We start from the raw sequence: 63,284 nt of genomic DNA, 5'->3' as shown, positions 1-63,284 counted from the left end.
GCCATTTGGCGAGTTTGGCAATCAGCATTATTTAAAAGTGAATAAAAATAAAATTGCGTTGGTGTTTTAAAAAAAGACCACATGCATTTATATGTAAATTAAAGTTAAGGACTTAAGTCATATTGCTTAAGTCTAACGAAAGTTTAATATCTTTAATCTCAGTGAAATCAAATTGATGAGATGACTCATTGTTTTTATAAAAATAAATAAATCGATGCAAAGTAGAGAAATCTGCTAATTTCACTAGTAGTATGAAATGTTTCCTTCCCCTCCTATCGCTATATGTGGGCTGAGTATATCTGTATCCTTAAATATGCATTTTTTAAATAATATTATTTTTATCCAGCTCATTATTCATCATGACACATAAAGGCTATGGAAACCTCTTGATGAGTCACGCAGATTATTTTGAAAATGGCACCCACAAACTCTGTGCTTAGCATTCACATTATCTGAGATTGATTGGTGTCATGCCCTTGCTACGGACATCAATCCTTTAAAGGCACATCATTTTAGAGATTTGTGAGTTCCCCTGAAACCACTTCAATTTGCATAAATGTGAGAGATCCTTTTAGTCTTGACATTCTTATGTCAGGTTCCGTGTTAAATAGCAGAAAGCAGTAAAAGGATTCATAGTTTGAATGGTTGGTCATATACCTGGAAATGGACAGCATTGTATTGCAAGTATTGAGATTGTGCTCATTACTGAGTAAATGGAGATTAGTTTTGTTAAATTAGTATGGTCCAGTATGGAGTAGATAGTATTGTTAAATATCTTTTTGTAATGTTTTGGTTAAGACTTGTTTTCTGTAAAACAGCATTAAAAAAACAAAACAGCAAGTAGATTAAATGTTGCAGTTGTTTGGTTTATTTAAAGGGTTTGTGCTTTTCACTCAGTAGTTCGTAGTTCATACAGTAGTTGTTTATACCCAGATTTTTTTTTTTTTACAGTGGCAGTAGTGCTTAAGCATTTAGTGTTTCCATTCAAAAACAAAATAAAACAGTACTAATCTAATTTCTAACACATACAGTAGGTATTGTGATACCATAAACATGAGCCATAACGAGTGTCCCTAAACTCTAGGGTCTGTGTGATATTTTTAAACACAAGTAAAATAAATCCAGAATACTGTAGGAATCGAGCAAGTGGGAACAAGGTCGACATTTCCCCTCCTCTTTCCCAGCTCAAGACTCTCAGAGGAAAATAATAATCGCCTCACAAGCTTTCACAACTTTCATGTAAAGAACAACAACAACAAAAAAAAAATGAAAGTGTTCCTGGTAGTTTACAAAACTGTATTTAAGGGAAATAAGACTGAACCCGTGTAGTTGCTGCTCAGCTGATTTTAACTCTGACAAAACAGTTTCCCCTTTTTATTTTCTTAAGAATAATTATGTACTAGAGAAGGTTCACAAAGCACACAAGACTGGGTTAACTCAATTTAAAATGCACTTTCAACCTTTTGCGTTTAAACTTTTTTCAGGTTATTGAAAGCTTGATGGTCACTGATATTATAAACTCACTAAACTAAAAATGAGAACCTGTAGCCATGTCCATACAATGTCCGTATCTTAAAATAAATTACATATAGGTTTCAGTGAGCTACTATGAATGTATTTATTATCATATTCCCTGCTCTTCGTTATAATTAAACAACCTAGTGTGCATACACCTCAGATCTACCTTTACAAACCAAACACACATTAAAAATAAATGCAATAATTTCCATAAATCAGCGGTATAGGTTGTTGTTGGTTAAGGATAACGTTTCTGTTGTGAATGCAGTCACAAACACTAAACAAATTAAAATAAATAAATACTTTGATAATCATGCAGCATTCTAGAATTCACTGGAATATGAGAAATATAGAAATATTCTGCAATAATTTGGGCTAGCTTGCCATATAAAGTGGAAGTACAAAAAACTCTGACAGGACAGCTGTGCTGGAAGGCTTTTAAGGTCAGATGTACCTCCATAAACTGAAAAATCAAACGTAAAACAAAAAAAATAGTTTTGAATTACTACGATAAAACTAAATGTGTGAGCAGGTATGTCTGTGTGCCATGTAAGAACACATTTGTTTTGTGAACACATTTGTTTCAGTCCAACAATAAATTTCTTTTTTTAGTTACTGTTTTCATCATTAGTTAAAGATTAATGTTCTGATATTGCACTTGAAAAACCACATATATTTTTGAGACATACATCTTTCTAATAACGTTAGTGAACTGACAAGTCAGTGGGGCGACATAGCTCAGGAGGTAAGAGCGGTTGTCTGGCAGTCAGAGGGTTGCCGGTTCGATCCCCGCCCTGGGCGTGTCGAAGTGTCCCTGAGTAAGACACCTAACTGCTCTGGTGAATGCGAGGCATCAATTGTAAAGCACTTTGGATAAAAGCGCTATATAAATGCAGTCCATTTACCATTTTACCATTTAGGTCACAGAAAACTTGCTTGGCAAAAGAGTGTTTCAGCACATAAATCTGACTGTTAATTTTATCACATAATTCATTATTACCTCTAAAATAAATTATAATTTGTATGCCAGCAACCAACCACAAACCAGCCTGACTTATATTGCTCCTAAGTAAAGATGATAGCCTGAAATGGATTTGACAAGTTTCTTTTAAAACACACACAGTAAGTTATTTCTGCATTAAAAATAAAACAAGGTAACAAGATTTCCAGAAAGAAAACATGGCTATAAAAAAACAAAGTCTAGAGCTGCAGCCTTGAAAATGAAGGTGGTTTATTCTGGGGGGAAAAAAGAGAACAAAATGAATATTAGTAATAATGAATGTGTGTTTAAAATTTGCATTTTGCAGTGATTTGCATTTTTATGAGAGTTAGGGTAGCTGAGAGCGCAGTACCTCTGACGGTGAGCTTGGTGGAGCACTCCGCTCGGCCCAGCGGGTTTTCCGCGAGGACTTTGTACTCCCCCATGTCTTGATGCCCGACCCTGAGGATGAGCATGGAGCACACGCCGCAGGTGTTGGTGATGTAGTAGTTGGTGTTGGTGTTGAGGCTGACGTTGTCCCTGTACCATGTGACGTGGGGCGCGGGGTCGCCCCGCACGGCACAGGTCATGTAGCACTCGTAGCCTTGGGGCGCGACGTGCATCTTCAGACCGGTCAGGAATTTCGGGGGACGCTCAAAGTTGACGGCCTTGGATTCAGGTACGTTCAAGGTGAACTTTTCTGTATCGGGAAGACACGTGATTATTTCCAGTGCATTTCCAGAGTCATCCCCAGTAAGGACATGTGCATGTGATGCCTGATATGTAATACCGCGTAATTTAATTTTGAATGACATAAAAGTACAAACATTTATTTTTATGAGCCGGTGGATTGACACATAATACTGTACATGACAGATATTATTCTCATATACTGTATATTGTGGCTAAAAAATAAGTGAATAAAAATACTGAGAAATGAATTTGACAGAAACTCTGGTTATGTTTGCCTCACTAATATATATGGCACTACATAGAGGGTACATACTGTATGAGCGTACATTAACACTTATCACTGTTGTGAGGTTGTGAGTCATGAAAAGCTGAAAGGTGGATGTGCTGGTGCCTGATTGACCAGCAGGTGTTGCTGGTGCATCATGAGCCACTGGTCGATGCTAGCCATTACATTACAGGCATTTGGCAGACACTCTTATCCAGAGCGACGTACAACAAAGTGTATAACCAAAACCAGGAACAAGTGTGTTGAAAACCCTAGAGGGAAGTACAGTACTAAGTTCAGGGAACGACCACGTAGTTTAACTTGGACCCTGTAGGTTAATCTGAGTAACACAACAGAAAACAGCAACAAAGCAGTCTATGCAATTAAAACAAGCAGTAGTTGAGTGGGCACAAGTGCAATAACTAAGTCAACTAAGATAAACAGCTTACCTAGCGACAACCCTAAGATTACATAGCCACAGTCAGTGTTAGCCAACTCCAGATTGTATCATTTCATAACAGTCTGTGGTGCCCATCGGTGCACTAGAACAGTGCCTTAACAGGATAAGATGCTCAGTAGCATGTGTGAGTGCCCGTTTTTACATTTTTTTATTGTGTGTGTGTGTGTGTGTATTCCTGATGCCTTTCCAGCCATGCTACCAATCATAACAACACACCTTTCTTCTTGGTGATTGACCAGACTGTTGATTCAGAAGGCTTAGACAGGCCCATGTCATTCTTGGCGTAGACTCTGAAGTAGTATTCTCGGCCTGGCATGATGTTGCAGACGGTGAACTTGTTATTGAAGAGGCGGTCGGCCACGGTGTGCCAGGCCCGTTTGACTGAGTCGCGCTTGGACACCAGGTAGTGGAGATGATCGTCACGGGTCTCGTCTGGAGACGGTGCCCAGGACACCGTGACCGTGCCCGGAACGTTCTCGTCAAGCTCCACCGGACCAGGAGGTTTGGGTTCGTCTGAAACCAGGTCAGAAACAAGGCCATCAGAGACAATGTCATCCAGTCGCCTGTGTTTGAACTTTGAATTGGTTAAGTCCAGGTCAGTTGAACATGATTTCCTTTGGCCTACATCATCACAGATTTTAATGAAATTTGGCATGCTTATTTGGTCTTATAAGGAACCCCTTAAACCGAAATTGCACTTATCTCAGATCATTATTAAGGGAGATATGGGCCTGTATTTCAAAATGGATAAAATCTTCACTCAAGTGCACAGCAGAATTCGTAACTGCGCCACTTTGCCTCGTAGCAAGCTGGTCATAACTTGCAGGACTGACCTTCGTTTTCTCTCAATGTTTTGCTCTTTGGTGAAATATATATATTTTTTAATTTAACATCACGTTCTGTTAATAGAGAGGTTTTATTGTTTGTGTATGCATGTGTGGTCCAATAGTAGCTATTTTGATCAGATATTAGCTGTGACTAGTGCCTACAGGGTGTCTTGCAGGTTGTCATTCAGTATTTCTTAGTTTTGTATTAAAAAACTGAATAAACCTGTTGCATTATCATGTCCTTCATGCCGTAGCTTAGCTTAGATTACCTGTGACTCTGATCTCAGTGCTGAAGGTTTCCTGGCCCACCAGGTTCTTGATTATGATGGTGTAGATGCCTGTATCGGAGCGCTCTGCTGAAGGAATCAGGAGCTGTGACGTGCCGTCAGCGGTGCTAATGGTTGCCCTCTTAGACACAGGTGAGTCGTCCTTCAGCCAGGTGACCTCTGGCCAAGGAGAGGCCTGGAGACGGTATAAAAATAATAATTTCTCACAATGACACCGTATTATAATGCAGATATGTTCAATCTGAAACTGCACATCATCCTAAAACAATATATTTATTAAAAATGGGACAAATAATGTTTGGTACTGTACATCGCATTATGCAATTTTATCTTCTGCTTTGATCCAGTAATTTTTTAAAAGGCTTCCTATATTTTAAACATTTTATATACCTCAAAATTGATGCTGACACGTAAAGCGTTTCCTGCTCTCGCCACCATGAAACTGTTCATTTTCGCATCTGTGAATCTTGGCCTCACTAAAAAAGAGAGACAAAATGACAGGACTCAAAACTCCGGACTTTTCGCGAAAGGACAGGACTCAAAACCCAGGAATTTTTTTACCCTTCTAGCTGTAGAATGAATTGTGGGGCAGTGTTAGATATAACCATAAAAGAACCTTTGATCAAGCAAGCATAAGCGGAAACGTTTCAGTTATACTCACCAGGGGGAGGCATGGCAAGGACGTAGTTATTCAGTTCTTGGGGATCCCCTGATCCCCCAACATTGGTGGCGACCACCCTGACAAAGTACATAGCCATTGGCTTCAGACCTTTTATGGTGTAGCTGTTCATTGTGATGGCATTGGTATTACAGCGAGTCCACACTTGTTCGTCTTCTGGACGAATCTCCACGAAGAAGCCTTTGGCTTCACCTCGACCACCCTTCTCGGCTTGGGGCTTAGACCAGGACAGGCACAAGGTGTTGTAGTCAGAATCTATCACCTTCAGGTCAGAAACTTTACCTGGGGGATCTGGACACAGGACACGGACAACTGTGATTAGTGGCTGATACCAATAATTCTTTACAGGTTTTGCTAGCCGTTTCGCGATTATTCATTTGCGTTATTGTCCAAACCGCTATGCTGTGAATGCTGGAAAATCTGTTCCGAAAATGAAAAATGTTTCTGTCACCGTTCCTCAGAAAGACTTACTCATGGGCTCCCTCGCAAACACGAACTCAGAGGGGACGCTCGGTTCTCCGGAGCCTGAGAAGTTTATTGCGCTCACTCGGAATTCATACGCTTGCCCCTCAATGACGTCTGTCACTGTGTACTGTTTGTCTATGGTCAAAGAACAAGCAAATACAAGAAACAGTAATGAGCAGCAATAACAGCAGAGCTTTTTTTTCCCCACAATAGTACCTTATCATTGTTTTAGCCAATTTGTTGAATTATTGAATTATTTGCAGATCATTTATTCCACTGATACTGATACCTGTCATTCTATAAAAATCAAAACAAAATCATGCTTTCCACTGATAGCACATTAATATGTACAGCATGGATTTTTTTCACCAGTTTGCTGTGTTATGTTACAACCTTTTGAATTTGTAATGAAAAATATAAACGTATACAACATCAGAAAGCAGATAATCACTTAGACCCTGTGCACAGGGGGCTTTCAAATCCATTGTACAACGAATTCTACACAGTTGTGGTACAACGGAATTATGTGTATGCCTCAAAATGTTTACAGAATCGTTGTGGTAAAAACACATTCAGGAGGTAGTGTACAACGCATCTCAAGTTGCGTGTGTCCGCCCAAACGTTTTGGTTGTGTTATTACGTCATTGGAATGCACACGTGTAGTGTAGTTTCTTTAGCATAACTGACAAAAAATAAGTTAGCTTGCTTCCCATAATGTTAACGTTAAATTTATTAAACATGGAAGACAGTAATGGTGACGATAAACAGAGTTGGAGTGGCGGGAGTGTAGCACAGTGGGTAAGGAACTGGGCTTGTAACCGAAAGGTCATAGGTTCGATTCCTGGGTAGAACACTGCCGTTGTACCCTTGAGCAAGGTGTTTAACCTGCATTGCTTCAGTATATATCCAGCTGTATAAATGGATACAATGTAAAAGTTGTGTAAGTCGCTCTGGATAAGAGCTTCTGCTAAATGCCTGTAATGTGATGTAACGAGTGGCGAGGAAACCGTTTTTAACCAACATCGAGAACAACCTTTGACACGTCTTCGGTGCTGATTGACAACAAGACAATTTCTGCCACGGCTGGCTGACAGTCTCCTTCAAAACATCAATGTACGAACCTGGGGCCTAGTGAAAACCATGATTGAGTTGATTGTTAAACACTCGTTGGCAGGCTATTGTGTAGCTAGCCAGAACTGTTCCCACTGGTGCGTGTGTACGAACAGGCTACAACCGTTGCATTGCCAACACATTCTAGAATGCTCCAAAAACGTTTTGAAAAAGCTCCGTGTATACAGGGTCTAAAGTCTAAAGTCTGCTTGCAATGCTGAATTGATTCATAATTCATATTTTATGAAAAGCTCAGGCCTTTAATGGGTTCGCCCCCCGGGTTGACTAGGCTCCAGAGGTTGCTGCCCTTCTTGCGTTTCTCCAGGTTGTAGCCCACAATGGCAGTTCCTCCGGTGTTGGTTGGGTTGACCCATTGGAGATTAATGCGGTCCTTGAAAGCACTGACCACTTTGAGTGCGATTGGTGGACCCGGGTATGCTAAAGCAAAACAGTGGGGTCATGTTTTAACAGGGCTGTGTTCATGTAAAAAGAAATAGCTAAGAAACATTGTGCATGAATACTATTTATGGTATGGAACTGTTGGGAAATAAGCCTTGATGATAGATTGTGGCCTAAGACAAGCCCCACCTTTAGTTCCAGCCTGTACGTCTTCAGTCACTATCATGTCGCTCTCGCCCTCTGCTGTGATGGCTCTGATGCGGTAGTAGTACTTCTTGCCGTGTTCCACGTCAGTGTCCCTGAAGCTTGGCGGTTCCCCGGGGACATTGCCGATCTTCTTCCAGGTGTTACGCCCCACCTGCTGACGCTCCAGGTGGTAGTTTGTCACCTTTGAGCCACCGTTGTCCTTGGGGGGCCTCCACTTTATCTCAATGCAGCTGGAAGAGCCTTCAATCACTTCCAGTGGACCTTGGGGTGGGGTAGGCTTGTCTGACAAAAAAAAGTAAATAACGCAGTCTTGTGTTATGCTCATGCGTGCAAATGTTTATGTCGTAACTCAAGTATCCACATATCTCCTATGCCCTGACGTTAGTTTCTTTCATAAATTGGTGTTGAATAGTCACGGCAGCTGCATGTTGACATTAACTTGAGACCTTGTATGTAGCATCTAACTGCATAAGTAAAGTAAAGGTGAGGATCGAGGAGACAAGGACGGATAATATAAGCAACTGGAATGAGCCCAGTACCTCTGCCTATTTGAATTTGAGCCTTCATGTACTTCTGCGTCTGTCTGGCTTCACCTACCGAGGACGTTGAGTTCCGTTGTGGCCTCCGTGGTGCCAAACTCATTCTTGATCTTGACCTTGATTTCTCCAGAGTCCTTACGATTCAACTTGCGAAGAACCAGACGGGTATATCCCTCGTCGTTCTCCACTCTGATATTGGTGTCATTTTTCACCTCCTGCCCTTCTTTGAACCACTGCACTTTGAATGGTTCGCGACCCACAAATGGAACCCTGAAGGATGTAGCCTGACCGGATTTTACAGAGACGGGCAAACAGAAGTTTTTAATATCAGCTTCAGCAATCCTTGGTGGATCTAGGAGATGAAACATAAACCTACAGTTACTTATTAAAGCATGTATGCAAAAGAAGTTTCTCTGTCATAGTGAAAATGGGCAGTTGAGTTAGTGTTTCAAGATTTTGAACCGCCATGACAGGAAGATCATTTTAATTTATTCATACAGTGTGATTATTTATCGAGTATGGCATATGGGAAATTTTATATTTTCTCCCATCAATCTGATAAAAGGACTGTTTATGATTTGTCTGAGAAACACACCGTCACATATATCACTTCATTTATCAGAGATGTATTTGGGTGGAGGTGATGTAATCTTTTGATTTCCAAGCCCGGTGTAGGTACGGGGGGATGACAATGGCAGCGATTCTGACCTTCCACAACGATCATCGATTCCGTTTTGCGTCCCTCCGCTTCAAAGCGATATTTTCCAGAATTTTCCTCGGAGACCTTGAGGATTTTCAGCTTGTGAGTGGCGCCCACTTTAGAAATTTTTATCTCTTTAGAGGAGGACAGCTGACAAGAAACGCAGAAGGAAGAAACATGGTTAAAGGTCTGCAGTAGGACAATGGGTAAGGAACTGGGTTTGATTCTAAGGTAGGACACTGCTGTTGTACCCTTGACCAATGTACTTTTAGCAGTAAAGATTCTAAAGTTGTACAACTCCCTAAATGACAGTAGTGTAGTTATTTAATGTAATGTAAAGGCACTTTTCACACTGAGGCGCACTAGACAGGATACTGGAGGCTCCTGTCCACTAAAAATATGTCCGACTCTGGCAAAAGGAAAGAACAGGTTTCAGATGCGGAATGTGACCTTTCGCTTGTGTTTAACCAAAGCATTGGTAAACCTCTAAACCAGGGCTTCCCAGTCCTATTCTTGGAGATGACATAATGATAAACCTAACAAAGCACAACTGCTTCTCCTAATTAGCCATTCAACAATATCACTGTGAGTTGTGCTTTGTTAGTATTGGAGTGAAATCCTACAGGACGGTAGATCTCTAGCAGTTGAATGAGGTGTGCTTTGTTAGGATCGGAGTGAAAACCTAAAAGGACGCTAGATCTCCAGGAACAGGGCTGGGCAGCCCTGTTTTAAACCTTCCTGTCACAAAGTAGCACATGTATTTTATTTATAAATACCAGCTGTTTACTTGCGTTCAGAAGTCAACAGATCTGCATGTTAGAAGCAGTGAGAAGACAAAGAGTACCTCTAAATTCATGCATCATCCATTTATGGTACCAAAACATAGGGAAGAAAACACCTCTTCGTGTCTCTGATATGTTGAACAGGATAAAACCAACTTTTTCAATGATTTAAGGCAGAATATTTCTCGTTGCTCACATTTTGAAGTCACTGCTTTTTTTTTTCCCCTTTATCGATCTTGAGTTGCCAACGCAAACGTGCACGGGAACCGTTTGGTGATAAGTAGCAGGATGACGCTCCTCAATGGCTGTTCATTACATTTGCACTAGCAGTTGGAAACTGGCAATAAAAGTGTAATGAAATGATCTCACCTCCTTTCCGTCGTGGTACCACACTCCCTTGGAGGCTGCGCTGCTCATTTCGCACGTCAGTTCTGCTGACTCTCCCAAAATGGCCTTTGCGTCGTTCAGAGCGCTGGTGAAGTAAACTCCAGGTTCTGGAGGGCATAGCAGGTGTACAGTTACCACCTCTTTATCGGACATGTGCTTGCAAATCTCCTCAACTTCCTGCAAAAATGTGCTGGTTATCGTAAAATTCGTCCACGGCGTGGTGATTAAAACCCCCTAGGCTTCAGTACACGGTAGGCTTTTGAATACTTATCTATGGAATAAAATCACATTTACAAATGTCATGTGAAAATGAATAATTTCAAACAAATTTAGTTATTGAACTAAAGTAAAACTTAAAAAAAAAAATGCATGCTCAAGAATCAAATATTTTCCATTTGAGTATTGTTTGGAAAATGTCTTCATTTTTCCATCCAGTGTTGGCATCCATTTTGTTCTGGACATTTCTAACCCAAGATGCACAGTCGATTTGTCTCAACTTCATTCCTTCAGTTGATGGCTGCCTTGCTTTCATTATGACAGTGGTTCCAAACACTGTTCCTTGAGATCTACCTTCCTTGTAGGTTTTCATTTAAACCCTCATTTGGCACACATGACCCCACTAATTGGCAGCGCAGTAAGATTTCCAGCTGTTGAATGAGGTGTGCTTTGTTAGGGTTGGAGTGAAAACCTCTAGGACATTAGATCTCCAGGAACAGCGCTTGAGAAACCACTGCATTTTGAAAATCGTATCCTCTTCTCAGATGTTCTAATGACTAACATTGCCACGGATGAATATGCAACATAGCAGTGTTTGATGTAGTGAGGAGTTCGTAGTTTTGGTAAGACTTGGTCACGACATGAGAGGGGCCTATATTTCTTATATTTTCATATCTCTGGTCACTTTTCTTTGCGCCTTCTAAAGCAGCTTCATTTCTTTTTCCTAAATCTTGTCTTGGCCGTTTTTCCAGCATTTTGGGCTCATCGAGGCCTACATCTTCCGACATGTTGACAACAGACTGACAATTCATCATGGATGGCTGTTTGACCGCTGCAGTGTGGTGTCTTCTGCAGTGTGAGATCAATGCCTGGTTTTGCATGCCCACCTTCCTGCAGGCACGCATCTTCTTGCCGTCCTTGTCACTTTGGCAATTCCATCTCATATGATTGTAATAAACGTAATAAGAATGAAGAAAGAAACTCAGTATCAGTATCTGATTTTTTTTTTTTTCAGGGAAACCAAAGGCACACATTACAACACAAATTCTTTTACATAAAGCACACAAAAATCTTATTCCATACAAGGACATCAAGACGATTCATCTGGTGACACATTCTGCACCCAGTTAATTTTATTATTATTATTATTATTATTATTATTATTATTATTACATGTTCGCTTATATAATAGTCTTTATTGTAAGACAACTACAGTATGCTTTTTAATTCACTGACCACACTTAGTTTTTATTGAAGCATCAGCAATTTTTTTTTAGGCAAGTAATTTTGATTAAGATAAGTTTGGGAAAAGCTCCCATAGCCATTTGCTTTCAGCAATTGCTTCGATGCAGGGCAGTCACGTCGAAGCAACGGACAGTGCAGCCGTCAGAATGTCTTACCGATGGCCGCGTCCGACCCTGCGTGAGCCAGGGGCCCGGCTGCCCCCTCGAGCCCAGAATCGGCTGCGGGGCCAGAGGTCTCAACTGCCCCCGCTTGCCCCATTTGCCTGGCTGAATCTGTCGTGCCTTCATAATCGGCTCATAATTAGCCCAAATGATAATTATCATAACCACTGTCAGCTTAATTCATTTTCAGAGTTTTAAGTTGGATCATAAGATATGAGATCGGATAAGAAAACACAACAAAAACATTGACGCAAACAACAGTAATGATAACATTCACAAACAAATAGTGCTCAAAATGACAGTAATCAGACCTGGATGCATAGGCACACATACTCCACAGAGTCTACAATAATGACAGTGCAACACACACATTTAAGCATTAGAAATGAACACACATTTCACATACACAGAGTAAATATGTGCTCGTATTATAAGTACATTGCAAAACATCATTTGTTGAAAATAAGATCAGTGTATTTTTCCAGAAATCTTAAAAACAACGCTGAAAGCCAACAATGACAGCAATAGCACAAATAGCCAGACAGTGTTTCAAACAACTTTGGACATCCATAACAGTAACAATAACAACCAAAATTATTGTAGTACAGACAACGGAGGCAATATCAATGATTAAAAATATGAGAGTGATGATAACAATCATCAAATCAATATGAAGGCCTGTGCAATCCTACCGCTTCACTGATCTCTGTGATGTTTCTAGAAGGCATATTAAAGTCTGAATTCAGAGACAAGGACAAACGTCACTTTAGGTAGGACGGCCTGTCCCCTTTGCTCTGTATGGATGTGCCGGAGGTAGCCGGAACTCTTACCTTCAGGTTTGCCGGCAGCTTCCCCTGCCGCTCCTTTGCGCTTCTTCCCCTTCGCATCTTTTTTTGCATCTTTGCCGGAGCCGTCTTCTCCAGTCCCATCTCCGCCCGCTCCCCCACCTCCTTTTCCTCCATCGCCTCCGGCTCCTCCCCCTGCACCACCAGCTCCTGCTCCAGCACTGCCAGATCCTCCATCTCCACCTCCCGTACCTCCTGCTCCTCCACCGCCAGCTCCTTCACCTCCTGCCCCTGTGCCACCAGCTCCTCCATCTTCACCTCCTGTTCCAGTACCTCCTGCACCTCCTGTGCCGCCCCCTCCTGCTCCTCCACCATGAGCCCCTGTAGCACCTTTTGCAAATCCTACACCGCCTGCACCTCCCACTCCCACACCTCCTGCTCCTGCACCACCTGTGCCTACACCTCCTGGACCTCCCATACCTCCTGTTCCTCCAATACCCCCTGCTCCTCCTCCCATGCCTCCTGCACCTCCCATTCCCATACCTCCTGCACCTCCTCCCATACCTCCAGCTTCAGCACCACCAGCTCCTGTGCCTCCCATTCCTGCAGCACCTCCAGCTCCAACCCCTCCCATTCCCATACCTCCTGCTCCTCCCAATCCTCCTGCTCCTGCCCCTCCCATTCCCATACCTCCTGCTCCTGCACCCCCCATTCCCATACCTCCTGCTCCTGCACCCCCCATTCCTATACCTCCTGCTCCTCCAATACCTCCTGCTCCTGCAGTGCCTCCAGCTCCTGCTCCTCCCATTCCCATACCTCCTGCTCCTCCAATACCCCCTGCTCCTGCAATGCCTCCAGCTCCTGCACCTCCCATTCCCATACCTCCTGCTCCTCCAATACCCCCGGCTCCTGCAGTGCCTCCAGCTCCTGCACCTCCCATTCCCATACCTCCTGCTCCTCCAATACCCCCTGCTCCTGCACCTCCCATTCCCATACCTCCTGCTCCTGCACCCCCCATTCCCATACCTCCTGCTCCTGCACCCCCCATTCCCATACCTCCTGCTCCTGCACCCCCCATTCCTATACCTCCTGCTCCTCCAATACCTCCTGCTCCTGCAGTGCCTCCAGCTCCTGCTCCTCCCATTCCCATACCTCCTGCTCCTCCAATACCCCCTGCTCCTGCAATGCCTCCAGCTCCTGCACCTCCCATTCCCATACCTTTTGCTCCTGCTCCTCCCATTCCCATACCTCCTGCTCCTCCAATACCCCCTGCTCCTTCAGTGCCTCCAGCTCCTGCACCTCCCATTCCCATACCTCCTGCTCCTCCAATACCCCCTGCTCCTGCTCCTCCCACTCCCAAACCTCCTGCTCCTGCTGCTTCTGCTGCTGCCTTAGCCGCCGCATCCCTGGCCTCCTTCTCCGCATTTGCTCTTTTTGCGGCCTCCATCCTCCCCTGCATCTCCTTCTTCAGTTTCTCCTGCTGCTCCCTGGCAAGTTTCTCCAGGTCTTCTGCTCCTGCGCCCCCAGCCTGGGTCGTTTTACGGGCTTTCTTTTTCCCACGTGAATCAGGATCCTTGTCAGCTGAATCAGGAAGACATTAAGCGGGTTTAGAATAGGACTGAATTGTGTGAAGAGCAATTGGACACACACTTGACGATTACTGCAATTCACACAGGTAATTTGCAAGTTGAAGTCTTTCTTAAGTTGGGAGCTTACAGAATGGTAAACAGGAAATTGTAAAATTGGACCACTGTCGTTTAAAAAAAAAAAAATCTATGTTATGCTCTAATCCATGAGTGTACCATTTGCATGGATGTGGAGCAATATTTAAATTGTGGAGAGACTTTGAGAGGAGAAGCTGGTGTCACCTCACCTTCTACTATAAGCCAGGCGTTGCAGGATTTAAGTCCAGCCACAGCTGCGTAGATCCCACTGTCTAGGGGCTTGCAGTCCTTCACCACCAGCTTGTGGATGAGCTTGTCCTCGGACACTGTGATGTCGTACTTGTCTCCAGCTTTCAGGGGAGCGTTCTTGCCCATCCAAACAACGTTCGGCATGGGGAGGGACAGCACGCACTGGAAGATGGCGTCCTCCCTCTCTTCCGCCTTCACTTCCTGGATCTTGGCGAGGAATTCCACCGGGGGAACTGAGAGCAAGAAAGGAGAAAGTGGAAGGCCATGTGTGTTGTAGGAACAGTAAAACAGGAGGATTGCTTCTGTTGGCCTCGCTATGGTAGAAATCATCTACCTAACATTCTCGAAGCTTCTCTAACTCGCATGGCTTTTTCAAGTTTTTTTTAATTTTTACTCATTAAAAGTCTGGCTTTTTTTTTTTTTGAAGTTAATTTTGACACCGATCTTACTCTTGAAGTCAGTGGAGAATACGTTGGCGCCTTCAACATCAACCTGGTACAGCCCAGCGTCCTCTGGCGCAAGATTGTTGATGATGAACATGTACTTCTTGCCAACTTGCTTCAGTTTGTGTTTTGTTTCATCGTGTTCATCCTTGCTGTAAGGAACCATTACACCATCCTAGAGGAGTAGAGTTGTAGTGCTTTAGTAAGTAGTCTGTATCCATTCCTGAACCTGATGCAAGGAAAATAATGTCTTAGCCATTTTCTGTTCTTTTTTCATCTGTTGTTTTTATTAAAATGAGTGCTTTTCTACGCTTTGCAGAGTGGCAGAAAAAGAGCAAAAACCAGGCCTGAACCCCAAATAGCAAACACATGAGGTGAAAAGCTCCCAGTGGGGAGAAGTGTGTGTGTGTGTGTGTTGAATGGTAGTGCCACAGCTTGAAGAGCTGCTATTTACCTTGTGGAAATGAGACAGGTCCTTAATGAACTCAAGCACTTGCATTTCACTGCAAACTCACCTTGTAGAGGAAGATCCTGCTGTTGGGATCTTTGAGTTCCATGTCGAGTTCAAACGATGCCATGTCCGCCGCTTTCACCTCGATGTGCCTCAGGTTGCCGAGCTGTTCGATGAACTGCAGCGGGGAAGAGAAGCGCGCGGTTGTTAGAAAGGAAATGTATTTCATAATGTGACTGGGGTACAATGCAGTACAGTGCCCCCCCCCCCCCCCCCCCCAAAAAAAAAAGTCCTAAAGTAATTGTAGTGTCGTCGTCCCCCCAGTACACCCTTGCCCTAACTCCTGGAATGAAGTGCAACATTCCCGTAATTTTACAGGACGTTCGTTCGTCGGGGACTCATCCCGGGACTTCGCTCGCACGCGTCGCCCGCCGTACCTTCGCCTGTTCCTCCTCCCTCTCCCGTTTCATCTCGTTCAGCTTTTTCAGCATCCCGCGGAAGTCGGTGATGCCGTACTCGACGCAGATGCGCTCGTAGTCCTTCTTGTCCGCGCTCAGCAGGATTTCCCAGACTTTATCGTCTGGTTCCCCGTCGTCTTTCACTTCCACCTTTCCTTCACTGGAAAAACAAATTACAGAAAATATTTCACCTGGTTTTCCATTTTAGACATTTTGGGCATGCTGTTATTCACAGCGGCTTCCACAGTATTTTATTATTATTATCATTATTATTATTATTATTATTATCATCATTATTATTATTTTGCATACAATCCATTTATGGAGCTGGATATTTGACTAACAATTAAGTATCTTGTGCAAACCCTTGAAATTTTGATGGATGGTTAAACCGCGTTTTTCACATAAAACATAATAGTTTCAAGCTTTTCGCCTGCAAACCTGTTAGGCTATCCCGTTTAACCCTGTTTTCAATGACAGCAACAGCAATAACAACAGTAACAACAAAAGCGACAACAACACAGTTACTATGGTGCGCGTCAATGATGTCTCACCGTTTCCTCAACATTTTTCTAAACTCAGTCGGATCCTTTGATGGAGCTACAGGAAAAATATATAATAATTATAAAGTGTTTAGCAGTTTTTTATTTGCATTTAAACGGTGACATGCGTCAAAAAGGAAAATCTGACGGATTACTTTTCTTTGCGTCTGCCAGAGCCTTCTTCTTCTTGTATCCAACTGGAATAGAGGAAGATGTTTCATTAGTCGAGCAAGGCACAAATATCTCACGGCAAATGGATGCAGATTTAACACCAGCGCAATGGTGGCTATGGGAAAACGCATGTAAATATTTAATACAATGAACGAGAGAGAGAAAAAGACGGAATCTAGTGTAAAAGGGTTCTAAAGGCCTCCAACTTCCTTCTCTGAGGTCGTTGACTTTTCTTATGAAAACCGAGTTAAGGTTGTTTTTTTGTCTGCCATTGTTACTTCTTACCTTCTATAATATTGAGGACGGCGGTGCAGACAGCCTTTCCGTATTCGTTTGTGGCAAAGCATTTGTAGGTGTCTGCTTGATCCCCGGCCACTTTGGGCATCTGTTAAATCGTTGGATAATTTCAACATCCCTGAATTTATTCATTTTTGCCCCGTCAAACTGATAGTTCTCGAGAATGTACACGAAAAGCACTGCCAGTGCTAGTCAGTTCTGCCAGAATTTATTTATTTATTTATTCATTGCTTCATTCTTTTCTGTCCAGGCATAGCATTTTTTTTTTTCTCATTTACTTATTTAAATATTATTTTCTGCTCGCGCATTGGCTATTTTCTATTTTTTTGAAAAAAAAGTTGAAAAGAAGCAAAATATTTAGCAATGGCTGAGCATTTTTTTCTTTGCAGGTAGCTCAGATATCTGCATAAATACGTACCTCTAATGTGTGTTCACGAGATTCCGGATCAAATTTATTCTGGTATCTCTCTGGATCATTTATATTCCCGTTGGCTCTGTTCCATGTGACCACTGGTTCGGGATTCCCAATCACGACAGCCTTGAAGATGGCCAATTTGCCTGTTGGCCAAGCAGAAAAATCAGTTCTTGTTTCTCTGTCTGATTGTTTCTAAAAGTAAAAAATCACTTTCTTCTTTCCAGTCTTGTTGACGAAGGTGCTGTTTCCATTTGATTAGATAAATGTAGTAAAGTAAACTGTAATAAAGAAAATGGAGCCAAAATTGAGTGAGCATTGTGCTTACAGGGTAGTCATGGTAACCGATTTTCAGAAAAGGTCAAGCCTCTTTGTATGTATGATTGATTGTTTGATGGTAGTTGTGATATCCTGGTTTGTTTGTGGAATATTTACTTGTGAACATTAATCGATACGGTATTGTATGTTTTTCACGAGGCCAACAAAATGTATCAATTTCTGAAGGTGAGCCCATGTCAAATTCTATAAAGCTCATTGTTCTCTCTCTTTACTAATATTCACCAAAACAATGAGCCTTGCCTAGCTATTAATGCTGAGCAGCTAACTCCATGAACTAACATACAACTAACATTATTAAGCCATTGTTAAGGTGTGAATATTTGCTATAAAACATGCATACACATGACTTAAATTTCTGACATGTGTTTGTCAACAGATGGTACCATTACTGTTCATGATTAAAAACAAACCACGAACAGAACAATTAGACATCATGTGCTATTGGATAATTCTGGAGACAGTTTCATATATTAGTTGATGATTATGCACTGCGTTACTTTATGTTAATGTAAACGTATTATTAATGCTGAGCAAAGACAATTCATGTTCTTTGTTGAAGGCCTAGTTAACATATGTTATTTATACTTACTGTTGTATACTGTTAATTGGCTACTTAAGTTAATAAATAATGTGCTATTACAATCTAGGGTATTAGATATCGGTTTATTTCAAAAATCCAAAGCAAAAATTATGGTATGATGGGTGCATAGGCATATCTGCTAAACATAGCCTGAGTTATGAACGCACCTAATACATTTTAGTGTCACTGCTGTAAATGGCTGCCTACCCCGACACATGACCCTGAGCAATGTGTGCAGGTTTGGTTTCCTCTCCAGTGATCATGTGCTTTACGGCAGCGGTCACATGTCCAGGTCAAGAAGTTGGACGCGCGCTGATGCTGATAGATCACTCATCTGAGTATAAAATTAGCCTTCGTGGCCTTCTTTCCTTGTTTTTTTTGCACCTTGATACTTGGCTTAAAGTATGTCCTACATCCACTTTTGTTTCAGTATGTTTTTCCCCGTCGTGTGATTTGTGTGTGATTAAATTTAGAGTGACAGGGCCTAGAATGCTTAAGGTTCGTAACCTGCTTCAGATTTGATCTCAAAAAACAACAAAAAAAGTTATTTAAAAATACATGACACTGAATTGGTTTGCCAAGCGCATACACACACACACACACACACACGCACACACACGAAGTGCTCAGGACTCATATAGTCATTAAAACATCTATCGCTCACAGAGCAAGGCTGCGAAGTGTTCTTTTGAAAAGGTTGTTGGAAATAGTGAATTATAAAACGTGATTGTGACTTACCCTCCTGAATAGTCAAGGCGATGGGTTTGCGGGTGAAGTCCGGAGTAGTCATTCCCTCTGGGAGTTCGTCCACATACTGTGTGATCATGACACCTGGAACTTTGGATCTTCTTTTTGTGCCTGGTACAGGGTGCAGATTTAAGAAAGCGCTGAAGGTTGTGCCCAGCGAAGTTGCCATCAACAGCTTTTGCTCTTTTTAGGTCATCTTACAAAATCCCTAATCAGTCACTGCATGCATGTAATAACGCATCATATATTTGTGATTTTATTTTGTTTTTTCACTGTTTGGTCCAACAAATGTACCACAGGATACTAATACAAGGTAATATGAAAGATACATTACCTTTTTTCTTTTCATTTGATCTCACCCTCCAGACAGTTATAAATATTCATAAGTTCAACTGGACCAGCATTACTGGTCATTTTTAAAAAAATATGTGTTTATGAGAGAATGGGAGTGGCTTATAATATACATAATAAATGGATACACCAGGACCCACCAGAACCAGGGTTCAGAGGTCACACTTTAAGCGTCATATACATCATCAGCCAATGGAAACTGTTGCATTGTTGAAGCTCTACCCCTTATGCACGTGCACAGGAATACTGCTCCCAGGGGTAAGAATAAAATGCCCCTTCGTAGCTGAAGTTTCCATGCACCTTCCTGCAGGCATGTATGTGTATTGAAAAGAAAAGATGCCTCCCCCAACATACCTTTTTTCTTTTGCGGGGTTCCATCAGTGCCTGGTGTGGGTAAAGTGTGGCAGACAGACAGGAAGGAAGAGAGACATAAGGACATTAATCCAGGTAATCCAGGTAAAAGCACAGCTGAGGCTGAGTGGCTTGTCAGGATCAGGCACACCTGCTACACTGTACACAAAGACTGGGAGATACAAACTCCATTCTGCAAATGAGGGTGGACGTTTGAGGTGAGAACCGCAAGGTACATGACAAATTACATCTGCAGTTTATTATATTAATAATAAAAAATAATAGTGTTTTGCCAGATTTTGCCAAAGTATTTGCGGTATATAAATTTATATGTCTTGGAAGTTATCTTTTCAGATTTGTGTTCCTTGGTTGAAACCTGAGAGTATATTATGGATTATTTTGTTATTATTATTATTATTATTATTTTCAATGCTATTTGTGTCAGTCCAAGTTTACCCTGAGAACCAACATGTATTGTCTCTGACTTTGAGCCAAGCAACTTTGAACCATAAACTAAGCTGGCAAATTTATCGATATAGCTCAAATAGAAACTGTATAATCTTGAAAATAGCGAAAGACCTTGAGTATTTGGAGACATCAGGTTGTCTGCTAGTGCGTCTGTACTGATGTACATGTGCACATGAACTGAAGCCCTGGGGCAGTGTTACGACACTTTTCTGGCATCAGCTGTTTAGGACCTTGAAAAAGACACAGACTTTAAGGCTTGGCACGTGTCCATCTACTGTCTTCTTCCTGCTCCAACTTCAAAGCTGCTCTTTGGAAAGGAGCTTGTAACCGCTCTCTTCATTCTGTTCCTCAGAAGCTACATTTTCTTCCCACGATTGTCTAATCCCCACATGCCAAAAACAAATATGTTGGAGTGTCTGTAGATATATTTTAGTGCTATGCATGTTTCCCCTCTTCCACTTTCTGTGTCAGATTGCCTGTGCTGCTCGTTCTTCGCGTAGAGGAGGTGTCAGGGGCTTCCAGAGGTTCATTGCTGCGTATGTTGCATGGCTGGTTGATAATAAAACCTACATTCACTTCACATTCTCATGTTTTTGTTTTCTTCTAGATTGTGCTTGTAGCGGTTGACTGACTGGTATGTACAACTAAAAATTCCAGGGCTGCTCTTTTCATTTTGGTAAATCTGTGCTTATATGTACACATATGGAAACTCTTTATGTACATTCCATCTTGTTTCTACCCAGATATGCTCATTTATACAGCACATTGCGCTGTAGTGCACAAAGGTATTGTCTAGCTTATTGAAGCTGAGTAGCCTGATATATCTTTTCTAATGTCTACATGTCTGTGTCAGGGCAACTGCTTGGACTTGTTGAAGAAAGGTTACTCTTACAAAATTGTGGACGAGAGCAGATCTTTGGGTCTTGGGTTTTGGGATCTCGTTTCAGCTTCAGGTTGATTTTCAGCTTTCTGTTAATTATGACTCTGCTGATCTAAGGCCATCAGTCCAGGGACATAATTCTTGTGTTTGATTACTTGACTTGTGTACTTCTGTTTGACTGTTTGTTCTTTTTTTTGTTTGTTTTTTGCTTCTTTGGAATATTGCAGTTAGAAAACAAACTACCACACATACTCAAACACTGACACATCTGCGTAACACTATGTAAAACATACTCAAACACAGACACAATGGGGGTGTTATTAATGCTCTATGTAACTGTATTTGTTAGTGTCCTGTTTGGCCTGAACCAGCTCTGCTGAAAAGGAAAATGGAGGGGGAAGGTACAGGTTTTCTTACCCTGCCCTGTGGCGGTCTGATCCCCCATTTTGGCTTGCTTCCACATCCTAGCGTCTTTATCTTCTATGAAGATTCAGAAATTCTGCTCTCCAGTCCTGTGAGCTTAAAAGGGGAAGAGAGAAGAAAGGATTTGTGTGTGGTAAATCAGAACTGAATCTATACAGTTTTTACACGGCTGCTTTTTACAGGTCAACACAGGGGGTCAAACTGTCACACAGCACTGAGTGAAGACAGCAATACACATTTTCACTATGTCCTGTTGCCAAGAAACACATTTGGATGTAGCTTTTTTAAAAATAATCTCTAAATAAATTTAAAATAACATTCTGTCAACTGCGTTTTGATTTAATAAGCTACGCTGTGTCTTCTGTTGGTTTTGGAAACCTGAATTCCACAGCCCAGGCCTATTAAATCATTAAATATAATTTGACAGTTGTAAACTTTTTTCCCCCCCATTTTTACGAGTGAATAAAATGGCAGAGAATATGCAGGGCATTGTGAGAATTGTGGACTGGAAATGTGTCCCAATTAAGTGTTTGAGCTGCATCCAAGGCACACGGCATTCCCATTGGGAATCCCAGGTAGTACCAGCTGGCCTTCAATAATGGGGCAAATGCCACCCAGCTGCAGCACTGTCCATCTTTAGGCTAATCAGCAGGAGGTGGCAGTCCTCTTTAAGCTTCCAGATTAAAGTTGTACATCTGCCCCTGTAATATCATGAAGATATGTTTGAGTAGCCTATACTCTGTGCTGGTTGTGTTTTCTGATCTGTCCTGATTTTTGAAGGGGACGGGACACAAGGACCGTGACAGACTTGGAATCCCAGCTAGCACAAGACGGCGCTGGAATGTTCTGTCAGCGTTATAACGTTGCCACTACGTTGCAGCAACATTGTGAGAACGTTTCGCGTTAACTGGCATCAAGGCAAAGCTGCCTCCTGTTAGTATACGTGCAGACCCCCCACTGGTTGAGAGGTCCTACAGAGAATCTCTACAGTTGACTTTTATTTTGTAGATTTATAACTGTCTCACCCCGTAGGCAATATTTTGTAACAAAAAAAGTAATAGAAATGTAATATTAATTTTAAATATAAAACTAAAATTCTTGTCAGGGTTAACTTATTTTTTCGTTTTTGCAGTGCAGTTGTCATCCAAGCGATGACCAGCTCTCAGACCCCGGCCCTCTCTGCTAGGTTTATGCCCTTTTTTGTACTGATTTCGACAGTTTTCTGCACGAGCAGCTGGGGCTTCATAAACCAAACGGCAATCTTGCTATTTAAGCATTCCGCAGTATCATATATCAATTTACTGATGCCGTGTTGGCGTGGACGAGGTGAACGCATGAATTACGGCGAATGCGAATTCTGCCTTCTGTGGAACTCATCATGAGGCAGCTGTGAATGAGAGCAGTAAGCCCAAATAGCCGGCGACTCTGGACCAGAACTGGCGCAGGTCCGGCCCGGAGTCGCTGTGCTATCTGGGAGGGCTTCGAGTCCGTTTCCCGTGATTTCGCCTTAATGGCTTTTGTCAGCGTGTTCCGTGTCACGTTAGCGACGTGCTAAAAGCACAGCGCGGCGGCGCATTGCTAACGGGCAGCAGCTGCGGTCTGCGCCCAAGCTGGCCTTGATGTCTGCCATTTGACTCGCTGCTGATTGAGGGACAAGCATTTTGGGACCTGACAGCACACTGATGGGCATGGGGGTTGGGGGGGGGGGTACGGTGGGGTGGGGTGGGGTGGGGGGGCGTGCCGTAGGGGGTCTGGGGTCATGAGGTTGCTTGGAAACCCGATCCTTTCTGCCTGTGTTCTTCTCCAGCGCCTCTGTTCAGCGCCATGGATTTTAAGGGCTAAAACGTGTCCCTGTCCTGCTACCTAAAATGTGCAGTTATAATTCTCACAGAACAGTCGCCGAATCAGCTGTATACCGGTAGCAGTGTACCTTCACTCCCCCCACGTCCACGCCCTCTAACCCCGTTTGTCCAGTAAGGATCGGAGCTGCATGAAGGGAAAGCGTTCTGTCGCTGAGAGAAATAGGAGCTGTACCTAATAACATAGCTACACATTAGCAGTATGCGGGAAGAGAGGCCGCTCTGCGGGTTGCTGTCAGTGAATCCCCACCTAGTCTGTGGCCTGACTCGCGCACTCAAAGTGAATTTTAGGACTTGTCGGGGTGATCTTTTTGTACTGGGGGTCACTTCAGGGAAGCACCTCGAGAAGGGAACCTGTTCAATTATATTTTTCCCGGGTCAGTTCTATTCTGTTTTGTGTTTGGTTTGACAAACCTATTGGTTTATGAGGTTACTAAAATATTTCCATCACTGTGACTTAATGTACTGAGCCTGTAGACAAGGCCCCTAAAATACATATTTAAATTACTACTCGCATAGTAGAATGTTCGGTGGACATTTTACTGTGCGTGTGTGTAGGTCCAGCACAATACTCATGTAAATGCATTGCTCGTATTAAGACACAAGCGTTGCCATGGAGATAGGCACGCCCCCTCAGTCCTCCCGTTGATTGACTCGCACAGATGTTCCCCCCCCCCCCCCCCCCCCCCAGACTCTGCAGCCAAGCCTTTTCATTTGATACAGAATCCTGAGACGGTTGCAGAGACAGACAACCCAGGCGAAATTTTGAGACGCTCGACATGCATCATTTATTACTAAATCCGCAATTATAACTGGTGAAATGAAAATAAATATAGAATATAAATATTAAATATAAGAAATGTTTTCATATAATTATGATTTATACTCATAATATTTAATATTCCTCTGTGGACAAGAATAATGTTAACTGAAATGCACATTGCTCACAAAAAAGAAAAACCACTGTCAATGTTTTTCCTTTAATTGTGTTAATGAATGAACATATGAAGGCCTGCTTTTAAAACTAGAAAAAACGCTGTCATTAATTGTTGTTTGTGCTTTTTTCCTCTCTCATAATAGTTTTTTTTAATTCTGATCTGCACTTATTTTCATTAAATGTAAGTAAATCTGTATGTGAGAGAGAGATAATCTAGTGTAAGGTTCTAAAGGACCTCAAACTCTGCTTTCCCTCAGGTTATTGACACTTTTTAATGTAAAGTGAGCTTGTGAGCAGAGGTATGGTAAGAGACATCACATACGATCACATATCAAGTGCTCTATGTATAAATGAGCGGGTGTGTGACAGGACCGATTGCTAAGCTATCACCACGTATGAATTAAGCTGCAAGGCAGTAATTAGAGCACTGTTGATGTAAATGTACTCACTGACCATCTAACACAATTACACTTTAATTGTTTTTTTGGGTTTTTTTTTCCCTGCCGTAATTACAGGGTGACCCAGTGTGCAGTGTTCCATTGAGCACTGAGGATTCCCCCTTTGGAAAAGTTCCGCTTCGGAAAAGTTTCCCTTTGGAAAAGTTTGGCATTCCGGCGTCCTCCATTCCGTGGAATGCTCAAACGTGCGTCTGCCTGAGGTGAGGAAATCGCTGTCGCATGAACAGGCCGGTCTGACATCACGGCTTATTTACGACCTGTCTGTTGGCTGTTCCACTGCCAGAGGCTAAAACTAGATTATTCCTTGTGCCAAACCTATGCCTACTGTACGTAGAATATTTTTATAGGTCTTAATGAGATCGCCCAGCTAACTGCTCTGTTCAGTTGAAACTATCTGGGAACTGTCTTCGGCGTTCTCAAGTGTCAGTCCTGTCTTTGCTGGGTCTGAAATCTGTGGCCTTATCTCCAGTTAACTCATTTTCAGTTACCCCATGACAAGGCCCTTAACAGACTACTGGAACTATGAAGTGCTGTATCTTTTTAATGAACATTCTGCAACTGACAAGAATGTGTGTGTGTGTGTCCTATCAGCTTGAAATGTTATTGTTGTTATCCGATATTAAAATGTGAAAGTATTTATGTGAATCTGGAAAGCTAGTTGGCGTGTAATTTGAAGAAATTTTATGCAAATAGGTTGAAATTTGCTTTAGAAAGCTTTTAGCACTTTTGACACTGCATTTTGCAATGCGAGGCACCACGTTCATTTCATACAATGCGAAAAGCTTAACAATTGCAGAGTGACGAACAGAAGGCACCGTAGTTCTATTAAAATGGTTCAGCAGACATATCTATTGATGTAATTCTGACTTGTATGGGTTTTCAGAGAAAATTGTTAACGCACTATATCAATAAAAAAAAGTCACACATTGAAATACGAATGTCTCCTGCATCAATTATTTGTCTTTTTTTTTTTTTTTATTCTTTCAAACATTTCTCTTCCGTTTTGGGAATCTCTGAAAGCTCGGGTGCCGCTCTTGCGCTAAAGTTAGCCGCCGGCCCGCCACCGGCTCCACCGCGGCTTCACGTCACCTGACCAGCGGCAACGTTCAGCTCCGCGAATTCCGAGCTCAAGCTGAAATTCAACCTGAGAACTCGCATGCCCCCCTATCAAAATGATTTCAAACCTGACCGCGGCCTGACAGCTGCGACAGGCTGTCCCAAGGAAAGGCGTTCACTTTACGGGGCTGAGCTCGTGTCTGCAGACCACCACTGTGTGCAACATATGATGGACAGAAGGACTGGAAATTACACGGCAGTAAAAAAAAAAAATTTCATCACTGCCCTCGATGGAATTGTAACAATGTTTTCTTTTCTTTTTACTATGCCATTAAGAGGGGCCTTGCCGACACCGCCCCACCCCCCCCCCCCCCCTCGTGCCCCTCTTCAAAGCTGGGATTAGTAACCTGCCCTAGAAGGTGATATTTATCATGAGAAATAAATGAATTACCTGTGCACAAATGCACGTGCCTTTTTGAAAATATAAACATGCGCATGCACACACACGCATGCAAACATGGTCACGCACACACACACACACCCAGACACACAAACAAGCTGCAACAAAACAAAACAAACTCTTAACGTATCACTGGCCCGCAGAATGAGTTTAACCCGCTAAATGGAGATAAAAGCCTCTCGTTGGTTTTTGAGTCGCAGGGTAGAGGAGCGGTTTCGCTGAAATGGAGCCTCCCCCTCCCCCCCCCCTCCCCCTCCCCAGGGTCTCTGCCTGGCCGTGACCCTCTAACAGAGCCCCCCAGGTGCGACGGAGAAAAGGCAAGAGCAACTTACCTGCTCGGAGTGCTCAGCCCTCTCTCTCTCTCTCTCTCCGCTGCGCTCGTCTCCAGAGATCGCGCGCTGTCCACCCTGATATTTGAGCGCCCGCTGCTGCGCTGTGGCGCAATAAATCCTGGCATGCCCCTGCGTGGCAGAGTTCCCTCTGCAGCCAGCGCTGGCGTGCCAGGTGCCAGCGGGCACACAATGCCGCTTGCTCTGTTTTACGCAAGGGCCCTGCTCGAGGGGTACCAAGTTCTCTTTTGTTTTCTTTTGGAAGGCGGGAAGGGGGGGGGGGTACAAAGGAGCAATGAGAGGATTATTTTTGTTCCCTTTGAAGTTTGAGCCTCACAATGTCTAACTAGGCTTGACAGGCAGTCTTAACATGTACTTTCATGGATTTTGAGTGGGGGGGGGGGGGGGGGGACACAGGGTGGCAGGAGGATGGCATGTTTTTATAAGGGGTCCATTTCAGGACAGGGTTTGGGCGACGCTGTTAAGCCACAGAGGTCTGTGTTAGCGTCTGGGTTTTCTTTCATCCCGTGAATATTATCTTTTTCTAACAGTGGAGGAGTTAACAATAAAAAAATGAAAACAAACAAAATGATGTGCAACACAAGTTGTGAAAAGTTTGGTTTATTCATGTTTGCTTAATAAAGGAGACACTGTGAAAACGAGTTGCGGCTGCTGTTTGTCTTCCTTGTCGTCCCTGTCAGGGTTACAGTATATGTTTTATTTTTGTCACAGAAATTCTTTTTTAAACGTATATATTTAAAACAGGCATACATGTTCACACAATGCCTCCGCATCTAAAAATACAAACAAAAGCCATCCGTAGACTTTAGTACCGGTCTTCCGTGAGTAGTTAACAAGATGGTTTTCATTCCAGTACAAACTAATATAGGAATTACTATTAAAGCTAACATTAGCTTACTTACAGTAATCGTAATGCTGTACCCACCTACTATATAACAAAATCTGGAGCTGATTCAACATCGGAGGCCACAATTTCAACACCTCTAGTCTAGTTTTTTTTTACCAATCAAAGACGAGTATGAACATACCAGTGGCACCAGTTAGCGTTTTGTGGGTGTGTGCATTTCATATATCCGTTTAAAAATATGAATTAAATACATGAGATTACAGTCTGACCCATTTGCTCGTCACCTCTGTGTGTAAATATTTGGTAATTGTCTTGTTTGATGGGAGCTTAATGACAGTATATTTTATTCTACCCGCAGCAACTTACAATAAAAAACACTAAATTATATATTTTTTCATCCTTACCGTGTATGGATTCCACTGTGTTAGCTGAGTCCCAGGTATTTATGGGTTTCAGATGTCAGAGGTTACAGACAGTGGGCTCCAGACTGTTCACAACACTATGTAGCAGACATTTTAAATATTGCCTGTGGCAGGGCTCAGTTTGTGGGAGAGGTTCAGGGTAATTGGAGGCCCATGCCCACTGGTTAAGGAGGCACACGCACCTGGAGTGCATCACCTGTTAGTCCAGGTGCACCTCTCTTCCTGGTAGAGGGCTGCACCAACCGACAAGAAGCTGAAAAGCTGTTGGGCTGTTTTGTTTATTTTGTCATTGTTATTTTATTTTGTTGTGTTCAATTTATTTATTTATTTTTACCTGGATCCCATGAGGGTGAAAGGCGAAGACGTTTTATTTGTTTATTTATTTATTTATAAAATAAAGACTGTAATATTCCGGAATTCCCATATCTCCTTGTGTCCAACGCTCTTCTGTCCACCAAAGGGGTGTGGCAGCATGTGCCTACAGCATAAAGACTTTTAGTTAGGGATGTAAGTCTTCTTGTTCCAAATCCTAGTGGAAGGGAGGAGATTCCAGGAGTCAAAGGACCTTTGGCAACAGAACGGACCTGCAAAACACTGAAATTCAAATTCACTTTACCTTTTCCTGTAATGTCTGGCTTGTATACCATTAATTTATATATTAATTTATATAATTAAATGTTGAGAAGATGAATGTATTTACTTATCTGAATAATCTTCCTCTGCAGTTAGTTAGATTGTGTTTCTCGTACCTGTCTGTCGCTTTTTTAGGTACAAATAATAATTTGAAATTCAGAATATTACAGGAATAAGTGGACTTACTATGCAATGGTATCAAGAATATCCTGAGGGTTGTTACAGAAGAATTGAACAAGTGGAAGGACATAATATGGTAAGCAAAACTGCAAGTATTGCTAGCTAAAGTAGATGACATTTCAGTTTGCCACTGCTGGGTGAAGTCATTGGTGGGGGTAACCTGAGTCTCAAGCCATCAACATCGAACCATGTAGCAGGGCAGCTATATGCAGGGGGTATGTCAGGACGATTCCTAAAATTGTGCTGTAATTGTGCAGGGATAGGGTGGCCCCGGGGGGACCCGGGATGGTGGGGCCCAATGTTGAGATCTTTTCATGGGGCCCACCTGGTGGTGCTCCCTGCTGTGGAGTACGGCACTGTGGATTACATCAGCCAGGGTTCCACAGGTCATTCTGCCATTCGTCTGACGGCACACAAGCTGTCAGTCATCGTCTTCGAGACATTAGCATCTCCTCTGAATGCTCTTAGGTAGTTTAGTAAAAAAAAAAAAAAAAAGACTTACTGTTAGCAAAAACAGTCACAGATGTTACTTCATACTTTGAGAGTTATTAGGCCTCATTCACAAAACATGCGTACAATCAGATTTGATCGTACACTGCATAAGAATGTTTTTGCCGAGGGACCCCAAAAGTCTAGAGCATGGCTCTGAGGCTAATTTAAGTATGTTCCTGATTGATCACAAACTGATATTCTGTGCTTGAATTGTAAAGGTGTGGTTTAGAAAAAAGATGAATGACAGTCCTAAACAAATAAGGTAATGAGAGAGAGAGACGCTGAATAAGTGGTTGTTGTTTTTTTTTGTTGTTGTTTCGCAACTTTCTTTTTTTATTTCATTCTGCTTAATGTTAGAATAACATTGTGAACTTATATTCCCTGTTGTAAGAAAGTTAAGCAGAAGTGTATTGCATCTGAAATTAACTAACTCAAGCCACTTTCAAAAGAAAAAAAAAACGGTGTTTTGACAGGATCTGCAATTAAGGGCATTGAACAATTCTAATTAAACTTGGATTTTCAGATGTACAGAGATGACAATGCAGTCTTGCAAACACCAATTTGCCCAAAACAAATGGAACTAAAAAAAAGCAATCTTCCTAACAGTCCGTTTATAAAACCCACTTGAATCTGCTCTACTCCTCTGGAATTCAATATTGAGGCCTGAATTCAACCAACATTTTCCTTAATTTTGATCAACCATTGCAGTACACAGAATAGTTTGTGTTTATCTGCACAAATGCTATTTGGCAAAATCATTGATCACCAAAACTGATGTTAAAATGCAGGCGGACACGGTGGCATAGTGGTTAGTGCTGTCGCCTCGAAGGTTGTGGGTTCGAATCTCGGCTTGGGGCCTTTCTGTGCAAAGTTTGCATGTTCTCCCCGTGTCCGTGTGTGTTTACTCCGGGTACTCCGGTTTCCTCCCACACTCAAAGACATGCATGTTAGGTGCGCTCCTGCAGGTGGCCTTGACCAAGGCACTTGCCTCAGAACTGGATTTGGTCCCCGGGCGCAGCACAAAAGAGGCAGCTGCCCACTGCTCCTAAGTAACTAGGATGGGTCAAATGCAGAGGACAAATTACCCCACGGGGTTCAATAAAGTATATCTTCTGAAATGTGTTTGCAGTTTTTGATATATTTCATTCTTAGATCTTAAAACACTGAGATTTAGAGTGTCATCAGTCAGTAGACATTCCAAAAAAACTGAAATTGTATGTACATTTTTAAGTAATTTTAGAAACAGAGCTGATAATCTTTAAAAAATTAAAAGAAAACTGCCAAATACTGTGAGCCTTTTCCACAGGTCATGACCTTAAATAGCCACCAATCTTTTAACGATACATGCTAAACAATGAAGGATATTCTGGCCAATACATCCCACAAAAGCAAGCTGCCTTCATCTGAATTGTCAGTGTCAATTACGCTATCTGTTCCACATGCCTAATTTACCAGGCCTGCCTGTACTCAAGGTTCAGTATTGCCACCAGAAACATTGAAAGTCAAACTAGCCAGAAATACATGTGTCTGAAATTATTAATAGCTAGTTGGCAAGCATAACCTCCATCAACAGTTAATGAATGAGCCAGCTAGCTAGCTAGCATGTGTTCCCACTTATGAGAAGTTGGGCACCAAGTGTTCTGACTGACAGGGGCCCTCAAAAAAAAAAAAAACTTCTGTAATTGTGCTCGGGTGGGTTAGCCTGGGGTGGTGGGGCCCAATGGCATCTCCTTTCATGGGGCCCAAAATCCCTGGTGATACCCTGCTCTGGCCATTGCAGTGTTACTGAATCTGGGCTTCACTGATACCAGCTTTGCATGTATTTACCCGGCTCAGTCTGTTTTTGTCTACATTAAGTTCAGTATATGATTATGTCAGACTGTACTGATCTATTCTGTAGCAATGCTTTAATTATTTTTTGCTACGTTGTAGAGGCTAAATAGATTTGCATTTTGGCTGCAGTTAAAATTAAAATCAAACTTCTTTGTTTTCATGTAACTTCCACTATGATATAAAAAAAAATAAACAAACCCTCTATGATTTACCTGAGGCATATTAAACTTTCATGGTGAAACGCAGTGTTATGTTTACATAAATGGAAGCAATTTGATGCCTTAGTGTTATTATAATGGTGTTATGAGTGAAAGTAAATTATATTTTTCAGTGCAAGCAGAAAACAACAAATGTGTGATATGTCTAATGAACACAATAAAATATTGTGATACCTGTAAAATGTTATGGGGGACAACAGGGTTATGGCTGCAGTTCATCTAAGTGCACTGTGATCTTCTATTTTTTATTTTTTGCTATAGTTTTGAACTCTGAATAGCACATTTAAGTGTTACTTTGTTGTTTTTAAATGCACAAATCAGAAGAAGCATCCTTATGTTTGCTTGTATTTATGGCAAAACACAAATGCCTGCCAGACTTGTCTCTCTTTTCTATCATAAAATAAACACGTGTCTGGTAAAACAAACCATGTTTTTTTGCAGCCTTTTTACAGCAGTCACATGAAAATAACTGACATTTATCAGGCCGTAAACTCGAAATGTCCAGCGAGTAATTACCCATTGCGTCAGTCTGACTTGGCCGCGTCCCGGACCTTGCCTGTCTTGACCTATGCAGCCTCCAGACTCAGGTTTCTGAGCCTGTGTTTATTCAGGTTTTGCTTGCAGGACATGGACTTTTAAGGCCATTAGGTTTTATGCTCAAACCCTACATGGAGCAAGAGCCAGTGAATCACTTGTTTTCGAGCACAAACATGCGTGATAAATTTCATGTGTTACGCTACCCAATCAAGTTAGTCCTAAGCCTTCTTCAGAGATGATCTTAGAAATATTTTAATGGGGTGTGGGGGGGGGTCACGGGGGGAACCAGACAAAACCAGGGAGGGGGTGGGGGGGGAAGGAGGTAGGGTGCATTTTGAATTGAGAAGATATGTTTCGTCTTGGCCTATCGTGACCTCAAGCCTGTTGCAATCCGTGCTCTGGAAGCAATTTTTACGACACATATTTTCATATGTTAAAAATTATTATAGCATCTAAATGGTTGGATTTGATTTCCTTGGCACCATTCACAAATCAGTGAACAATAATTGGGCCCTTATTGCACTTTGGAAGTTGTTTTCTATCAAGAATTTGTTAATACTAAATTGCAATTTCACATCCTGCAGTGCTAAGCTTTGTTCCAGAACATGAATAGATTTAAAATAACATTTCAGTTGCGGTTGTTTTGCTTACTTATTCACTGCCACAATCAAGTTTTTCAAGCTATCATCAAAGTATGTCCCCCTTTCTTTCACAGAATGACAAGTGGTTGTGTAGATAACCACAGAAGTGTAGGCATAGATGTGCGCTTGCGTACGTGTGTGTGTGTGTGTGGGTGGGTGGATGATGTGTGTGTGTGAGTGTGTGTGTAGTGTACGCATGCGTGAGTTTACACTCATCAAAGACAAATAATAATTTTGTCTCTGCGTCTCTACAAGGTCATTTTAACGGACATAAACACACACACGTCTGGTCACTCTTGCGCTCACATGCTTTGCCTGAATAGAGTCAGATTTCACTTCCACCCTTTCGCTCACAAGACCAGTCCGCAGTGTCCCAAGTCTGCTAGGTACTGTAACACATCCTTCCTCTGCCATCTTTAATCCCCTGTCCAGGATCCTCTCAGATTTCTCCCTCCTTCCTGGTCTGAAAAAAAAGCAGAAGAAGAATAAGATCTCAGAGCATACTCACCTTGGTCCCCCACCTGGCTCCGTCTGGTCGGACCTTGGGTGCCTGTGTGTCTGTCACACCGCTGTTCTCAGCTGCTTCTGCAGGACTGTCTGGGAGACGTCGCCCTCGGTGATGTCTTCATTTTCCAAAAAAAATTCCACGGCCGACCTCTCCCAACAACTGGGCTCCTTATATCGGCTTCCATCTGTTTCAAAGCGTGCCACTGTGCGATTCACACCCCTCCCCTTTGGACAGACCGTTTTACACCCCACCCCACCCTCCCCATATTCTTCCTCCGTTATTCTGTCCCCAAATCCTGGGCGGGGGCAGTGGATGCTCCTCATACTACCAGACCTGTCTCTCTCAGCCCCAGCTCCCCACGCGGGCACACTTCACCCCGTCTGGGACGCCCCCCGTGTAACGCCCCATAACGATCAATAAACCTCTGCCACCCTGCTAAGTCTTGGGGGATGATAAACTATATTTACCCTGCTTGTGTTCTGGCGACTCGTGGCTGGTCTCATTTCAAGGCCTTGCTTGTAAGGCTCCACCTTTGTTTGTCACTCGGTCCTCTCTTACTTACAGTGGATCGCGCTCCATGCATTAAAAAAAAAAAAAACTGCCACCGGCTCCAGAAGTCTAGGTATGCTATAGTCTGGGCGTGTGGCACCTAAGGAAATAGCATCCTGAACATTGCGTTGGGTGTAAAATGCTTGGACCTCGGATTGAGGTCAGGCAGCTGGGGGAGACGGGAAAGCAGTAAAACATTTGTTGGGGGCGAGGAGGTGGGTGTCACTGTATGGGGGTCACGGTCTACAGGAAAGGAAGTTCAGTGGGTCTAATGGTCACAGTCATGCTCAGCTCTCGGTGGTTTTTGGGGTTTTTTTTCGTCCTGGAAACAGTTTGACGCAGGCCATTACTCTTATTAGTGCTCTGCTCTGCTCTCCAGGAGCCCGTTGGCTTCTTCTCTGTCCCGTGTCTGGGAGGTGCGCGAGAAAGGGCGCCGCGATCGTCATGGCAGCGGCGGGGCGGGTTTGGCGGGCGGGCGGGCGCACGCTCGCGGGTCCTTTAAAAGTGGCATGCGATGCGTGAGGTCAGTCCCCGTCAGACGTCTGATTTATCGCTCCTTCAAGGGTCACCGCGGTAACGGAACCTGCTTAGATTCGCAGTCCGTGACAGCGTGTAAATCAGGGGTTATTTTGGGGGGTGGAGGGGAGGGGGGTGGAGCGGGGGGGGGCGGGGGGGGGGGGGTGTGGCGGTGGGGGGCGTTGAATGGACAGCCCGCAGAGTGGTTTACTGTAAGGCGGGAAGATTTTCATCACGTCAGATCACTCAGAGGCAGCTGTGAACATGTCTGCGCCAACGTGATGGGTGCTGATGAATGAACAGCCGTCCCGTTAATCCATTTCAACATGGATACATCGCTCTATATGTATATACACACATAGACGCTGAAAAGGCTTGACAGCTAGACGCGCATTCCCAAACAACCTCTTTTAACCGTCTGCACATCTGCACTAAACTCCACTAAGATCCAATTCTATTCGTGTGTCATGAAGTTAGTCTGTTCAGTGTAGCTTTTTTTTTTTGGGGGGGGGGGGAGTCGAATTGAAACTTTGGACTTGTTGAAGCTTCCTGTGGCAGTGCATTATGGGAAATGTAGTCACCCCTCCAGACATTGGACACAGATGAGTCACGGGAAGCACTGGAAGGCTGTTGTAAATCAAAGCTGAAGCTCTCCTTGCCATCTGATACCCACAATAAAGCACATGGCTAACATACCAACGGTAATTGTAATATATTAGAATTTATTACACTGCTGTTTTTGGCCACTGTTCCTCAGGTCTCCTTAGCTCAACTTGCTCCCTTGTTTGGTCGTAAAATTGGAGAAAAATAGAATTTAAAATAACCTTTTACATAACCGGATCTAACTCCATCCATCACCAGGGAGGTACCAAACAGTGAGTCAGCCACGATATTGAAAGATTATCAAGGTTAACATTGCCATCGCTGTGCAGCTAGATTTCATCTTGTTTTGGCCATTTATTGATTGTGTTTTTCAACTGTAGCTCAATAAAGAACGTGAGAAGAGCAACATTGTTAGTCTAATTAAGTTTTTATCTTTGCTTAAAAAAATAACAAAATAGCACTGTGCAGTAAATGGCTAGCAAAATAACGTATTTGCTGCTTGCTATAAAGTCAGCATTGGAGAAAAATATTCTTCCCGTAATGACATCAGGATATTCACTCTTAGTCCACTGGGTTTTAGATACCTTTAGCTGTCTTCAAGCCAGAGCTCAGGACTCGTTCCTTTGAAACATAAATAACAGAGGGCAGGTGGCTCTTTGCTGCCACCTGCAGGCTGTCCTGTAACTGCATCGTCAGTCTGGGTGTGATGTAAACCCACCAATCCAGAAACAAACAAACAGGCTTAGAATGCTATTCATTTATCACAGAACTGTTGGGGAAATATGTATAAAAAAACTTTTTAAAACAATTATGAGTGGAATTTTATTAAAAAAATGTTTAATTCCACCTAATTTAGATGTGTAGATTAAAATATGTAAAAATTATGCATTAAATATGGATGTAATGAAGAATCTATTCATATTCATGCATATTTGCTTTTGCTGTTACAATGCTCTCAAAAATTAATAACATTGATAAAGATGAAATAGCAAAGCAAACAATAAAGAGAAGAAAAAAGCAAATAATGCATAAAATATAAAATATAGATTGTGAGCTAGAATGTATGGTTTATGCTAATGGGGGACATTATACTGTATTTCTTTTATAGTTATACAATTGCTCAGAGAAAAATATTTTGTTTAACAAACAAAAATAAATTTCATAAAGAGAGGTGTCACATTTATTCACGCCCCTGTTTTCAGAACTTTTTGCATCCTTTATTAGAAATACTATAACTAAGTACTGTAGTATTTTATGAGATTGGTGAACATATTGGAGAGGCTCTTTGTCTTATTCCCCAATACAGAATATTTCAAAATCTTTCAGGTTCAATGGCTTTGCACTTGTGGATTTCCCTCTTCAATCCAATCCACAAATTTTTGATCAGGTTCCAGTTTGGAGACTTGTCAGTCTTAATCTTTTCTTGGCTGATTTTTGAGGTATTTTTGGGATCATCATTGTCTGGCTGAAAGGTCCATTTGTGGCAAAGTTTCAATTTATTGTAAGAGGGTACCTGATTTTTGGCAAAAATGTCTTAGTACTTGCTAAAGTTACCAGATGAAATTCATATTCTGAAAAAAAAAAACAATGCAATATTTTCGTTAAACCTCTAAATTCCCTTTGACTGCATTGACTCATTCAGTTGAAATGAGACGACCGAGCAGCTCCCATTTCTAGAGGCAAAAATAGACGAATAGCAACACTGCCAGTGTGCGCCGTGGTCATAGCAAGGACATAGCAAACTGGTAACAACCTTTAATAGACAAAGCGTTCCATGTTCCTAAACGGCGTGGCCTCGATGATGCAGTTTTGGCGCACCAGGGCGAAAAGCGGGGGCGTCAGACGGTCACGTCAGCTGGGCTGACCCCCCTTTTCCGCGGGACCGCTCCTGGGCAGCGAGGGGCTTAGTCCCAGATACAGCGGCCCGCTGAATCGTGATGCCATCCAGATTCCTCGGAGTTCTCGGTCCAGCTGGAGATGTGCTTACGAGAGCGGGGCAGTCCTGGTGCCCTCGCTGGTATTTCCCTCACGTCATGTGATTTGGCGGGTATGGGAGGGAGGAGGGGAGGGGAGGGGGGATGGGGGGGGTGGGTGGTTAGCGGTTGGCTTAGATGTCACTATTTCCAGCCTTGTTCTACCGGTCTCATTTTCCCTCGACACCCTGCAACAGGAGAAGAGTTCTTGTTTTCCCTATTTTTGTATTCTTTTTTTAATCAAAAGTTTTGAAAATGTTTTTTTTTTTATATTTCCCTTTTATCTCTTCCTCTCCCACCCCTATTTCTGTCTCTCTCTTTCTTTCCCCCTCTCTCTTTCTTTCTCTCTCTCTATCTGTTTCTCTCTCTCTCTCTGTCTCTCTCTCTATCTTTTTCTCTCTCTCTCCTTCTCTCTGAGCACCGAGTGTATCATAGCTCACAGAACACAAAATAGCCTCCCCCCATTGCCTGTGACTACCCGACCTCTTTAACCAGTATACCACAAACATGCCCCCCCCCCCCATTAGTTTGACCTCTCTTACACGCATTCATTAGCCGCACCTGTCCAATTAGTGCCACTCAATCCCGAGCTAATACAGGAATAACTACATTTTAAAAGGTGAAAGGTCACCAGGACGGCACACGGATTCTTGTCAGAGTGGGATCAACACCGTGCTCGTGATCATGATCGGTGTCACATTTTTTTTTTGCAGCTATGAAAGTCATACCACTGAACCCCATCCTGTATCAAAGGCCAGTCCCCAGCCTCTTCCATCAAAATCAGGGGGCTGCTGAAACATTTCTCCCCCTTGGGAGGGCACAGATGTGCTATAGCTTGACTGTAGCGCATCTTTGCCATTTGACAATATGCGTTACCAAGAAAAACCATTGCAGAGTTTTGGTGTCATACGGCCATTAAGATAACTGTCCCTCTGGTAGCTACCAGGCTAAAATTTAATACAATTTGAACATCCTTCTGTTAGAAGACACTGCGGCGAGGCACCAGTGGTGTTCCCACAGGGAACAGGTTCTATAGACGGTCAGCCAGGTCACCTGGGGGTGCTGTGGACCTGGAGAATGATGGCATGGACGAATGCTCAGAGGTAGTAGGTGTGCAATTTTTAGAGACGACATTAGAGATTAGAAGAGCATTGTGTAAGAGCTTCATTCAAACCACAGTTTGAACAGAGTGATACAGAACCGAAATGGCGGGAACAGGAACAAGAAAAAAAAAAAAAAACTTCCATCTGTGATCACAGATTGAGCATGAACATTGTGCATCACCCTGCACACTATCAATTAATTAAATATGATATAAACTAGATAACATACGTTAATCAAATTCTCAGATAAGATTTACATGTTCATTGTGTGTATCTTGTGTAATCCACAGACCGTAGAGAAATCAAAGCTGCAGCTATTCTAGCAATTAAAACAACATTTGTAGCAATTAAAACAATATGTAACCAAAGTAATAATAATAATAATAATAATAATGTATTCAAATAAATAATGTACTATGACAAAGCAAAACCCAGTGCTCAAAAGATATGCCCCTCAGCAGTACTCTAAAGCATGGGTCAACATTATCAGTGACAAGCATTAGGTTTCTAATCTGGGATATACTGTAGCTCGCTGGCACTGTCTGTTAGCAGCTGCTGTGTATCTCTGTGTGCCAGCTATGGTGCTTAGAAACCAGTGCACTGCAGCATCTTTAGCCATTAGCATCTTAGCCATCGGTGAAGAGTGAAAAACAATCACTTTCTGGTTGGTACCTGGAAGTGATCTCACAGGCGCGCACCTTGAAGGTGGCACGTACGAGATCGGAACTCTGCCTGTCTCTGGCTTTTAGTGATGCTTGTTGTGCGTTGCCATGTAAAAGGCACTTTTGTCACTCAACAATAAAAAAAAGCACCAGCCAAATATGCCATTTGGTCAAACCCAAAATAATATCCTGGGCAGCAAACTGCCGTCAAAATTGTTATTTTTTAAAATAACACATTGTCCGGCATATTTTACAGGGTGGTGTAAGTCCATTGGCAGAGCAGAATATCCCTTCATAAATGGCCTAAGGAAGACAATGACTAACACCTCAGCTAACTGCTGTTCAGCTTCAGGTGAGCATGCCTGTGGTTTGAGACTGCTGCTGTCCGAGGTCCTGAAGTTCTCCCAGACTTTGGGGAAGGAACTGAAGAAAAAAAAAACTGATATTTGCTGCATTGTATTACATTACATTCACACAGCAGGCCCTCTCATCAAAAGTGACTTGCAAAAGTGTAGAGCATCAGCACTGGTCTCAGGAATACAGCAGTGCAATATCACCAATATGCACAGAGAAGTTTATCATTTTTGTAAGTTTATAAGTTTATAATTAGCAAGTATGATCCAGTACTCTTATTCTCCTCTGAAGTTTGGCACTTCAGAGGACGCGCTCGGATACTAAAACACAAAACCACATTTCACACAGAGGGGACTAAGCCTCTTATCAACAGGATCGCTTTCAGATGGTGCCGTTAAGATGAATGGTATTTCAGTGCAAATCCCTTGACCCCCCCCAAAAAAAACATGACACCACTGTGACAGAGATCCAGTGGCTCTGTTCCCTTATCGAGGAGCAGGCTTTCTCTCGCACGTACAGCCTCCAGCTGATGTTGTGCCATTTCCTTTTAAATGCTTGGTGGCCTAGCGCACTGGGCTTTTAATACCAACCATCCGAGCGGCGGTGGGTTTTTAAGTACCTCACATTTATCTTTTCTGAATGACACTTTACTCTGGATTGGAATTATTACTTGTAAATGTGGATTGGAAACACAGTCAATTTCATCTGTTTTGTTCCCCATCAATTTGTCATTTTCCGGAGTAATATCACTATGCCCATTTGCTCAGAACAACTGTTTTAATGTTAGCTAATGTTAGTTAACTCCTGAAAGCAGGAGTATATTATATTTTTTCACAAGCGGTTTAGCAAGGTTCTTTTGGTGATCACCTAAGTTAGTGAGTAAAATTTTAAGACAAATGTAGCATAAAATATCAGCCATTGTATATGCTTTTGGCAACTGTCCATAGTTAAGTGTTTTTTTTTTTTTTTTTTTTTTACTTTTTATTGTGTTGCTGTATCCAAGACAATTATCCACAAGTTCATGGGTATACCTGCAAGGATATCATTTAAATTTTATGAGTCAGTTTCCAGGTCTAATGTTTTTCAGTATAATATTTGTAACATTTAAAGCAGAACGTTTCAGCATGGACCTCACTCTAGCTCTCTCTGGGTTTCAAGTTATAACAGTTTTTATGAATTAATCAATTTATTAAAATTATTTTTGTGGGAGAGTACATGTCTCCTGTGAGGGTCAGAAACAAATTTTTAAAGGTTGTGGGTTTAGTGCTATGGTGCAGTATGTGTGCATGTGTATTTGGTGCATTAGATATCCTCATAAGGCCCATTCATTTATTGGCCCCTGTAGAGGACACAAGTCTCTAAGTCTCTGTTCTTAATCCCTGGATCCATATATTCTGCTATGCTGAAACCCACACAATAAGGGACATTCAATGAAAAAAATATATATATTTTTAAAAAATATTTTCACTGCAATATGTTTTGTAATCCAAGACACTTGTATTGTACATGAAAAAAAAAAAAAATGCTAACTTCTTTCTACCGAGTATCAGGAGGACGTAGCCTTACAGATTAGACAGGGCCGATGGTGACTCGGGCACACCTGCTTCGGTTGCTGCAGGAAGACCTTCCCTGATGAATGTGATTTGCATTGTAACTGTACCTGGTCAGTTCTGCGTATCAGACAAGTGTGAAAAGCCATGTTCTATTTTTTTTTTGTCCAATCACAAAAAAAAAAAAAAAAAAAAAATTTTAATGCTATTTTTTTTTCACCATAGCAACTGCCGCCAGGTCCTGACTGAGCTCACGTACAGCAGCAGATTGTTTACGCGGGGCCGCGTGAGAGCAGGGTGGTGAGACGTGAACTCTCCTCGCGGGATTCCCGCGCGCGTGTACCTCCGGTTTGCCTGTGTTAGCAGGGTCACTGTGCCTGTCTGTCTGTCAGTGTGGAGGTGCCTGGAGGAGGGCATGCGTCGACTGAGCCGTTATTCGACAACGAGAGAAGGCGCCACAGACTGATAACCGCTGCATGTTGTGGGTCGCCATGGACTGCACGTACTGCACTCTACGGGTTCCTGGATCTCTACCGTCCAGTAGGTTTTTTATTTCAACCCTAACTTGGCACAGGCAGTTACTACTAATTAGCAGGCTCCCTGTGTGAGTTGTTACTACTGTAAAGGTCTCGTGTATGAGTGGGCCAGCAATGGTGTGAAGTTGCTCAGCTGATTGGTGGAAATGAATACCCGTGTAAACCACTGACCCCCCCAGGAATAGCTGTGTCCACGCTGTGATACCAGGCCCGGAGAGCCACACAGCTCAGCTCTGTGTACAGGTTCAATATGGAGTCACTAATATTGCATATCTGTGGGGTGAAAAAACACCAACAAGCTACAAGAGCTGAACCATTATTTAAATGATCAACTGTAATGTATGTACAGGTACAGCGTGTGGCAATATTCTGGCATGTAGTTCTTTCTCTTTGTTTCATCTACTGCTGTGATGTCCAGTGCTCTCTGACTGAACCCCCCTTTCCCCAACAGCCACAAGGTGGCACTGTTGTGTTTTCTCACCAGGGTTGCGGTTTGCAATCACAGGCACGAATAATTGAGTTTTATAAGGATTCACAACAGGGGGGACAGTGCTTTTATTTCGATAAGAGAAGCCCTTTAGAGTTGTTACGCAAGATGAGCCATGATTCAAGATTCAAAATGTACGGACCATGATCTTGTTGCACTAAGCATCTTCTTTAAGACCATAATAATAGGTGTTTTTCAAACACGCCGTCCCTTTCAACCAAGCCAAATGATTGTATTGTCATCCTAGCGATGCTAAGTAATATATCCTTTTCCTCCATTCTTCCGCAGGGCCTGGTCACATATTGAATAACTGTGGCTGTGTGGTGATTACAGTAAATGAGCTGCGTCTAAGTGCAAAAGGACTCGACTGAACGTGACGTAGAAAGGCTGAGCCTCGTTAGCGTGATAGTCACGCCTTAGAGAAGGAAGGGTCGGCCATAAATCTCTAAACATGTCAAGGGAGACAGAGGTGGGTTCAGGGATATGCGCATATCTGACGTATGGGTGGAAATTCACGTACCAGTTTTTATTTTATTTGTTTGAGCACGTCTTCTCCTCAACCAGCCAACACAGGTGTTTACAACCCTGGGCTGATGACCAGGCTCCTCCCCCTTTTCTGTCCATCTCGTCATTTCTCTGACATCACGCTGGAATGCCCCTCAGCATTCCGCTTGTTCTGGCCTTCTGGTGTTTATCTGAATGTAAAAATGGTGCTTATTTTATTTATTTATCTATTTTATTTTATTATGAAAGCATCTAAAGAGCAAAGGGAAGCCTGTCTTCGAGATGTGCGGTTCTAGGTCAGAGGTGGGCAACGAGGGCCGTGTCTGTTCCTGGTTTTCGTGCCAGCTTCTGTCCTAAATTGCTTAATTAGCCATAACATTTCCGCCTCCTGACATTTTAGCTACATGTCTCGATAAGCGCATGAATGACCTTCGAAGACCGTTGCTGCATCCCTATCTGCAATGTTTTGCTAAGGTCTAAGCTGAGAGAGGGAACGAGTGTTGGTGTGTACAGCCAGTTAGCTCATTTAGCCAGGGCAACTGGTTGAAACAACACCCTGCACACACACCGGCCCTCCAGGACTGGAGCTGCCCACTCCTGTTCTAGGAAAACAGCTGGGGTATAGCTATTGGAACTGTGCTTTTGGGGCTGGGGGCAGATGGTGCAGTATTCCATGGGGAGGGGCTTCTATACAGAAGTACCCTGCCCTTCCATGTTAAAATGTGCAGTGTCTGTCTATGCTTATTGCAAAAGACTATAGAATGGAGGGACAGTGTGTTGGGGCTGATAGCGCCACCACTGGGTTGGAATGCACTACTGCAGCATGTTTTCGGTGAAATGTGTAGCCTGCCAACCGTCCAAAAGCAACAGTGGATTTTATTTGCAAATAAAAAAAGGACAAATAAAAAGCAGGTACACTAAACCTCAGCCATCCAGCCTCACAGCGGGTAGCAAAGTAGCCAAAGTAGCCAAATATACTCCCACAACCCCACCCATACCTGGACTAACCCATTACGACGGGGGTGGGGGGGGGGAGGATGTAATAAATGATAGAAATATATCAATGGAAAATCTGCACATAGTCCACATAAATCTAATACAGAATAAATACAACGCTAATATGTATGTGTGTATAACAGCAGCACAATACAAAAACTAAAGATGCTGCAATATGACTGCGTTCTTACACCCCTCCACACACTAATACCGACCACGCTCCACTTTCTGAATAGAGAGACGATCAGGCGCGCTGCTGCGCGCCCCCGACCAGAATGCGGACGTTTACCGTACTGCAACTGCTAGTAAGTTTGGCGTGGATTGCTGGAAAAAAAGGTAACAAATTGCACGAAACGTAGATGTATAACAATGGGTACCTCATTGTTAACGTCGTAAGATGTTAGAAATGACTGTAAATGCGTGCGCAATAACGGCTGGAGGGTTACTTTGTGAAATTGAATGAAATTAAACCAGCAAAACGAAGCCAAAAAAAAAAAAAACATGAAACGCCGACACCGTTGCTTGCTGAGTGCCATGCGGGTTCGCCCTCACGCGGCGAGTGAAAAAGCCGGGTTGCTTTTTTTGCAGACTGTAATATTTAGTTTCTGTTACCACTATCGACACATAATATTTACCAGTTATTTATTGTCAGCCGTTTAGGAGCATTCCAACCGCGCTTTGAGTCCTATATAAACATTTTAACCATGGGCAAGTCCGGAGTGGAATTACTACTTTTCGAACCTGCAGTTCGACGACCGTAAATGGTAAAAACATTATCTTTGTCTCATTGTAATCACAAAGACGGACTTTGAAGCAAGGATCATGTTTAAATACTCGTACTTAATTGTTTGAATAATGAATAATATAATTATCTCAAAACTGCTTTAAAAAAAAAAAAAAACTTTGCTCAGTTTTTCATATATTCTATACAGCCCAATATATACACATACCAATTTAGAGAACTAGACCTCCTATACTTTTTGTATTACAGTGCTATTACAACAAGACTATTACATGGGGTGGCCAACTGGTTAAAGGAACAGTTCACCTGAAAAGATTGATAAAGTTTATTGAATTTTGTTTTGATTGTGTGATGGATTGCTTTCAACTGGCTTTCATCATAGTTTTGGGAGGACTGAAATAGCTTTTCTTGCTGACAGATGAATCCTCTATGCCAGACAGACACTTGTTGTCTGCTAATTGTGTGTCTATCTACTTACCGCACTCCTCATTATATGGACATTATTCATGGGATTCTTGTGCTTTTAGCTGTTCTTTTGGAGCTTTTTGTGACAAGTGATACACATGTCCTGCTATTATATGCAGTGAGCTTCATAATGTTTGGGACATTTTTTTTATTTGGCTCCACAATTTTAGATTTGTAATCAAACAATCCAAATGTGATTAAAGTGAACATTCTGAGCTTTTCTGAGGTTTCACCCTGTAGATATTATAGTCCTTTTTATACATACACCCCATTTTAGGGCACCATTATATATGGGACATTAATGTCATGTAAATGAAAGTTGTCGTGCTTAGTAATTTGCTGCTTATCATTTGCATGCAGTGACTTCTTGTCTGTGACTCAGAAACATCACCAGGTGCCGAGTATCTTCCCTGGTGATGCTCTGCCAGGCCTGCATCTTGTTTAGGGGGTTAGACGGTGCCTTGGGTTTTCTCTTCTGCATAAGAAGCTCATGTTCGATTGGATTCAGATTGGGTGAATGACTTGGCCAGTCTAGATCTTTCTCAGTTTTTGACCTGCTTTTTACGCCAAGGCTTTGAAGCATTCGTTATGATCCTGGGGGGGGGGGGGGGGGGGGGGGGGGGGTGGGGTTCCTGAATGGCTCGCCTCATTGCGTGTGCCGCAGCCCGATAATGATGTAATAGATGACGCTCGAAGCCTCGTTTTGCCTACACCGTGCGATTGGTTTTGGTAATGGCTTCATTACATTACATTACATTACAGGCATTTAGCAGACGCTCTTGTCCAGAGCGACTTACACAACTTTTACATAGCATTTTACATTGTATCCATTTATACAGCTGGATATATATACTGAAGCAATGCAGGTTAAGTACCTTGCTCAAGGGTACAACGGCAGTGTCCTTCCCCAGGAATCGAACCTGTGACCTTTCGGTTACAAACCCAGTTTACCCACTGTGCTACACTCCGTCCTCCGCTTCGATTCCACTGGGAAGCTTCGGTTGAAGCTATGAGGAAGTGGGCTAACGCCAAACAATTCCTGGGTCTGTACTAGGATTGTGTTGTGATGGAACCAACTAGAAACTAAAGTTTCTCCCTGTGTGGTAACACTGTTTTGATCTCTCCCTGTGAGGTATGTCCTCAGTAATTATTTGCCTGGTATTCTTATTAGTGCCCAGATAACATATCATATGGGAAATATATTGGGTATAATCAGAGCTCAATTTGGATGCTTGGGGATACCATTCCCTTTTCTGAATTTTTTTTTTTTTTTTTTAAATATATTCCCTTTGTTAAATGGCCACCATCCCTCTTCCACCCCCATTGAATTAAAGGCTCAATCTTTCATCACCACCTGATAGCTGCTCCAACCAAACCCCACCATCCCCCCGGTGCAATTTATTTACTTGGGATGGACATTGCTTTCCTTTTCATAACGTTATTTCTTTTACTCCTTTGTTGTTCCTGATTAAAAATGAAGTAGTTCAGTAGTTCACTGCCCACCATTACCTCCATTACTGTCCAGCCACACAAGCACACTCGCTGCCCCCCTGTCACAGAAGCATTTTTACTGTGAAAAGCCCATTCACCGCCCAGTTAAACACACTGTCACTGTTCAGCTGAAGCACGCAGATATTGTCCATGCCCACTTACATTTTTTTTTTTTTTTTTTACTGTGGAAACAATTATAGATAAGCGCACTACAAACTGAAACATTTGACAATTATGCATTTCTTACTCGTGCATAACAAAAGTAGGCCATGATATGATGCCGTATTACTGAATACCCGTACAATTCAGCAGAGTCATGAGGAGTCTGGCTTCAAACCTACACACAGCAAAACATCCATAACACAACAGCTTTAACCACTTTGCTACTGAGAAGTGACTGTTAAATGCGAGCATTTTACTGTCAAAACTACGCTCTTTATTTAAAGTTGGTTATGTAAATGGTAAATGGACTGCATTTATATAGCGCTTTTATCCAAAGCGCTTTACAATTGATGCCTCTCATTCACCAGAGCAGTTAGGGGTTAGGTGTCTTGCTCAAGGACACTTCGACACGCCCAGGGCAGGGTTTGAACCGGCAACCCTCCGACTGCCAGACAATCGGTCTTACCTCCTGAGCTATGTCGCCCGTTATGTGTTTATATTAGGCATAAACATTAAAAGTAATCATTTATTTATAATTGGTTACATCAGAAGTTTAATCTCCAGGCCATTACTGGCCCAACTATTACACACATCGCAGTGCGGTCTTCATCCATAATGCATTTGCCTGCTGTGAAATCATTTGACCAACAGGTGTCCCTAGTGAACACTCAAAGCCTTGAGAACTGAACCCATTCTCAACACAGTTGGCTGGATCGCTTCAACGGTGTCTTGACTCCCCACCACGACCCACTACCATAGACAAGCCAAGCATTAAGGCACCGCTATTCTCTGACTTGACCTCTCACCCCCCCTCTCACTTCAGTTACCCAGGAGTGCTGCTTGCTGTTGGCCCGTCCTGGTTTTATGTAGGCCTGTAACCATCGCCAACTGATAACGCCTGCTGAATCCTAATTGGCCTGCAGCTGTAGTTTACAGTTTTTCAGTTTGCATTTACACGTTAGGGATTTGGCAGACGCTCTTGCATTGTTTTTTAACAGACAACCTGCTTGCGCAGCTGGGTGTTTTACTGAAACGCTTCAGGCTAAGTGCCTTCCCTCGAGGACGCAACAGCAGCACCTCAACCTGGAAGTCAAACCTGCAAGCCTCCGAGCGGCTAGCCCAGGGCCCATAACCGTCAGGCTACACCGCCTCCCGCTAGCCGCCCTGGGCTGTGCGCGTTCGCCAGTGCGTGGGATTGCTCTCCGTATCGATCCCGTTGCCTTCCGCATTGATTAATTCGTCCGTCATTAGACATATTAACTCGGCCACTTCTAATCAGCCCAGCATGTTCTGGAAGTAAATAATCAATCTAAGGCTTTGTAACAGACTCCGGAGTGTGTATTCCATCCCCCCCACAGATGCTGTAGACTAGTAACACAAATGCTTTTGGCCTTGGCCTTTTGCTAGGTCAAGCTACCCAGTATAGCATGCATTGTAGGAAGCCAGAGGGCTTTTGTTTTATTACTAAAACAAGTTTGCATGTGCAATATCTTCCTGAAACCTGGCGGAAAAATAACTTTGAATGTACAGTATATTGTTGATATAATACATGTGTCTTCGATGAAAAAAAACATGTTGCAATCAAAATGCAAAAGTATTATTTTATTTTTTATTGAATGGCCCTTGTAGTGTAGGTTTCAGCATACTACTATATATGGTTCTTAAGAGTAAGACCATAGACTTGTGTCCCCCTACAGGGTCAGAAACAAACTGCCAGGTCTTAATTGGACGTCTGAATGACGTCGCTTTTAGATTGCCTTACTTCAGTGTCTCAAGGTCCTCGTATTCCTTCACGAGTTCATGTGCCGTCTGCAATAAAAAGGAGACTGGGGGGATGTGCCACTTACGATGTGCGTTGAGCGAGGGCTACCTTGCCACTGACTTGCCTTGGACTGATTTTAAGCGAATGGCTGTCCCTCTCTTCGCCAAGCCTCTCCAGATTGATTTCTTGGAAGAAGCCAAGCCTTCCAATAAAACATCTTTGACATTTAATTGAATTTGGTTGTCATTCCTCAGATGATACTGCCTCAGCCAGACCGGATCCGTCCGCATACATTTCCCTAACTGGAAAGCACATCTGCAGTCAAAATGGCACCCCAGAACTCCAGAATTATGGATTTGACTGGTCAAACGACTGGGTATGATGCCAGTTATGCTTCACCTAGCTCCTTTTTTGCCCTTGACACAAATATTTTGAGCATTAAATTAAAGCGAGTCAGTTTCAATTGATTAAAAAAAACTCCTACTTGCTAAATTAAAATGGCATAGAGCCATGTGTATTGGCTTTTGATGTGAACTGAGGATTATGGCCACACAATGACTGTTTTTTATTTTTATTTTTTTAGTAAGGCTGGCACAGATACACAGGCTTCAAATTCTTAAATTTGGTGCATTTTCACATAACTTTCAAAATTACAAAGGACCCTCTCTACTTAATTATTTTAATTTGTTCATGTTTTTAAAGATTGGCAACACAAATATTAAATTCACTATCATGAAGGCTCTCTAAATCGTTATAAGTTAGTGTTATACATTTTTACCAACACTTCCTGGCCACGTCAGTATTCCCATTCAGCATGGTTTTCATTCGGTGTGTGTGAGAACAGCTCAGGGTTAGTAAAAGCCAAGGTTGCTTCTTTGAAAGAGAATCTTCTTTGGTGGGTTTTCTTCTGAAATCGGTTGATTGTTGCCGAGCAACATGAATGGGCGGGAACGGTGAGAGGCAGAGCTTTAACGGCTGACCCTGACAGCGGCGGGTTGGCGGAGTGGCGTGTGCTGTTCTGCCTCTGTGAGGTGGTGTCTCTGAATTTCCTCTGCCTGCTCTCTTTATAGAGACAGAATGGAATACATCCACCCCCCCACCACCCCCGTGCGCGCACACACACACACGCTCCCACCCCCGCACACACACACACACACACACACACATACTCACAAACACACACACACGCACACGCACACACACATACATACCTACAAACACACACACACACACACACTGCCACCCCCGCGCGCACACACACACACATATGCTCACACACACACACACACACACACGCTCCCACCCCCGCACGCACACACACACACATACTCACAAACACACACACACACACACTCACACACATGCTCCCACCCACACACACACACACACACACACACGCTCCCACACACACATGCACAATAACACACACATACATACACAAGCACACACATACCTACTCACAAACACACACATACATACTCAAAAACAAACACACACATGCTCCCACACACACACACACGCTCATATTAGAGAAACAGTAGGTGTGTGAGTGTCGGAAGAGAAATGCTTAGGATTGTACTCTATTTACTGTGAATACACTGCTGATTTGCTCCCTGAAAATCTGAGAAATGGAGAAAAGTGTTTGATTGATTCACGTTTCTTGGCTCATCAGACATAGATTTTCAGAGGAAATACTGTGTTTGGTACAAATAAGTGGAATTGCAGATCACCAGGTCTTTGAAGGCCCATATAGGGAATTAACTGTGTTGTGATATGACTACAATCCTGCCCCTTGTTAGGCTGGGGAATGTAGTCTAAATAAAGATGGTGGAATTAATAAACATCTGTTCATTACACAACTAGCTAAAATTGCTTAACATTAAGTAACTTTTCTGTGCTTGTTAACTTTGTCTTTGTGACTGCCGGGTATTCATTTCTTTGTCTGTTTATTATACTGTTTATTAAAGCTACACTTGGGTCATTAAGCCAACTTGCCTCGATTGCTCATCATACCTGGCAAATGTGGGCACTTCTGAGCCTGTATTACTGTCATGACCCATAACGACTCATCTGTGTTACAATGACCAGGTGTACGGGGATCTGGGCTGAATAAAAAACCTAAAATAATTGCTGGCACCATTCAGACTTGTTTTCTCTTGATCTTCAACGCTTCAGCAAACTTTCTTAAGAAATGCATTCATTCATTGCTTATTTTAACGACTCTCATCAGTCAGAAACACAAGCCCATTATTGGACAGGTATTTAGCAGTGAATCACAGTACAGTGTGTTTAGCAGTGAATTGCAGTGTTTGAGTATGCTCAACAACATCCTGTGAAATCTCTCAGTCTAAATGTCTTTATTTCTGTCCTTAATTAAAAAGAAAACTTCTTTTCATCACGGCTATGTGTGGTTTTTTTATGTGTGACCTTAGATTTTAAAAGCATTCAATTACAGTCTATCATCTACTCTTAAAAGAAAATCTGCTTTGACAAATTAAAATTGTTCTGGTGGTACTGATACATTTTTTATTTATTTATTTTTATTTTTTTGGAAAGTTTGTCTGTGAAAGTCTCAGCATGAGGTGAGGTGGCTAATCTCCAATGATATTCACCTCACAATCTGGCGTTAAAAAACACACCTAATGCCACATCGTTTTCTGGCCTTCTGCTTGTGGGACCTACCAGGCTGCAGGTATGCAGTCTGAGTGATGGGCCGTGGACATTTATTATGTTTGTCTGGGAGCGATGAACTACTTCATGTGAGGGTCTTCGGAATTCATCTGGCTCTCAATCAGAAATCAACAGCTATTTTATTTCTTTTTTTTTTTTTATTTCATTTCATCTGAGGACGTACTACTTTTTTTGAACCCCCTCTCCACAGCCATTATTCAATCCGGTGCTTCAGTAGTTCATTTCATAAAAGTTGAGGAGGGGAGTGGCTGACGGGGAAATTAAATTGATTTCATTAAAGCGGCCGGCGTACTCAAGGACTGGGGTTGCAGTCCTCTTGCTAATCAGAGAAGCAGGGGCACTTGAGTTGCAGCCCTCTCCTGCCAGTGCACATTAACACTGCCGTGGCCCGGAGGCCTGTGGACGTGCATGTTCCCCTTCTGCAGAGTCATCCTGCATTCCCAGTACATTATATCCCGAGTTTAGTGCCAGACATCGCCGAAGGTGTGCGATAAATTAGATTCCCAACGCGCTTCATGCCAGCTGAATGAAAGAGCACTGGATAGGTGATCAACAGCCAGGACGGTCAAACTAGAGCAAAAAAATAAAACTCCGTATTCCTTACCTTAAGACTTGCTCCTGTGTTCCTTATTTTGGGCCCGTCTCCGTGAAGGTACGGAGGTTTTTACTCTAGTAGCAGCAAAAGTGTATATATTCAAAAAATTTTCTCACTTCTACTTTGACTTGCCATAACTCAAATGACTTAGCCTATGCTAACTGTGTGAAGTAGACATGATGTTCATGACTATGGATAACTGATCCCTAACTGGTACCTAATTGGACCTGTGGTCTGTAGTAGTTCCAATGGCCTTCGGCATGCAATGTAATTTAATTTTATACAACAAATATGGTGGAGTAATTTGACTGGACAATCAAATGGTATTTCAAATTATATTTGTTACCAGGGCCAAATAGACAAAATCATATTCTGTCATCTCAGTCATTGCTTGATAGAAGGTTTATGGGCTAATGGAACTGTAGCACACTGGAGGTCGTGCTGTTATACTGTACAGTATATCAGCATGGCTGTGCTTAGCTTCAGTACTCTGCCCGTGGCCTCGTGCTTAAAGCCAGATGACAGCCATGCTAATATACAGTATATCAGCTCCCCGTGTCATGTTATATTGCTTTATTTTTTGTGTGTCACTGCATCTTTTAGTTCATTCATTAAGATTCTGATTCATCCTTTCCCTTATTTTAAATCAAATGACTACGGGATATTCTCTATTGAGAATTTCCATGGCAACTAAATGAGCAGCTTGGGGGAAAAAAAGCAAAAAAAAAAAAACATGTTTATGAGGAATGTGGAACCCCGCAGAGGAAAATGGCAGGTTGAACTTTATTGCTTTATGTTATGTTACGAAAGTGTTTTAAATTGTACAATGCTTTACAATGAACCATGTGCGTAGATGAAAATCAGTTTTCCATTGTATTATTATTGTTAGATGTAATTTGCAGAAACAATGCAGAGAGGCTATTTTGTAATTTCCACTTGGATGGTAATTATTTGGCGAAAGTAATCTCAGATTCATTCAACCCACCACTTCTAACAAAATGAACATATAATAATAATAACATTGAGTGAATGCTTATCACTGCTTCCGAGGTTGGGTTTTTGTATTGGATCAGTGGTCCTCAATCTTATCCAGAAAGGGCCAGTGTGGGTGTCGGCTTTTGTTTCAACCAAGCGGTTACACACCTGATTCTACTAATCAACCACTAGAGTCTTGCTAAGCACCTCGATCAGTGGAATCAGAGGGGTGTGTAACTGCTTAATTGAAACAAAAGCCTGCATCCACACCGGCCCTTTCTTGATAAGATTGAGGACCCCTGTATTGGTTGTTTTCAGGCCAAATTGCCCCCGTAAGTGATGCATAAATTTATATCCACCAGTCAGAAGTGGCTAAGATCTTACCCAACTGGCATATATATATATATTCATAGATTACCTTGGTGGTGAACTCTGAACATAACGCAGAGATTATAGGTTTAATTCCCACCTAGGGCGCTAGCCTTGTACCCTTGAGTCAAGGCTCTGAACCTTTGTACGTTCAGTAATATATCCAGCTGTATAAATGGATCGTATGTGAATATCACGTGGCAGTAAAGTGCCCACTCAACATCAAAATGAAATGTAATCTATGAGGCACGGTTGTGGTTGTTTTTTTTTAATGAGTCAGTAAACTGTGTGTCATCTTGAGAGTTTGCTCCAGCAATGTTCCACTGTTGTTTGGGATGTAATGCATATTTTTTTCTCCCGTTAACACAGGGAGTGGATCAGAATAAGACTGCCTCTGTCTTCTGACTCACCTGATTTAGGAGGGCCAGCTCACGATGATCCACAATACAGCAAAGCTGCTGAACGAAGTAAAAAAGAAAAGAATTTCTCAGTGTTGAGAAAAAAAAAAGACTTCAAACCCAGAGACTCATATTCACGGCAGACCATGTTTCTTTGTGATAAAATATCCAGTCAGTGCGAGACATCAGTAAGCAACAGCAGCTGCTTTCAGTGAGTTTCCTCTCTACTGCGATTAGCTGGTGAACTGGTACCAGTAGCAGACAGGTGTGTGCCATTTAGTATGACTTTCGCCTGCTATGCCAACAGCTGGTCAAAAAGCCTGAATCACTGACATGCCAGTTCAACGCACACACATACACACACACACACACACACGCATGCACTTGCACATGCACACACACGCACACACACATCCTGTATTAGAAAATGATTGTATAATGCACTGTGCTTGGAAACGTATGTGACCTAAATCCTTACATTAACATGCAATATTTACATAGATGCAAAGTAGCTGTTTTCTGCTTTCTAAGCTGATGTTGATGCTCCTGGAATGTGCTGACAATATGGACGCCACCTCCTATATCATTCCAAATGAAAATGTCACAACCTAAGTATCCTGCACATTTATATCAGAGAATTTCTTACAGAGCTGAGCAGACCTGGGTCAAATACATATTCGTTTTGGATTCAAATGTTTTTCTGTGCTCTGTTGATCTTGCCTGGTGTAGTTGAGCCTGCCGATATGACCAGAAGGCGGGGTTTGCACTTTTTGAGAGTGTTTCATTGGTTCCAATAACACAATGCGTTAACAAGTTTAAGGAAAAAAATTATGAAAGAACTTAAAAAGCATGTGTTTGTCAACCTTAAATGAGCAAGAGATTGGTTGGAACAGAAACCTGCAAAACAATGGTCCCCTGGGACTGACTTTGAGAAACTGCTGTGGATCAAATTTTGTTACTTGATCAAGTGTTACCGCAGAGAGTGCTTGCTCTTCTGATTGGTCCAAAGCCAGTGATTGACAGCAGATGGTAACTCCCAGCTCACACAGGGGTTAAAGGGTCCGGCATTCTCCCATCGCTAGTGTGGTTCAGCATAAATATTTTAATAATTAATAAGTCATGCATTTTAACGACAGCTTCGTGCAGAATGTGCCCTGTGGCCGTCAGGGCGATTCGCAGGAAGCTTGCGAATCTGCCGCAAATACCTGGAAAATAATAATAAAATGAACTGTAACGTGGCAATCGCGATGTACTGTAATTGACCAGAGACGTCATCCACAGAGGCCACAGGCAAATTTTTTTTTGTTTGTTGTATTTTATTTATCTTTTTTTTTCTTGAGGAACACACTATATATGACAAGCTTGGCTCTTTCCCATGCCTCTCTCTGCTGTCCCCCACCCACCCCCCCCCCCCACCCCCCACACACACGCACGCACACACCCCCCGACTCTCCCTGCATCCACCCATGATCTCTCTGCTCTGTTGCAGTCGGTCTTCACGGGCCCATTGCCTCTCATCCAGTGATTTGCATGGGGTATTTGCATTGAATTTATTTAATTATATTTTTTGTGAGTTCCTCTTGTTTTTTCACATCTCCTCCAATCTGCTCTGCATGTCTCCTGTTGATAATTTGATTGCACTCGGTGTCACCCAGAATGTGCAACTGAGTTACAAACTGGGTTCCCTTTCCAGTTTTGAGTCAAAAGATTATACTTTCTGTAATAACACTCAGTTCTCTTGTTGTTGAATTTCAAATTCTCTCTTAGGGACAGTATCTTCATTTTTATTTCAAAATCCTGGTAATTTTGATTTTTTTTTTTTTTTTTTTTTTTTTTTAACTGTGGAACAAAGGTACTTTGGTTAAAGCTTGGTATTTAACAGGGTTTCCTCAGACAGTTGTACCCAAAGTAGTTTAGTTTGAATTGATTTGTTGTACCTGCGAAATCAGTCAGAACTAAACCATACCAGGTGCACTGCATATTTTAGGGACTTGTTCCTGCAATTAAAAGAAATTCACGCTCACAGTCTCTTCTTAGCCAGTCGTTTCTTGAACGTGTTGAAAAGAGTGCTTTTAATAGCGGTGATTTGAATCATCGTGTGTTCGCTGGTTGCAGCAGCACCAGCAGCAGTAATTGATTGAAATGTGCTCGTGGGCCTACCGTTAACAAAGCTGTGATCATCTTATTTTCAGCAGCCAGTTCGCCCCGCTTCTCCATGATATTCGGTGGAAATTGCTTGTCATTAAACGGGTGGCGTTGTGTCTCCCGACAATATTGATCTCACCGAAGATTATGAAATAGGATGTCAGTGGGAGCCCTGCTGATATTCTTTTCATTCAAAGCTCTATTATTGAGTATCAACTTATGATACTCTTTGGAATAAAAATACTGTCCCCCTTATTCCCAGAAATGTGCCGTGTGCCGTCTGTTATCTCTGAATACGCATTATGAGCTTCATATTAAAGTGGCCTCATCTTCTTACTGTTTGATATCTGAAGGACCCTCTCATTCGTTTTCTCTCTGAAATGAGATTGGGGCCAGAGCTTTTGATGTTCCTTGGCTTTTTGGTGTATATATACATATATATATATATATATATATATAAAATATCAAATCAGATTTTGTATATATCAACTATCAAATCAAATGTGCATCACATTGTCATTCAGTGTGTGTACCAAGAGCTGGTCTGAATTGAAATTATTGCTCAGTGGAAGTGTGTGCGTGTGCGTGTGTGCATATGTGTGTGTGTGTGTATGTGTGCGTGCGTGCGTGCGTGCGTGCGTGCGTGCGTGCATGCGTGTGTGTGTGTGTTTGATTGGTATGCCAGTGACTCAGTTTTTTCACCTGCAGTAGTTATCTTGTGCAAATATAGATGTGGCTGAAAAGGCATCCACTCTAGATGCCACCAATAGCACCTGTGTGCTAAAGTGTTTGTGTTACATAAAACATGCAATTACCTGGTACGAGGTAAGGTAACAACCCCCTGCTACGTAATTTCATTTATATTTCAATTAATTTATTTTTCAAATAGGTGGCCCTGGCTTTCAAGCAAGGCCGCTGATGTTTCACTGTAAATTATGAATATGAATTATGAATACAATATCATAATTGCTTGATTTTAGGCCGCAGGAAACACCAGTGACATTTTGGGGGATATATACAGAACACCAGCCCAGTATCAACCCATCTAGAGCCTGATTTTCTCAGACCTTAATTTAGCGAGCGCAAACTTTTCAGTGCAATCAGAATCGAATGACACAGCTAATGACTGCACATGGTATTTGTTCTGTGTGCGCTAAAAGGATTTGCACATGCTAAAGTAAATCAGTCTTAGTAAATCAGGCTCCTAATTCGGTATACACAATTATCTGTTTTTAAAAATAAAAAATAAATAAATATTCCAGTTTTCGCAATGGGAGATGGACAGATGGGAGCTGTGATTATGCATTTTGACTCATGCAGTGAAACTTTATTTAAATGACAGCTGCCTGTAACTGACATGGCACCCATTATGACTACCTGTAGATTTTTATTTATTTATTTTTTTTGTAATTCTCAAGTTAGCATGATTACTTCACTGCTAGAGGTTGCATATAATCCTCCAAATAAATTGAACCGTGCTTAATTTTTCAGTAAGAGTCAGGAAACTGATGTGCGATGCTGGCATCTTTTGTTTGTATCTCCCAAGGATGCATTGTTAAGACTTTATTTTTTTCCCCATGATAATTATTTGCAGAAACTCATTTGTAGCAGAGATTATGGCAAAGAAAAAAATCTTTTTCATTAAGTAAACGTAGAGTCAAGTCAGGCTTGCATTGATGGAATGGCTTAAGTCACAAGTAGTGCCTTGATTTTGTAATTATGAAATCACCAAATTAACCAAAATGCAGTAGCTGAAAAAAACCACATGGCCAAAACACGATTTGTGTTTCCTCCTTCCTCTTTGCTTGAGCTGTTGAATTTGCACTAGCTTCGTTGTATTCCCAGCGATACGTTGCCTTGTCAGTTTTATTCCATTTTTTTTTTTTTGGTGGTGGTTTTTTTTTAGACGAGACTATTATCAGGCGATTTGACGGTGCCTCCCGGTTCTCCGTGGCAGCGATACGGTAGGTGTAAAATACGCCTGACGCAGACGCCAAGGCCCCCAAACCTCCACGCGCGACCGCGGTTTATCCGCAATCTCCCAGGCCTGCCTTTCTGATCGAGCACCATTCTGGGCCTAGATTGCCCCCCCCCGCAACCCCCTTCTTCTGTGCGCACTGAAGACAAGAGCTCTGAGCTGCTTCTGAAAACACTCCTCTCATCCAGTCCCAGGCATTAGCAGTAGATTTTTATTTCTTCTCCTAAGATCAGATGAGACCTGGGGCTCAGAAAATTGGCACATTCTCTTGTCTGCCTGTCCTGTTTGGCAGGATGTGTTTCCCATATAAATAACTTTTGTAAATGTGAAAAATGCTCAGTTACAGTCATTGGAAGTCAAGTCTGTCCCTCAACAACAATGCTTGTTTCTCTCAATTATTTTTCTTTCTTACTCATACTTGAAGTAAGTATGCTGATTAACTTGAAATGTAACATAATTAAACTGGGCCCCAAGAAAAATCACGCTGGAAAAAATGCACCTGTCTGTAGAATTTACCATTAAATTCATTACAGTAATTCATGGCATAAACTATTACATATGAAATGTGATTTTTATTATTATTATAATGTACCATTATGTGCTGTATTTTTCACTTAGAAAGCTGACAAGCAACTTGTGCATGGTGAGCCAGGTTGACCTTTACTGGCGCTAATGTTGTGTAGCGTTGTGGTCTGAACGAACTGAAGGGGAAGCCACATGCGATCCCAGGACGTTCAGGAGGTTCCTACAGTAAACAGATTTCAGAATGAAAAGACCAAATGGATCGTCAAGCTCACTTACATTGATATATCCAGCAGGCTTTTTTTTTTTTCGCAAAAAGTTCAAGGAAATGGTTCCCAGACAAACCCAGAACTATCCGTTGATAAGGTCAGTATGTCCGTCAGAGGGAGTAAGTCAGGACACCAGGGGTTTAGGAAAAGGGTGAGAAATATAAAGTGCATAAAATCAGAAGAAATATGGAAATACGGTCCTGCCCGGCTAGTGGGCTAAAATAATAACCCAAAGCACAGATGAGCTCATTACAGTTTACGCTAACTTAACTATACAGAACAAATACCAAAAAGGCACATCCACGTCCTGCGAACAGCATTAGTCTTTATAGTCAAGTTTTGCAGTATTTTCAACCGTGGTCCCCAAACTTGGTCCTGGGGGGACGCCTGTGTACGCCGGCTTTCATTCCGGTAGCAACCGTTGCAACTGTGTGCAATTTTACCAAGCTGTTATTTTTCTTAATTATGCTTCTCGTGTTTTTGAGGGATTATTTTCCATGTTAAACCATGTTAGGTCAGAAGCAGCCGACTCAGCGCATTGCCATTTTTGTTTAAGAGCACGGGGCTTCCTGCGATTCCTGGAGGAGAAGAAAAAGGGGAACGATAATTAGCACAGATCCATCAAATCCCTCATAATTACAGTTCTCACGCAACATAGCGGGTGGCAGTGTAGAATAATGGTTAGGGTCAGAGGTCGATCAGAGGTTGCAGGTTCAATTCCCAGGCACGGCACTGCTGCGGCACTCTTGAGCAAAGGTACTTAACCTGGACCGCTTCAGTATCTATCCAGCTGTAATAAATGAATGCAATTTGAATGCTGTGTACAAAGTTACGTAAGTTGCTCTGGATAAGAGCGTCTGCTAAATGCCTGTACTGTAATATACGTTCTCAGCGTCCCACAGGACTGAGTAGTCAGTTCCACTGATTTACACAAAACTTAGGAGCAGTGAACCGAAGCAACTGAGCGTGCAATAAGTCCACCACATGCCAACCGATAATCTCACTCTATGGCAACCACGCCATTAGCAGTGGCAGCATAACAAAATGGCGGGGGAGCTGGGTTTGTACTTGGTTGCAAGTTCAATTCCCTGCTGGGACACTGCTGTTGAACCCTTGAGCGAAGCACTTAACGCTCTCCGGTTCACTGCTTCAGTTTGCTGTATATGTGTGAATTAATGAATTAATTAATTAGCATTTTATTTTCGTGTCATGCCGCTCATGTGGTCCGTCCCATATGGGATTATATGAAGCATAAGTAATCAAACAAACACAAATACACACATGGATGGTGCTCAGAGGGATGAGCAACACCGTACAACACAGGCAGAGAGACACTATGTATGGACTGAATGTAGGATGTGTCAGGCCTTTTGGATAAGAGTAGTCTGCTAAATTTCTTGTAGACGCACCTGGTCACAATGTCACGTCTACATTACATGTATGTGCATGTATGATGCGCATGAAAATAGGTATATTTTGTTCACTAGGTTTGTGTGATTCCCCTCCCCCCATCTGATAGTGATGTATCTTACACCTGTAAATAATTTGTTATTGTACTCATACATTTCTGCTATTGATCCGCATCAGACTGAAAATTATTGATTTGTAATTAGATGAGACATCCCACAAATTGTTGTTTTTTGAACATTAGCGGGTTTGAAGGAGTTTTCTCCCTGGTCCATGTAGAAAATCAGTGCCCAAGAAGATGCAGACTTTAAAATTAAACCTGATTCACTACAACTGTTAAACAGTAAATGAACACAAGGCAGGAAACTGCTGTTGCAGCGCCCCCTATGGGCTGAAACTGCTGTTGCTGCGTTCCCTGTGGGTTGAAACTTTTGATGCACTTCGGGCCACACCTAAATCCATGATCATTACAGGTGTTTTTCCATTCACAGCTGAGACAAAATTACCTGTAATGACATCACTGATTGGGCGTGGCCAGCCGTGCAGTCAGGTTGAAAATGTTTACCCGTAGAGAGCGCTGCAACAGTAGGTTCCTGCCACGTGTTGCATTACCACTTCACCATCCTCACCCTCTTTTTAATCCCTGAAGCAATGTCTTCAGCCGATTTCCGGGGTTTTATTTTGTGTTTCATTCGACTGTCTGTGTCGCCGTGCTTGTAGAAACATTGATCTGAAGCCTATTTGTACGGCTGTTCTTTTCAAACAGGCTGTGCTGCCACCCTCGACACTGTACGGCTGAATATGTTGGCACGCTCAAAATTCAGGCCTTCGCCAGTGTCATGTTTTGCTGACAGAGAGGCTTTTTGCAGGGCGAGAGCTAACACTGTTGCTAAAACCTTGTGATGGTGTTACATCTCAGTGGGATTCACCCAATGCAAATACTGCCTGCTGCAGAAAGGAAATGCGTGTGCTATTTGTGTCTGCCTACCTTCTGGGCGGTTGTTTTTTTTTTTGGTTGTTGTGTCTATGTTTAATTTACATTCCTATTAAAGGAAGTGTGTTCTGACTGTGAATAAATTAATCACTGAGACAATGGGTAGGCTATGTCTGGATACCCTATACATCAGACTACATATTAAACACTTTTTGAAAAAGAAGGTCAAGGGTTTGAATCTGGCCTGGGTCTTTCTGTGTGGAGTTTGCATGTTCTCCCAGTGTCCCCGTTGGTATCCTCCCACAGTTCAAAGACATGCAGGTTAGGCCAACTGGAGACTCTAAATTGCCCATATGAATGAGTGGGTGAGTGAATGGTGTATGTGCCCTGCGATAGATTGGCGGCCTGTCCAGGGTGTATTCCTGCCTCTCACCCAGTGCACACTGGGATAGGCTCCAGCACGCCTTGCGACCCTGCTCAGGATAAGCGGGTAAAGATAATGTATGGAGCGTTGGGTGAAACTTCCTCTTTGAAAATAACACACACACACACACACCTTGACCCCTCCCCAGTTCTATCACCCGTTGTTCCATCCCCCTCCCTTTTGTACATTTTGGTGAGTGTCAGTTGCAGTGGAATGGGCCTGTTAGACACTCAAAACGTTTTATTAAAAAGGAGACGCCACTACCTGCCACACGTAAGCATAAACCGCTAAACAACCGTTAATAATCGCGGGCCGAGCGCTGATTTGTCACGGGGTGGCGGGATGCTGCTGCTTCCGCGTACCTCCCCGGGGAGCCCGTGGCTCTTCTTTCACGGCTGCGTCCGGCGCCCTGCGGCGTAGGGCTCTCCGAAGGCCTCGTAATGAGGACCCCGCCAACGAAAGCGATGATGGAAATGTCTCTCGCTCGTAAAAAAAAAAAATAAAAAATCTCTTTTTATTAAACGGTATTCTTTCCATTAGCTTTGTGGAATCGACTCCGCGGCAGACACCCTCGGAGGGACGTGGAGTAGACCGAAGAGGTAATTATTCCTTAACTATCGCATATGCTCCAAAACCCCCTGCCCCCCAAGCGAGGTAAAGGTTATCACAATTTAATACCCCCCCCCCCCCCCCCTCAGTGTTTAATGAGTCACCCGTACTCTACAGTCTGAAACTAGAGCAGCAGTGTAAGTGCCACAAGTCCAATGCACACCAAGGTTTAACTTGACTGTTCAATTTGAAAGGCATTTCTGTGGTGCGTCTTACCAAACATTTCTCACATTACGCTCTCTAACGTGTAATCGCTGCGCCATTTTTAAAAAAAAGTGTCACCAATGAGAAACGATGTTCAGAACATACCTGTCCTTAGTGCTGGTATAAGAGAACTTTCAGTATCTAGTCTTGATTTTTGGCCTTTGACTCCCTTTGGAGTTTGTTACTGGTGTTTGTCAACATGAGGACCAGAGTTGTACCAATGAAAGTCAAGGAAGCCATTATGAGGCTAAAAAATAATAAGAAAAAAACTGTCAGGGACATATGTCAAACCTTATCAAAATCAACAGTTTGGAACATCATCATAAAGACAGAGCTGGTGAGTTCTGTCATAATCACAAAGGACCTGGTAGGCCACAGAAGGCCTCTACAGTTGATCACTGATCTCACCATACTTGATCCACATACTTGTGGCCATCTTGTGTTGCATATATATACATTGAATTGTGTATTTCTTTTCCCCCAGATGGTCAGTTTGACTTGGCTGTGATCGCGTTCATCCGAAACCCTCCTCCGCCTCTCTTTTCACACGTCTATGAGAGCCACTACTGCCCGATCGTGGTCACAAATCAAACACTGCTCTGCCATCCATAAAACACAACGCTCCCCACTCCCCAGTCCAACGGGCTCCAGCCGTGAGTGATGTATGACCTTCGTCACCACGGTAAATCCCCCCCCCCCCCAAACTGTTTTTTTTTTTATTACTTTTATTTTGCTGCTCCACTGAGAAATGATCCTCTCATGCCAGCGAAGGAATGACGGTCATTATTTCGGATAACACGATGAACTACAGATCCAGCTTTCAAAGAGGTGACAGCACGAGGCGGAGAGTCTCTGGGGGGTGTGGTCGGTGTGGGGTGTGGGCGTGGTGGAGGGTTGGGGGGTGGGGGCTGGGGGGGGCTGAATGCTCCCATTGGTTATACGGCAGTAGACCCCTGGATGTTCTTGCTCTGCCTCACGCGTTGCAGTGCAGGACCGCTAAGAGGGTGAATGGAATGCAGTTGGAAACTAGATTAGCGGCCCGCGGTTTTCAGCACACAGCCCCAGTCATAATGCCAACGGAGCCCATTGGACAAAAAAAGAGAACACTGGACAAAGAAGGGGAAATGGTCGCCGCGGTGATAGAATACGGAATACGGAACACAGAATGGCAGAGGAATCCCTTATTGTGGCTTCATTAGATAAGAGTTCCGGAACCAGTGCCGAGGTTAATTCCCTCTCAATTCAGCCAGATTGAAATTGAATTTAGGAATCAGAGGGGGAGAAAAAATAAAATAAGCCCATAAAATATTGTTTTTGGTCTTTTTCAATTCATGAGTTGGATTTGAGTTAATTTCTTGAATTGAATTGAGCTGGAGTGGAACTAACTCCAACCCAAAAACGCTCACGGTCACTAAACGTTCACAGCCGAGAACCCTGCTGGTTTAAAGAGAAACTTAGGTAAACATGTTCAGAACCGCTGTGAGAATTTAATGCACATTTGCTTGCAGTCATTAAAGGGGACAAAGAAAAATATGACAAAAAAAGTACATGACGCAGGTTGCCTTTAAAGCACTTAACATTCTCAGGGAATGAGTTCGCTCGCACCAGGCTGCTCTCTGGCGAAACGCTGCGGGAGTCAGCGAGGGAATTTCCGTCGACGCCCGCAGCCGCGCCAGCGACCGATCGGAAAAAAACTGCGTAGAGCTGCAGACCGCGGGGCGTCTGGGGCGTCTGGGGCGTCTGGGAGGGGCGGGGCAGCCGGGCCCCTGAAGGCTGTTTTTAATTGAAAGTCTGTCCCGGTCGTGACCTGACTCCGCAGTCGCGGCTGTTCGTTTGGCGGTGGGAGGAACGGGTTTGCTGTCAACAGCCCTGGAACGGATTGATGAAGAATGAGCGTCTGCTTGTCCACAGGACCAGTTGTACCCAAAGGTTTTTTTTTGTTGTACAGATATGTTTGCTTGATTGTAATGGGTTTATATGAGTATTAATTATTTAATTAATGCAAGCCAGAGCCACATAGTGGACACACATTTTTTTTACATTTATTTATGCAAATGGATATTAAAGCCATTCAGATGAATTATCTTTTCTTCAGAATTGCTGCAGCCCACCTGGGACTAACAGATCCATTACTGAAGAAAGGCGGGCACTGGATGCTGCTACGAAGGGATAAAGATGCGTTTTTAAAAACTTTTTTAATGTAAAAAACATAAATACTTTAGAAGTAATAAAGCTGACATGGCATCAGGCATATAACAATAGTGCCTGAATCCAGCCATTTTAACAGTTAACTTCATTCACTGGACAGCCCTCTGTGCTGCTGCCTGTCTTGACCAGGGCTCCCTTGA

The 63,284-nt window shown here is 42.7% G+C and overlaps 1 protein-coding gene across 2 annotated transcripts; it reads right to left on the bottom strand.

Moving 5' to 3' along the window:
• Positions 1 to 2,579: 2,579 nt before the first annotated feature.
• Positions 2,580 to 26,834, bottom strand: LOC118211575 (immunoglobulin-like and fibronectin type III domain-containing protein 1). Of its 2 annotated transcripts, XM_035388908.1 has the most exons (24): positions 26,633 to 26,834; positions 21,525 to 21,626; positions 19,763 to 19,792; positions 19,049 to 19,168; positions 17,398 to 17,537; positions 16,968 to 17,067; positions 16,667 to 16,708; positions 16,524 to 16,569; positions 15,949 to 16,129; positions 15,576 to 15,689; positions 15,067 to 15,235; positions 14,578 to 14,850; positions 10,280 to 10,404; positions 9,137 to 9,278; positions 8,487 to 8,780; positions 7,872 to 8,171; positions 7,542 to 7,721; positions 6,180 to 6,308; positions 5,691 to 5,999; positions 5,420 to 5,505; positions 5,012 to 5,204; positions 4,132 to 4,428; positions 2,871 to 3,197; positions 2,580 to 2,754 (listed from the first exon to the last, which is right to left on the bottom strand). In XM_035388908.1, exons 2-24 carry the CDS (start codon positions 21,568 to 21,570, stop codon positions 2,750 to 2,752), a joined length of 3,648 nt encoding a protein of 1,215 aa, XP_035244799.1. In that variant the 5' UTR covers positions 21,571 to 21,626; positions 26,633 to 26,834; the 3' UTR covers positions 2,580 to 2,749. The 2 variants fall into 2 exon arrangements, with proteins under 2 accessions (XP_035244799.1, XP_035244798.1); XM_035388907.1 differs by lacking the exons at positions 14,578 to 14,850; positions 15,067 to 15,235; positions 15,576 to 15,689; ... (7 more) ...; positions 21,525 to 21,626; positions 26,633 to 26,834 and adding an exon at positions 12,750 to 13,385.
• Between the last annotated feature and the right edge of the window lie 36,450 nt (positions 26,835 to 63,284).

Source organism: Anguilla anguilla, chromosome 13 (assembly GCF_013347855.1).
Source record: "Anguilla anguilla isolate fAngAng1 chromosome 13, fAngAng1.pri, whole genome shotgun sequence".
NCBI lineage: Eukaryota > Metazoa > Chordata > Actinopteri > Anguilliformes > Anguillidae > Anguilla > Anguilla anguilla.
Note: the sequence above shows the minus strand (reverse complement) of the source record. Positions and strands in the feature narration are given on the sequence as shown.

Excerpts from the sequence above, each read along its gene's own strand:
- LOC118211575 (XM_035388908.1), bottom strand. The coding sequence starts at position 21,570 with ATGTGGAAGCAAGCCAAAATGGGGGATCAGACCGCCACAGGGCAGG. Across the intron at positions 16,130-16,523 it reads AGAAAAATGTTGAGGAAACG|TGAAGGAAAGGTGGAAGTGA; the intron begins GTGAGACATCAT and ends TTGTTTTTCCAG. Across the intron at positions 3,198-4,131 it reads GTCAATCACCAAGAAGAAAG|AAAAGTTCACCTTGAACGTA; the intron begins GTGTGTTGTTAT and ends TTCCCGATACAG.